Consider the following 70,671-nt stretch of genomic DNA (forward strand, 5'->3'; position numbering starts at 1 on the left):
TTTTGGTTAATAGCCAAACACACTAACCGATTGCGCCACAGAGACACTTTGCAAAAAGTACATACTGACAAAGGCTAATAAGCATACATCTAGAACGTTTCCTAGAAAAACATAAAAAAATCAATAATCTGGAGAGTTTTTGTAAGATGTTTCTTCCATCAACCAACGAATAAACACATTGGTACTTTCCCATGATGAGTGAGTGCTTCAGGATCTCTTGCACTTACATGGGCAGCAGAGTACTGCAATGGAAGCATGCTGGACCCATAACCCAGAGGTAGGCAGATTGAAACTATCCTTTGCTATATGCATTTTTTTTGTTAATTTAAGTAATCAAAACTGGGATTGATATTTTTGCTCTTTTATTTTTACTTAAAGTACAATAACTTTTACCATTTTAATTTGTTTTAATAGTATATTGACAGTATAGTTTTCTTTCAAAAATCCACTTAATTTTCTTTACCCTGTTATTAAAATGGTAATTGACAAAAAAACTACATTGTCACCAGAAGAGCAATACAAAATGTACAAGTGATATATTAAAATCATCTTTCCAGCTTGAATTTCAATGATGCATTGGGGCAACAATTTTGTGAGAAACATCTTCACCCTTAAATAAAGATTTTCGTAATTCCTTACCTGTGTGCTAATTAGATATCACCTTGTTTTCACATTAAACAGACTTCCACATGAGAAAGCAGCAAGGATGCAGTGGCGTTAATGTTTCCTGGTGTCAACCTGTATTATTTCAGTAGACATTGAAATGAGGATGCATCTTGCTGCCTTTCCAATGAAGCAAGTTTAATTTAGTAATAGGTGAAAAAACATCCTTACAAAGGTGTTAATCAGAGACTTGGCTTTGTGGACACTTTTCAGAGAACAAATTTGTTAGCATAAAAATAAAGCCAGAAAATGAAGAACTGTTTAATCACTCAATTGGATTTTTCTGCCAGCATATTTTTTTTCTCTGCAACCCACTGCTAAATTGTGCTTCCTAGCTGTTTTTTTTTAAATCACTGAATCAAATCTAACTCTGATTACATCAGAGAAGGCCAGGTACCCTACACAATAAGAGGGGGTTTGAAATTTTGACTTGTCTACTTAAAGATCACCAAAATCTGATCACAAGGTCAATTACGTCCCTGGGTGGGATTGAACCACCAAACTTTTGGTTAATAGCTGAACACACTAACCGATTGCGCCACCGAGACACTTTGCAAACAGTACATACTGACAAAGGCTAATAAGCATACATCTAGAACGTTTCCTAGAAAAACATTAAAAAATCAATAATCTGGAGAGTTTTTGTAAGATGTTTCTTCCATCAACCAATGAATAAACACATTGGTATTTTCCCATGATGAGTGAGTGCTTCAGGATCTCTTGCACTTACATGTGCAGCAGAGTACTGCAATGGAAGCATGCTGGACCCTTAACCCAGAGGTAGGCAGATTGAAACTATCCTTTGCTATATGCATTTTTTTTGTTAATTTAAGTAATCAAAACTGGAATTGATATTTTTGCTCTTTTATTTTTACTTCAAGTACAATAACTTTTACCATTTTAATTTGTTTTAATAGTATATTGACAGTATAGTTTTCTTTCAAAAATCCACTTAATTTTCTTTACCCTATTATTAAAATGGTAATTCACAAAAAAAACTACATTGTCACCAGAAGAGCAATACAAAATGTACAAGTGATATATTAAAATCATCTTTCCAGCTTGAATTTCAATGATGCATTGGGGCAACAATTTTGTGAGAAACATCTTCACCCTTAAATAAAGATTTTCTTAATTCCTTACCTGTGTGCTAATTAGATATCACCTTGTTTTCACATTAAACAGACTTCCACATGAGAAAGCAGCAAGGATGCAGTGGCGTTAATGTTTCCTGGTGTCAACCTGTATTATTTCAGTAGACATTGAAAAGAGGATGCATCTTGCTGCCTTTCCAATGAAGCAAGTTTAATTTAGTAATAGGTGAAAAACCATCCCTACAAAGGTGTTAATCAGAGACTTGGCTTTGTGGACACTTTTCAGAGAACAAATTTGTTAGCATAAAAATAAAGCCAGAAAATGAAGAGCTGTTTAATCACGCAATTTGATTTTTTTGCCAGCATATTTCTTTTTCTCTGCAACCCACTGCTAAATTGTGCTTCCTAGATGTTTTTATAAAATCACTGAATCAAATCTAATTACATCAGAGAAGGCCAGGTACCCTACACCATAACAGGGGGTATGAAATTTGACTTGTCTACTTAAAGATCACCAAAATCTGATAACAAGGTCAATTTGGTCCCTGGGTGGGATTGAACCACCAACCTTTTGGTTAATAGCCGTACATACTAACTGATTGCGCCACAGAGACACTTTGCAAAAGTTCATACTGACAAAGGCTAATAAGCATTCATCTAAAACGTTTCCTAGAAAAACTTAAAAAATCAATAATCTGGAGAGTTTTTGTAAGATGTTTCTTCTATCAACCAACGAAGAAACACATTGGTACTTTCCCATGATGAGTGAGTGCTTCAGGATCTCTTGCACTTACATGTGCAGCAGAGTACAGCAATGGAAGCATGCTGGGCCCATAACCCAGAGGTAGGCAGATTGAAACTATCCTCTGCTATATGCATTTTTTTGTTTGTTAATTAAAGTAATCCAAAACTGGGATTGATATTTTGGCTCTTTTATTTTTACTTAAAGTACAATAACTTTTACCATTTTAATTTGTTTTAATAGTATATTGACAGTATTGTTTTCTTTCAAAAATCCACTTAATTTTCTTTACCCTATTATTAAAATGGTAATTGACAAAAACAAACTACATTGTCACCAGAAGAGCAATACAAAATGTACAAGTGATATATTAAAATCATCTTTCCAGCTTGAATTTCAATGATGCATTGGGGCAACGATTTTGTGAGAAACATCTTCACCCTTAAATAAAGATTTTCTTAATTCCTTACCTGTGTGCTAAATAGATATCACCTTGTTTTCACATTAAACAGACTTCCACATGAGAAAGCAGCAAGGATGCAGTGGCGTTAATGTTTCCTGGTGTCAACCTGTATTATTTCAGTAGACATTGAAATGAGGATGCATCTTGCTGCCTTTCCAATGAAGCAAGTTTAATTTAGTAATAGGTGAAAAACCATCCTTACAAAGGTGTTAATCAGAGACTTGGCTTTGTGGACACTTTTCAGAGAACAAATTTGTTAGCATAAAAATAAAGCCAGAAAATAAAGAGCTGTTTGATCACTCAATTGGATTTTTCTGCCAGCATATTTTTTTTCTCTGCAACCCACTGCTAAATTGTGCTTCCTAGCTGTTTTTATAAAATCACTGAATCAAATCTAACTCTGATTACATCAGAGACGGCCAGGTACCCTACACCATAACAGGAGGTTTGAAATTTTGACTTGTCTACTTAAAGATCACCAAAATCTGATAACAAGGTCAATTAGGTCCCTGGGTGGGATTGAACCACCAACCTTTTGGTTAATAGCCATACATACTAACTGATTGCGCCACAGAGACACTTTGCAAAAGTCCATACTGACAAAGGCTAATAAGCATTCATCTAAAACGTTTCCTAGAAAAACTTTAAAAAGTCAATAATCTGGAGAGTTTTTGAAAGATGTTTCTTCCATCAACCAACGAAGAAACACATTGGTACTTTCCCATGATGAGTGAGTGCTTCAGGATCTCTTGCACTTACATGTGCAGCAGAGTACTGCAATGGAAGCATGCTGGGCCCATAACCCAGAGGTAGGCAGATTGAAACTATCCTCTGCTATATGCATTTTTTTTTTGTTAATTAAAGTAATCCAAAACTGGGATTGATATTTTGTCTCTTTTATTTTTACTTAAAGTACAATAACTTTTACCATTTTAATTTGTTTTAATAGTATATTGACAGTATTGTTTTCTTTCAAAAATCCACTTCATTTTCTTTACCCTATTATTAAAATGGTAATTGACAAAAACAAACTACATTGTCACCAGAAGAGCAATACAAAATGTACAAGTGATATATTAAAATCATCTTTCCAGCTTGAATTTCAATGATGCATTGGGTCAACGATTTTGTGAGAAACATCTTCACCCTTAAATAAAGATTTTCTTAATTCCTTACCTGTGTGCTAATTAGATATCACCTTGTTTTCACATTAAACAGACTTCCACATGAGAAAGCAGCAAGGATGCAGTGGCGTTAATGTTTCCTGGTGTCAACCTGTATTATTTCAGTAGACATTGAAATGAGGATGCATCTTGCTGCCTTTCCAATGAAGCAAGTTTAATTTAGTAATAGGTGAAAAACCATCCCTACAAAGGTGTTAATCAGAGACTTGGCTTTGTGGACACTTTTCAGAGAACAAATTTGTTAGCATAAAAACAATGCCAGAAAATGAAGAGCTGTTTAATCACGCAATTTGATTTTTTTGCCAGCATATTTCTTTTTCTCTGCAACCCACTGCTAAATTGTGCTTCCTAGATGTTTTTATAAAATCACTGAATCAAATCTAACTCTGATTACATCAGAGAAGGCCAGGTACCCTACACCATAACAGGGGGTATGAAATTTGACTTGTCTACTTAAAGATCACCAAAATCTGATAACAAGGTCAATTAGGTCCCTGGGTGGGATTAAACCACCAACCTTTTGGTTAATAGCCATACATACTAACTGATTGCACCACAGAGACACTTTGCAAAAGTTCATACTGACAAAGGCTAATAAGCATTCATCTAAAACGTTTCCTAGAAAAACTTTAAAAAGTCAATAATCTGGAGAGTTTTTGTAAGATGTTTCTTCCATCAACCAACGAAGAAACACATTGGTACTTTCCCATGATGAGTGAGTGCTTCAGGATCTCTTGCACTTACATGTGCAGCAGAGTACAGCAATGGAAGCATGCTGGGCCCATAACCCAGAGGTAGGCAGATTGAAACTATCCTCTGCTATATGCATTTTTTTGTTTGTTAATTAAAGTAATCCAAAACTGGGATTGATATTTTGGCTCTTTTATTTTTACTTAAAGTACAATAACTTTTACCATTTTAATTTGTTTTAATAGTATATTGACAGTATTGTTTTCTTTCAAAAATCCACTTAAATTTCTTTACCCTATTATTAAAATGGTAATTGACAAAAACAAACTACATTGTCACCAGAAGAGCAATACAAAATGTACAAGTGATATATTAAAATCATCTTTCCAGCTTGAATTTCAATGATGCATTGGGGCAACGATTTTGTGAGAAACATCTTCACCCTTAAATAAAGATTTTCTTAATTCCTTACCTGTGTGCTAATTAGATATCACCTTGTTTTCACATTAAACAGACTTCCACATGAGAAAGCAGCAAGGATGCAGTGGCGTTAATGTTTCCTGGTGTCAACCTGTATTATTTCAGTAGACATTGAAATGAGGATGCATCTTGCTGCCTTTCCAATGAAGCAAGTTTAATTTAGTAATAGGTGAAAAACCATCCTTACAAAGGTGTTAATCAGAGACTTGGCTTTGTGGACACTTTTCAGAGAACAAATTTGTTAGCATAAAAATAAAGCCAGAAAATAAAGAGCTGTTTAATCACTCAATTGGATTTTTCTGCCAGCATATTTTTTTTCTCTGCAACCCACTGCTAAATTGTGCTTCCTAGCTGTTTTTATAAAATCACTGAATCAAATCTAACTCTGATTACATCAGAGAAGGCCAGGTACCCTACACCATAACAGGGGGTTTGAAATTTTGACTTGTCTACTTAAAGATCACCAAAATCTGATAACAAGGTCAATTAGGTCCCTGGGTGGGATTGAACCACCAACCTTTTGGTTAATAGTCATACATACTAACTGATTGCGCCACAGAGACACTTTGCAAAAGTCCATACTGACAAAGGCTAATAAGCATTCATCTAAAACGTTTCCTAGAAAAACTTTAAAAAGTCAATAATCTGGAGAGTTTTTGTAAGATGTTTCTTCCATCAACCAACGAAGAAACACATTGGTACTTTCCCATGATGAGTGAGTGCTTCAGGATCTCTTGAACTTACATGTGCAGCAGAGTACTGCAATGGAAGCATGCTGGGCCCATAACCCAGAGGTAGGCAGATTGAAACTATCCTCTGCTATATGCATTTTTTTTTTGTTAATTAAAGTAATCCAAAACTGGGATTGATATTTTGTCTCTTTTATTTTTACTTAAAGTACAATAACTGTTACCATTTTAATTTGTTTTAATAGTATATTGACAGTATTGTTTTCTTTCAAAAATCCACTTCATTTTCTTTACCCTATTATTAAAATGGTAATTGACAAAAACAAACTACATTGTCACCAGAAGAGCAATACAAAATGTACAAGTGATATATTAAAATCATCTTTCCAGCTTGAATTTCAATGATGCATTGGGGCAACGATTTTGTGAGAAACATCTTCACCCTTAAATAAAGATTTTCTTAATTCCTTACCTGTGTGCTAATTAGATATCACCTTGTTTTCACATTAAACAGACTTCCACATGAGAAAGCAGCAAGGATGCAGTGGCGTTAATGTTTCCTGGTGTCAACCTGTATTATTTCAGTAGACATTGAAATGAGGATGCATCTTGCTGCCTTTCCAATGAAGCAAGTTTAATTTAGTAATAGGTGAAAAACCATCCTTACAAAGGTGTTAATCAGAGACTTGGCTTTGTGGACACTTTTCAGAGAACAAATTTGTTAGCATAAAAATAAAGCCAGAAAATAAAGAGCTGTTTAATCACTCAATTGGATTTTTCTGCCAGCATATTTTTTTTCTCTGCAACCCACTGCTAAATTGTGCTTCCTAGCTGTTTTTTATAAAATCACTGAATCAAATCTAACTCTGATTACATCAGAGAAGGCCATGTACCCTACACCATAAGAGGAGGTTTGACATTTTGACTTGTCTACTTAAATATCACCAAAATCTGATCACAAGGTTAATTACGTCCCTGGGTGGGATTGAACCACCAACCTTTTGGTTAATAGCCAAACACACTAACCGATTGCGCCACAGAGACACTTTGCAAAAAGTACATACTGACAAAGGCTAATAAGCATACATCTAGAACGTTTCCTAGAAAAACATTAAAAAATCAATAATCTGGAGAGTTTTTGTAAGATGTTTCTTCCATCAACCAACGAATAAACACATTGGTACTTTCCCATGATGAGTGAGTGCTTCAGGATCTCTTGCACTTACATGGGCAGCAGAGTACTGCAATGGAAGCATGCTGGACCCATAACCCAGAGGTAGGCAGATTGAAACTATCCTTTGCTATATGCATTTTTTTTGTTAATTTAAGTAATCAAAACTGGGATTGATATTTTTGCTCTTTTATTTTTACTTAAAGTACAATAACTTTTACCATTTTAATTTGTTTTAATAGTATATTGACAGTATAGTTTTCTTTCAAAAATCCACTTAATTTTCTTTACCCTGTTATTAAAATGGTAATTGACAAAAAAACTACATTGTCACCAGAAGAGCAATACAAAATGTACAAGTGATATATTAAAATCATCTTTCCAGCTTGAATTTCAATGATGCATTGGGGCAACAATTTTGTGAGAAACATCTTCACCCTTAAATAAAGATTTTCGTAATTCCTTACCTGTGTGCTAATTAGATATCACCTTGTTTTCACATTAAACAGACTTCCACATGAGAAAGCAGCAAGGATGCAGTGGCGTTAATGTTTCCTGGTGTCAACCTGTATTATTTCAGTAGACATTGAAATGAGGATGCATCTTGCTGCCTTTCCAATGAAGCAAGTTTAATTTAGTAATAGGTGAAAAAACATCCTTACAAAGGTGTTAATCAGAGACTTGGCTTTGTGGACACTTTTCAGAGAACAAATTTGTTAGCATAAAAATAAAGCCAGAAAATGAAGAACTGTTTAATCACTCAATTGGATTTTTCTGCCAGCATATTTTTTTTCTCTGCAACCCACTGCTAAATTGTGCTTCCTAGCTGTTTTTTTTTAAATCACTGAATCAAATCTAACTCTGATTACATCAGAGAAGGCCAGGTACCCTACACAATAAGAGGGGGTTTGAAATTTTGACTTGTCTACTTAAAGATCACCAAAATCTGATCACAAGGTCAATTACGTCCCTGGGTGGGATTGAACCACCAAACTTTTGGTTAATAGCTGAACACACTAACCGATTGCGCCACCGAGACACTTTGCAAACAGTACATACTGACAAAGGCTAATAAGCATACATCTAGAACGTTTCCTAGAAAAACATTAAAAAATCAATAATCTGGAGAGTTTTTGTAAGATGTTTCTTCCATCAACCAATGAATAAACACATTGGTATTTTCCCATGATGAGTGAGTGCTTCAGGATCTCTTGCACTTACATGTGCAGCAGAGTACTGCAATGGAAGCATGCTGGACCCTTAACCCAGAGGTAGGCAGATTGAAACTATCCTTTGCTATATGCATTTTTTTTGTTAATTTAAGTAATCAAAACTGGGATTGATATTTTTGCTCTTTTATTTTTACTTAAAGTACAATAACTTTTACCATTTTAATTTGTTTTAATAGTATATTGACAGTATAGTTTTCTTTCAAAAATCCACTTAATTTTCTTTACCCTATTATTAAAATGGTAATTCACAAAAAAAACTACATTGTCACCAGAAGAGCAATACAAAATGTACAAGTGATATATTAAAATCATCTTTCCAGCTTGAATTTCAATGATGCATTGGGGCAACAATTTTGTGAGAAACATCTTCACCCTTAAATAAAGATTTTCTTAATTCCTTACCTGTGTGCTAATTAGATATCACCTTGTTTTCACATTAAACAGACTTCCACATGAGAAAGCAGCAAGGATGCAGTGGCGTTAATGTTTCCTGGTGTCAACCTGTATTATTTCAGTAGACATTGAAAAGAGGATGCATCTTGCTGCCTTTCCAATGAAGCAAGTTTAATTTAGTAATAGGTGAAAAACCATCCCTACAAAGGTGTTAATCAGAGACTTGGCTTTGTGGACACTTTTCAGAGAACAAATTTGTTAGCATAAAAATAAAGCCAGAAAATGAAGAGCTGTTTAATCACGCAATTTGATTTTTTTGCCAGCATATTTCTTTTTCTCTGCAACCCACTGCTAAATTGTGCTTCCTAGATGTTTTTATAAAATCACTGAATCAAATCTAATTACATCAGAGAAGGCCAGGTACCCTACACCATAACAGGGGGTATGAAATTTGACTTGTCTACTTAAAGATCACCAAAATCTGATAACAAGGTCAATTTGGTCCCTGGGTGGGATTGAACCACCAACCTTTTGGTTAATAGCCGTACATACTAACTGATTGCGCCACAGAGACACTTTGCAAAAGTTCATACTGACAAAGGCTAATAAGCATTCATCTAAAACGTTTCCTAGAAAAACTTAAAAAATCAATAATCTGGAGAGTTTTTGTAAGATGTTTCTTCTATCAACCAACGAAGAAACACATTGGTACTTTCCCATGATGAGTGAGTGCTTCAGGATCTCTTGCACTTACATGTGCAGCAGAGTACAGCAATGGAAGCATGCTGGGCCCATAACCCAGAGGTAGGCAGATTGAAACTATCCTCTGCTATATGCATTTTTTTGTTTGTTAATTAAAGTAATCCAAAACTGGGATTGATATTTTGGCTCTTTTATTTTTACTTAAAGTACAATAACTTTTACCATTTTAATTTGTTTTAATAGTATATTGACAGTATTGTTTTCTTTCAAAAATCCACTTAATTTTCTTTACCCTATTATTAAAATGGTAATTGACAAAAACAAACTACATTGTCACCAGAAGAGCAATACAAAATGTACAAGTGATATATTAAAATCATCTTTCCAGCTTGAATTTCAATGATGCATTGGGGCAACGATTTTGTGAGAAACATCTTCACCCTTAAATAAAGATTTTCTTAATTCCTTACCTGTGTGCTAAATAGATATCACCTTGTTTTCACATTAAACAGACTTCCACATGAGAAAGCAGCAAGGATGCAGTGGCGTTAATGTTTCCTGGTGTCAACCTGTATTATTTCAGTAGACATTGAAATGAGGATGCATCTTGCTGCCTTTCCAATGAAGCAAGTTTAATTTAGTAATAGGTGAAAAACCATCCTTACAAAGGTGTTAATCAGAGACTTGGCTTTGTGGACACGTTTCAGAGAACAAATTTGTTAGCATAAAAATAAAGCCAGAAAATAAAGAGCTGTTTGATCACTCAATTGGATTTTTCTGCCAGCATATTTTTTTTCTCTGCAACCCACTGCTAAATTGTGCTTCCTAGCTGTTTTTATAAAATCACTGAATCAAATCTAACTCTGATTACATCAGAGACGGCCAGGTACCCTACACCATAACAGGAGGTTTGAAATTTTGACTTGTCTACTTAAAGATCACCAAAATCTGATAACAAGGTCAATTAGGTCCCTGGGTGGGATTGAACCACCAACCTTTTGGTTAATAGCCATACATACTAACTGATTGCGCCACAGAGACACTTTGCAAAAGTCCATACTGACAAAGGCTAATAAGCATTCATCTAAAACGTTTCCTAGAAAAACTTTAAAAAGTCAATAATCTGGAGAGTTTTTGAAAGATGTTTCTTCCATCAACCAACGAAGAAACACATTGGTACTTTCCCATGATGAGTGAGTGCTTCAGGATCTCTTGCACTTACATGTGCAGCAGAGTACTGCAATGGAAGCATGCTGGGCCCATAACCCAGAGGTAGGCAGATTGAAACTATCCTCTGCTATATGCATTTTTTTTTTGTTAATTAAAGTAATCCAAAACTGGGATTGATATTTTGTCTCTTTTATTTTTACTTAAAGTACAATAACTTTTACCATTTTAATTTGTTTTAATAGTATATTGACAGTATTGTTTTCTTTCAAAAATCCACTTCATTTTCTTTACCCTATTATTAAAATGGTAATTGACAAAAACAAACTACATTGTCACCAGAAGAGCAATACAAAATGTACAAGTGATATATTAAAATCATCTTTCCAGCTTGAATTTCAATGATGCATTGGGTCAACGATTTTGTGAGAAACATCTTCACCCTTAAATAAAGATTTTCTTAATTCCTTACCTGTGTGCTAATTAGATATCACCTTGTTTTCACATTAAACAGACTTCCACATGAGAAAGCAGCAAGGATGCAGTGGCGTTAATGTTTCCTGGTGTCAACCTGTATTATTTCAGTAGACATTGAAATGAGGATGCATCTTGCTGCCTTTCCAATGAAGCAAGTTTAATTTAGTAATAGGTGAAAAACCATCCCTACAAAGGTGTTAATCAGAGACTTGGCTTTGTGGACACTTTTCAGAGAACAAATTTGTTAGCATAAAAACAATGCCAGAAAATGAAGAGCTGTTTAATCACGCAATTTGATTTTTTTGCCAGCATATTTCTTTTTCTCTGCAACCCACTGCTAAATTGTGCTTCCTAGATGTTTTTATAAAATCACTGAATCAAATCTAACTCTGATTACATCAGAGAAGGCCAGGTACCCTACACCATAACAGGGGGTATGAAATTTGACTTGTCTACTTAAAGATCACCAAAATCTGATAACAAGGTCAATTAGGTCCCTGGGTGGGATTAAACCACCAACCTTTTGGTTAATAGCCATACATACTAACTGATTGCACCACAGAGACACTTTGCAAAAGTTCATACTGACAAAGGCTAATAAGCATTCATCTAAAACGTTTCCTAGAAAAACTTTAAAAAGTCAATAATCTGGAGAGTTTTTGTAAGATGTTTCTTCCATCAACCAACGAAGAAACACATTGGTACTTTCCCATGATGAGTGAGTGCTTCAGGATCTCTTGCACTTACATGTGCAGCAGAGTACAGCAATGGAAGCATGCTGGGCCCATAACCCAGAGGTAGGCAGATTGAAACTATCCTCTGCTATATGCATTTTTTTGTTTGTTAATTAAAGTAATCCAAAACTGGGATTGATATTTTGGCTCTTTTATTTTTACTTAAAGTACAATAACTTTTACCATTTTAATTTGTTTTAATAGTATATTGACAGTATTGTTTTCTTTCAAAAATCCACTTAAATTTCTTTACCCTATTATTAAAATGGTAATTGACAAAAACAAACTACATTGTCACCAGAAGAGCAATACAAAATGTACAAGTGATATATTAAAATCATCTTTCCAGCTTGAATTTCAATGATGCATTGGGGCAACGATTTTGTGAGAAACATCTTCACCCTTAAATAAAGATTTTCTTAATTCCTTACCTGTGTGCTAATTAGATATCACCTTGTTTTCACATTAAACAGACTTCCACATGAGAAAGCAGCAAGGATGCAGTGGCGTTAATGTTTCCTGGTGTCAACCTGTATTATTTCAGTAGACATTGAAATGAGGATGCATCTTGCTGCCTTTCCAATGAAGCAAGTTTAATTTAGTAATAGGTGAAAAACCATCCTTACAAAGGTGTTAATCAGAGACTTGGCTTTGTGGACACTTTTCAGAGAACAAATTTGTTAGCATAAAAATAAAGCCAGAAAATAAAGAGCTGTTTAATCACTCAATTGGATTTTTCTGCCAGCATATTTTTTTTCTCTGCAACCCACTGCTAAATTGTGCTTCCTAGCTGTTTTTATAAAATCACTGAATCAAATCTAACTCTGATTACATCAGAGAAGGCCAGGTACCCTACACCATAACAGGGGGTTTGAAATTTTGACTTGTCTACTTAAAGATCACCAAAATCTGATAACAAGGTCAATTAGGTCCCTGGGTGGGATTGAACCACCAACCTTTTGGTTAATAGTCATACATACTAACTGATTGCGCCACAGAGACACTTTGCAAAAGTCCATACTGACAAAGGCTAATAAGCATTCATCTAAAACGTTTCCTAGAAAAACTTTAAAAAGTCAATAATCTGGAGAGTTTTTGTAAGATGTTTCTTCCATCAACCAACGAAGAAACACATTGGTACTTTCCCATGATGAGTGAGTGCTTCAGGATCTCTTGAACTTACATGTGCAGCAGAGTACTGCAATGGAAGCATGCTGGGCCCATAACCCAGAGGTAGGCAGATTGAAACTATCCTCTGCTATATGCATTTTTTTTTTGTTAATTAAAGTAATCCAAAACTGGGATTGATATTTTGTCTCTTTTATTTTTACTTAAAGTACAATAACTGTTACCATTTTAATTTGTTTTAATAGTATATTGACAGTATTGTTTTCTTTCAAAAATCCACTTCATTTTCTTTACCCTATTATTAAAATGGTAATTGACAAAAACAAACTACATTGTCACCAGAAGAGCAATACAAAATGTACAAGTGATATATTAAAATCATCTTTCCAGCTTGAATTTCAATGATGCATTGGGTCAACAATTTTGTGAGAAACATCTTCACCCTTAAATAAAGATTTTCTTAATTCCTTACCTGTGTGCTAATTAGATATCACCTTGTTTTCACATTAAACAGACTTCCACATGAGAAAGCAGCAAGGATGCAGTGGCGTTTATGTTTCCTGGTGTCAACTTGTATTATTTCAGTAGACATTGAAATGAGGATGCATCTTGCTGCCTTTCCAATGAAGCAAGTTTAATTTAGTAATAGGTGAAAAACCATCCTTACAAAGGTGTTAATCAGAGACTTGGCTTTGTGGACACTTTTCAGAGAACAAATTTGTTAGCATAAAAATAAAGCCAGAAAATGAAGAGCTGTTTAATCACTCGATTGGATTTTTCTGCCAGCATATTTTTTTTCTCTGCAACCCACTGCTAAATTGTGCTTCCTAGCTGTTTTTTATAAAATCACTGAATCAAATCTAACTCTGATTACATCAGAGACGGCCATGTACCCTACACCATAAGAGGAGGTTTGAAATTTTGACTTGTCTACTTAAATATCACCAAAATCTGATCACAAGGTTAATTACGTCCCTGGGTGGGATTGAACCACCAACCTTTTGGTTAATAGCCAAACACACTAACCGATTGCGCCACAGAGACACTTTGCGAAAAAGTACATACTGACAAAGGCTAATAAGCATACATCTAGAACGTTTCCTAGAAAAACATTAAAAAATCAATAATCTGGAGAGTTTTTGTAAGATGTTTCTTCCATCAACCAACGAATAAACACATTGGTACTTTCCCATGATGAGTGAGTGCTTCAGGATCTCTTGCACTTACATGTGCAGCAGAGTACTGCAATGGAAGCATGCTGGACCCATAACCCAGAGGTAGGCAGATTGAAACTATCCTTTGCTATATGCATTTTTTTTGTTAATTTAAGTAATCAAAACTGGGATTGATATTTTTGCTCTTTTATTTTTACTTAAAGTACAATAACTTTTACCATTTTAATTTGTTTTAATAGTATATTGACAGTATAGTTTTCTTTCAAAAATCCACTTAATTTTCTTTACCCTATTATTAAAATGGTAATTGACAAAAAAAACTACATTGTCACCAGAAGAGCAATACAAAATGTACAAGTGATATATTAAAATCATCTTTCCAGCTTGAATTTCAATGATGCATTGGGGCAACAATTTTGTGAGAAACATCTTCACCCTTAAATAAAGATTTTCGTAATTTCTTACCTGTGTGCTAATTAGATATCACCTTGTTTTCACATTAAACAGACTTCCACATGAGAAAGCAGCAAGGATGCAGTGGCGTTAATGTTTCCTGGTGTCAACCTGTATTATTTCAGTAGACATTGAAATGAGGATGCATCTTGCTGCCTTTCCAATGAAGCAAGTTTAATTTAGTAATAGGTGAAAAACCATCTCTACAAAGGTGTTAATCAGAGACTTGGCTTTGTGGACACTTTTCAGAGAACAAATTTGTTAGCATAAAAATAAAGCCAGAAAATTAAGAGCTGTTTAATCACGCAATTTGATTTTTTTGCCAGCATATTTCTTTTTCTCTGCAAGCCACTGCTAAATTGTGCTTCCTATATGTTTTTATAAAATCACTGAATCAAATCTAACTCTGATTACATCAGAGAAGGCCAGGTACCCTACACCATAACAGGGGGTATGAAATTTGACTTGTCTACTTAAAGATCACCAAAATCTGATAACAAGGTCAATTAGGTCCCTGGGTGGGATTGAACCACCAACCTTTTGGTTAATAGCCGTACACGCTAACTGATTGCGCCACAGAGACACTTTGCAAAAGTACATACTGACAAATGCTAATAAGCATTCATCTAAAACGTTTCCTAGAAAAACTTTAAAAAGTCAATAATCTGGAGAGTTTTTGTAAGATGTTTCTTCCATCAACCAACGAAGAAACACATTGGTACTTTCCCATGATGAGTGAGTGCTTCAGGATCTCTTGCACTTACATGTGCAGCAGAGTACTGCAATGGAAGCATGCTGGGCCCATAACCCAGAGGTAGGCAGATTGAAACTATCCTCTGCTATATGCATTTTTTTTTTGTTAATTAAAGTAATCCAAAACTGGGATTGATATTTTGGCTCTTTTATTTTTTCTTAAAGTACAATAACTTTTACCATTTTAATTTGTTTTAATAGTATATTGACAGTATTGTTTTCTTTCAAAAATCCACTTCATTTTCTTTACCCTATTATTAAAATGGTAATTGACAAAAACAAACTACATTGTCACCAGAAGAGCAATACAAAATGTACAAGTGATATATTAAAATCATCTTTCCAGCTTGAATTTCAATGATGCATTGGGGCAACGATTTTGTGAGAAACATCTTCACCCTTAAATAAAGATTTTCTTAATTCCTTACCTGTGTGCTAATTAGATATCACCTTGTTTTCATATTAAACAGACTTCCACATGAGAAAGCAGCAAGGATGCAGTGGCGTTAATGTTTCCTGGTGTCAACCTGTATTATTTCAGTACACATTGAAATGAGGATGCATCTTGCTGCCTTTCCAATGAAGCAAGTTTAATTTAGTAATAGGTGAAAAACCATCCTTACAAAGGTGTTAATCAGAGACTTGGCTTTGTGGACACTTTTCAGAGAACAATTTTGTTAGCATAAAAATAAAGCCAGAAAATAAAGAGCTGTTTAATCACTCAATTGGATTTTTCTGCCAGCATATTTTTTTTCTCTGCAACCCACTGCTAAATTGTGCTTCCTAGCTGTTTTTATAAAATCACTGAATCAAATCTAACTCTAATTACATCAGAGAAGGCCAAGTACCCTACACCATAACAGGGGGTTTGAAATTTTGACTTGTCTACTTAAAGATCACCAAAATCTGATAACAAGGTCAATTAGGTCCCTGGGTGGGATTGAACCACCAAATTTTTGGTTAATAGCCGTACATACTAACTGATTGCGCCACAGAGACACTTTGCAAAAGTCCATACTGACAAAGGCTAATAAGCATTCATCTAAAACGTTTCCTAGCAAAACTTTAAAAAGTCAATAAACGGGAGAGTTTTTGTAAGATGTTTCTTCCATCAACCAACGAAGAAACACATTGGTACTTTCCCATGATGAGTGAGTGCTTCAGGATCTCTTGCACTTACATGTGCAGCAGAGTACTGCAATGGAAGCATGCTGGGCCCATAAACCAGAGGTAGGCAGATTGAAACTATCCTCTGCTATATGCATTTTTTTTTGTTAATTAAAGTAATCCAAAACTGGGATTGATATTTTGTCTCTTTTATTTTTACTTAAAGTACAATAACGTTTACCATTTTAATTTGTTTTAATAGTATATTGACAGTATTGTTTTCTTTCAAAAATCCACTTCATTTTCTTTACCCTATTATTAAAATGGTAATTGACAAAAACAAACTACATTGTCACCAGAAGAGCAATACAAAATGTACAAGTGATATATTAAATTCATCTTTCCAGCTTGAATTTCAATGATGCATTGGGTCAACAATTTTGTGAGAAACATCTTCACCCTTAAATAAAGATTTTCTTAATTCCTTACCTGTGTGCTAATTAGATATCACCTTGTTTTCACATTAAACAGACTTCCACATGAGAAAGCAGCAAGGATGCAGTGGCGTTAATGTTTCCTGGTGTCAACTTGTATTATTTCAGTACACATTGAAATGAGGATGCATCTTGCTGCCTTTCCAATGAAGCAAGTTTAATTTAGTAATAGGTGAAAAACCATCCTTACAAAGGTGTTAATCAGAGACTTGGCTTTGTGGACACTTTTCAGAGAACAAATTTGTTAGCATAAAAATAAAGCCAGAAAATGAAGAGCTGTTTAATCACTCAATTGGATTTTTCTGCCAGCATATTTTTTTTCTCTGCAACCCACTGCTAAATTGTGCTTCCTAGCTGTTTTTTATAAAATCACTGAATCAAATCTAACTCTGATTACATCAGAGAAGGCCAGGTACCCTACACAATAAGAGGGGGTTTGAAATTTTGACTTGTCTACTTAAATATCACCAAAATCTGATCACAAGGTCAATTACGTCCCTGGGTGGGATTGAACCACCAACCTTTTGGTTAATAGCCGAACACACTAACCGATTGCGCCACAGAGACACTTTGCAAACAGTACATACTGACAAAGGCTAATAAGCATACATCTAGAACGTTTCCTAGAAAAACATTAAAAAATCAATAATCTGGAGAGTTTTTGTAAGATGTTTCTTCCATCAACCAATGAATAAACACATTGGTACTTTCCTATGATGAGTGAGTGCTTCAGGATCTCTTGCACTTACATGTGCAGCAGAGTACTGCAATGGAAGCATGCTGGACCCATAACCCAGAGGTAGGCAGATTGAAACTATCCTTTGCTATATGCATTTTTTTTTTGTTAATTTAAGTAATCAAAACTGGGATTGATATTTTTGCTCTTTTATTTTTACTTAAAGTACAACAACTTTTACCATTTTAATTTGTTTTAATAGTATATTGACAGTATACTTTTCTTTCAAAAATCCACTTAATTTTCTTTACCCTATTATTAAAATGGTAATTGACAAAAAAAACTACATTGTCACCAGAAGAGCAATACAAAATGTACAAGTGATATATTAAAATCATCTTTCCAGCTTGAATTTCAATGATGCATTGGGGCAACAATTTTGTGAGAAACCTCTTCACCCTTAAATAAAGATTTTCGTAATTTCTTACCTGTGTGCTAATTAGATATCACCTTGTTTTCACATTAAACAGACTTCCACATGAGAAAGCAGCAAGGATGCAGTGGCGTTAATGTTTCCTGGTGTCAACCTGTATTATTTCAGTAGACATTGAAATGAGGATGCATCTTGCTGCCTTTCCAATGAAGCAAGTTTAATTTAGTAATAGGTGAAAAACCATCCCTACAAAGGTGTTAATCAGAGACTTGGCTTTGTGGACACTTTTCAGAGAACAAATTTGTTAGCATAAAAATAAAGCCAGAAAATGAAGAGCTGTTTAATCACGCAATTTGATTTTTTTGCCAGCATATTTCTTTTTCTCTGCAACCCACTGCTAAATTGTGCTTCCTACTTGTTTTTATAAAATCACTGAATCAAATCTAACTCTGATTACATCAGAGAAGGCCAGGTACCCTACACCATAACAGGGGGTATGAAATTTGACTTGTCTACTTAAAGATCACCAAAATCTGATAACAAGGTCAATTAGGTCCCTGGGTGGGATTGAACCACCAACCTTTTGGTTAATAGCCGTACATACTAACTGATTGCGCCACATAGACCCTTTTACTTGCCTTATAGAGCAGCTCTGGAGCTGTTACAGTGCCCGGCTGCTGCAAGAAATCAGCTTGAATGCTTAAGCGGCTGGGGCATAGCCAACATGAGCCCCACACCGAAGGAGGGTGGAGGTGTTTAATGCGAACTAGGGGTCATCCAAGCGCCGCAAAAGGCCGCCATGCCCTGCACGCCCCTTTTCTCTTTTCATATGCAGACGAGGGTTGATGTGATGACATCACCATATGCAAATCCATCTGCTGCAGGCCTTCCCCCAGGAATGCTTGCACTAGTTGTTGCATTTGGTTTGTTGTTTGGGGGTGCTTCAGTATTAGGCAGCCTTCTGCCCTCCCATGTTCATCTGAAAATATGTGTTCTCCCTGCAGTTGTTGTCCCCAGATGAGAGTTCCCTTGTGCTGCCTCAGTTGGATCTCCTTCACTTGACAGGGGGGTACCCGAGCAGCAACCCTCCCCAGCTCTAGCCCAACTCCTACTTACCTGCCAGGTGAGATACTATGATCATGAAGGTGCTTCTCCCAGGGCAAGGCTCACCCATTGCACTCTGGGTGTGCTGCTCCTGCGATTTCCCCAAATGTGGGAAACTTGACTGCATAATTTGTGTTTCCCCTGGTCGGCTCTCGTATAATTCAGATCTCTTTGTCTCAGGTCTCTCTCCAGCCTAGTTTGCTGTCTGTTTCCACTTCTCTTTTCTTGAGCCGCTCCCTTCTATGCCCTTGCGCACTATCCTGACTTCTCCCGTCTGCTTACTTTGTGCTTTCCAATGCACAATGCAAACTACAGGTAGTACTGCAGGGCCCACACCCTTTTACTTGCCTTACAGAGCAGCTCTGGGGCTGTTACAGTGCCCAGCTGCTGCAAGAAATCAGCTTGAATGCTTCAGGGGCTGGGGCATAGCCAACATGAGCCCCACACCGAAGGAGGGTGGAGGTGTTTAATGCGAACTAGGGGTCATCCAAGCGCCGCAAAAGGCCGCCATGCCCTGCACGCCCCTTTTCTCTTTTCATATGCAGACGAGGGTTGAAGCCAACTTTGACCCACTGCTTGGATGGCATTACCATATGCAAATCAATCTGCTGCAGGCCTTCCCCCAGGAATGCTTGTACTAGTTGTTGCATTTGGTTTGTTGTTTGGGGGTGCTTCAGTATTAGGCAGCCTTCTGCCCTCCCATGTTCATCTGAAAATATGTGTTCTCCCTGCAGTTGTTGTCCCCAGATGAGAGTTCCCTTGTGCTGCCTCAGTTGAATCTCCTTTACTTGACAGAGATGTGCCTGAGCAGCGGCCCTCCCCAGCCCTATCTCAAATCATACTTATTTTGCATAGGAGATACTATGGTCATGAAGATTGTTCTCCCAGGGTGAGGTTCATTCATTGCATTCTGGGTATGCTGACCCCTGTGATTTCCCCAAATGTGGGAAACTCGACTGCATTATTTGTGGTAGTGGGGGACTGTGTTTGTGCTTTCCTCTGGTCAGCTCTGGTAAAAGTCAGATTTCTTTGTCTCAGATCTTCCTCTAACCTTGTTCTTCTTTCGAGAGTTCCCTTGTGCTGCCTCAGTTGGATCTCCTTCACTTGACAGGGGGGTGCACGAGCAGCGACCCTCCCCAGCTCTAGCCCAACTCCTATTTACCTGCCAGGTGAGATACTATGATCAGGAAGGTGCTTCTCCCAGGGCAAGGTTCACCCATTGCACTCTGGGTGTGCTGCTCCTGCGATTTCCCCAAATGTGGGACACTTGACTGCATAATTTGTGTTTCCTCTGGTCGTCTCTCATATAATTCAGATCTCTTTGTCTCAGGTCTTTCTCCAGCCTAGTTTGCTGTCTGTTTCCACTTCTCTTTTCTTGAGCCGCTCCCTTCTATGAAGTTGCGCACTATCCTGACCTCTCCCGTCTGCTTACTTTGTGCCTTCCAACGCACAATGCATACTACAGGTAGTGCTGCAGGGCCCACACCCTTTTACATGCTTTACAGAGCAACTCTGGAGCTGTTACAGTTCCCAGCTGCTGCAAGAAATCATCTTGAATGCTTCAGGGGCTGGGGCATAGCCAACATGAGCCCCACACCGAAGGAGGGGTCATCCAAGCGCCACAAAAGGACACCATGCCCTGCACATCCCTTTTTTCTTTTCATATGCAGACGAGGGTTGAAGCCAACTTTGACCCACTGCTTGGATGACATCACCATATACAAATCCATCTGCTGCAGGCCTTCCCCCAGGAATACTTGCACTAGTTGTTGCATTTGGTTTGTTGTTTGGGGGTGCTTCAGTATTAGGCAGCCTTCTGCCCTCCCATGTTCATCTGAAAATATGTGTTCTCCCTGCAGTTGTTGTCCCCAGATGAGAGTTCCCTTGTGCTGCCTCAGTTGACTCTCCTTTACTTGACAGAGATGTGCCTGAGCAGCGGCCCTCCCCAGCACTATCCCAAATCATACTTATTTTGCATAGGAGATACCATGGTCATGAAGATTGTTCTCCCAGGGTGAGGTTCATTCATTGCATTCTGGGTATGCTGACCCCTGTGATTTCCCCAAATGTGGGAAACTCGACTGCATTATTTGTGGTAGTGGGGGACTGTGTTTGTGCTTTCTTCTGGTCAACTCTGGTAAAAATCAGATTTCTTTGTCTCAGATCTTCCTCTAGCCTTGTTCCTCTTTCGAGAGTTCCCTTGTGCTGCCTCAGTTGGATCTCCTTCACTTGACAGGGGGGTACCCGAGCAGCGACCCTCCCCAGCTCTAGCCCAACTCCTACTTACCTGCCAGGTGAGATACTATGATCATGTAGGTGCTTCTCCCAGGGCAAGGCTCACCCATTGCACTCTGGGTGTGCTGCCCCTGTGATTTCCCCAAATGTGGGAAACTTGACTGCATAATTTGTGTTTCCCCTGGTCGTCTCTCGTATAATTCAGATCTCTTTGTCTCAGGTCTCTCTCCAGCCTAGTTTGCTGTCTGTTTCCACTTCTCTTTTCTTGAGCCGCTCCCTTCTATGCCCTTGCGCACTATCCTGACTTCTCCCGTCTGCTTACTTTGTGCCTTCCAACACACAATGCAAACTACAGGTAGTGCTGCAGGGCCCACACCCTTTTACTTGCCTTACAGAGCAGCTCTGGAGCTGTTACAGTACCCAGCTGCTGCAAGAAATCAGCTTGAATGCTTCAGGGGCTGGGGCATTGCCAACATGAGCCCCACACCGAAGGAGGGTGGGGGTGTTTAATGCGAACTAAGGGTCACCCAAGCGCCGCAAAAGGCCGCCATGCCCTGCACGCCCCTTTTCTCTTTTCATATGCAGACGAGGGTTGAAGCCAACTTTGACCCACTGCTTGGATGGCATTACCATATGCAAATCAATCTGCTGCAGGCCTTCCCCCAGGAATGCTTGCACTAGTTGTTGCATTTGGTTTGTTGTTTGGGGGTGCTTCAGTATTAGGCAGCCTTCTGCCCTCCCATGTTCATCTGAAAATATGTGTTCTCCCTGCAGTTGTTGTCCCCAGATGAGAGTTCCCTTGTGCTGCCTGAGTTGAATCTCCTTTACTTGACAGAGATGTGCCTGAGCAGCGGCCCTCCCCAGCCCTATCCCAAATCATACTTATTTTGCATAGGAGATACCATGGTCATGAAGATTGTTCTCCCAGGGTGAGGTTCATTCATTGCATTCTGGGTATGCTGACCCCTGTGATTTCCCCAAATGTGGGAAACTCGACTGCATTATTTGTGGTAGTGGGGGACTGTGTTTGTGCTTTCCTCTGCTCAGCTCTGGTAAAAGTCAGATTTCTTTGTCTCAGATCTTCCTCTAGCCTTGTTCTTCTTTCGAGAGTTCCCTTGTGCTGCCTCAGTTGGATCTCCTTCACTTGACAGGGGGGTGCCCGAGCAGCGACCCTCCCCAGCTCTAGCCCAACTCCTACTTACCTGCCAGGTGAGATACTATGATCATGTAGGTGCTTCTCCCAGGGCAAGGCTCACCCATTGCACTCTGGGTGTGCTGCTCCTGCGATTTCCCCAAATGTGGGAAACTTGACTGCATAATTTGTGTTTCCTCTGGTCGGCTCTCGTATAATTCAGATCTCTTTGTCTCAGGTCTTTCTCCAGCCTAGTTTGCTGTCTGTTTCCACTTCTCTTTTCTTGAGCCGCTCCCTTCTATGCCCTTGCGCACTATCCTGACCTCTCCCGTCTGCTTACTTTGTGCCTTCCAACGCACAATGCATACTACAGGTAGTGCTGCAGGGCCTACACCCTTTTACATGCTTTACAGAACAGCTCTGGAGCTGTTACAGTGCCCAGCTGCTGCAAGAAATCATCTTGAATGCTTCAGAGGCTGGGGCATAGCCAACATGAGCCCCACACCGATGGAGGGTGGAGATGTTTAATGCGAATTAAGGGTCATCCAAGCGCCACAAAAGGACGCCATGCCCTGCACATCCCTTTTTTCTTTTCATATGCAGACGAGGGTTGAAGCCAACTTTGACCCACTGCTTGGATGACATCACCATATGCAAATCCATCTGCTGCAGGCCTTCCCCCAGGAATGCTTGTACTAGTTGTTGCATTTGGTTTGTTGTTTGGGGGTGCTTCAGTATTAGGCAGCCTTCTGCCCTCCCATGTTCATCTGAAAATATGTGTTCTCCCTGCAGTTGTTGTCCCCAGATGAGAGTTCCCTTGTGCTGCCTCAGTTGAATCGCCTTTACTTGACAGAGATGTGCCTGAGCAGCGGCCCTCCCCAGCCCTATCCCAAATCATACTTATTTTGCATAGGAGATATCATGGTCATGAAGATTGTTCTCCCAGGGTGAGGTTCATTCATTGCATTCTGGGTATGATGACCCCTGTGATTTCCCCAAATGTGGGAAACTCGACTGCATTATTTGTGGTAGAGGGGGACTGTGTTTGTGCTTTCCTCTGGTCAGCTCTGGTAAAAGTCAGATTTCTTTGTCTCAGATCTTCCTCTAGCCTTGTTCTTCTTTCGAGAGTTCCCTTGTGCTGCCTCAGTTGGATCTCCTTCACTTGACAGGGGGGTGCCCGAGCAGCGACCCTCCCCAGCTCTAGCTCAACTCCTACTTACCTGCCAGGTGAGATACTATGATCAGGAAGGTGCTTCTCCCAGGGCAAGGCTCACCCATTGCACTCTGGGTGTGCTGCTCCTGCGATTTCCCCAAATGTGGGACACTTGACTGCATAATTTGTGTTTCCTCTGGTCGGCTCTCGTATAATTCAGATCTCTTTGTCTCAGGTCTCTCTCCAGCCTAGTTTGCTGTCTGTTTCCACTTCTCTTTTCTTGAACCGCTCCCTTCTATGCCCTTGCGCACTATCCTGACTTCTCCCGTCTGCTTACTTTGTGCCTTCCAACGCACAATGCGAACTACAGGTAGTGCTGCAGGGCCCACACCCTTTTAGATGCCTTACAGAGCAGCTCTGGAGCTGTTACAGTGCCCAGCTGCTGCAAGAAATCAGCTTGAATGCTTCAGGTACTGGGGCATAGCCAACATGAGCCCCACACCGAAGGAGGGTGGAGGTGTTTAATGCGAATTAGGGGTCATGCAAGCGCCGCAAAAGGCCGCCATGCCCTGCACATCCCTTTTTTCTTTTCATATGCAGACGAGGGTTGAAGCCAACTTTGACCCACTGCTTGGATGACATCACCATATGCAAATCCATCTGCTGCAGGCCTTCCCCCAGGAATGCTTGTACTAGTTGTTGCATTTGGTTTGTTGTTTGGGGGTGCTTCAGTATTAGGCAGCCTTCTGCCCTCCCATGTTCATCTGAAAATATGTGTTCTCCCTGCAGTTGTTGTCCCCAGATGAGAGTTCCCTTGTGCTGCCTCAGTTGAATCGCCTTTACTTGACAGAGATGTGCCTGAGCAGCGGCCCTCCCCAGCCCTATCCCAAATCATACTTATTTTGCATAGGAGATATCATGGTCATGAAGATTGTTCTCCCAGGGTGAGGTTCATTCATTGCATTCTGGGTATGATGACCCCTGTGATTTCCCCAAATGTGGGAAACTCGACTGCATTATTTGTGGTAGAGGGGGACTGTGTTTGTGCTTTCCTCTGGTCAGCTCTGGCAAAAGTCAGATTTCTTTGTCTCAGATCTTCCTCTAGCCTTGTTCTTCTTTCGAGAGTTCCCTTGTGCTGCCTCAGTTGGATCTCCTTCACTTGACAGGGGGGTGCCCGAGCAGCGACCCTCCCCAGCTCTAGCTCAACTCCTACTTACCTGCCAGGTGAGATACTATGATCATGTAGGTGCTTCTCCCAGGGCAAGGCTCACCTATTGCACTCTGGGTGTGCTGCCCCTTTGATTTCCCCAAATGTGGGAAACTTGACTGCATAATTTGTGTTTCCCTTGGTCGGCTCTCATATAATTCAGATCTCTTTGTCTCAGGTCTCTCTCCAGCCTAGTTTGCTGTCTGTTTCCACTTCTCTTTTCTTGAGCCGCTCCCTTCTATGCCCTTGCGCACTATCCTGACTTCTCCCGTCTGCTTACTTTGTGCCTTCCAACGCACAATGCGAACTACAGGTAGTGCTGCAGGGCCCACACCCTTTTACTTGCCTTACAGAGCAGCTCTGGAGCTGTTACAGTGCCCAGCTGCTGCAAGAAATCAGCTTGAATGCTTCAGGGGCTGGGGCATAGCCAACATGAGCCCCACACCGAATGAGGGTGGAGGTGTTTAATGCGAACTAGGGGTCATCCAAGCGCCGCAAAAGACCGCCATGCCCTGCACGCCCCTTTTCTCTTTTCATATGCAGATGAGGGTTGAAGCCAACTTTGACCCACTGCTTGGATGACATCACCCTATACAAATCCATCTGCTGCAGGCCTTCCCCCAGGAATGCTTGTACTAGTTGTTGCATTTGGTTTGTTGTTTGGGGGTGCTTCAGTATTAGGCAGCCTTCTGCCCTCCCATGTTCATCTGAAAATATGTGTTCTCCCTGCAGTTGTTGTCCCCAGATGAGAGTTCCCTTGTGCTGCCTCAGTTGAATCTCCTTTACTTGACAGAGATGTGCCTGAGCAGCGGCCCTCCCCAGCCCTATCCCAAATCATACTTATTTTGCATAGGAGATACCATGGTCATGAAGATTGTTCTCCCAGGGTGAGGTTCATTCATTGCATTCTGGGTATGCTGACCCCTGTGATTTCCCCAAATGTGGGAAACTCGACTGCATTATTTGTGGTAGAGGGGGACTGTGTTTGTGCTTTCCTCTGGTCAGCTCTGATAAAAGTCAGATTTCTTTGTCTCAGATCTTCCTCTAGCCTTGTTCCTCTTTCAAGAGTTCCCTTGTGCTGCCTCAGTTGGATCTCCTTCACTTGACAGGGGGGTGCCCGAGCAGCGACCCTCCCCAGCTCTAGCCCAACTCCTACTTACCTGCCAGGTGAGATACTATGATCATGAAGGTGCTACTCCCAGGGCAAGGCTCACCCATTGCACTCTGGGTGTGCTGCTCCTGCAATTTCCCCAAATGTGGGACACTTGACTGCATAATTTGTGTTTCCCCTGGTCGGCTCTCGTATAATTCAGATCTCTTTGTCTCAGGTCTCTCTCCAGCCTAGTTTGCTGTCTGTTTCCACTTCTCTTTTCTTGAGCCGCTCCCTTCTATGCCCTTGCGCACTATCCTGACTTCTCCCGTCTGCTTACTTTGTGCCTTCCAATGCACAATGCAAACTACAGGTAGTGCTGCAGGGCCCACACCCTTTTACTTGCCTTACAGAGCAGCTCTTGAGCTGTTACAGTGCCCAGCTGCTGCAAGAAATCAGCTTGAATGCTTCAGGGGCTGGGGCATAGCCAACATGAGCCCCACACCGAAGGAGGGTGGAGGTGTTTAATGCAAACTAGGGGTCATCCAAGCGCCGCAAAAGGCCGCCATGCCCTGCACGCCCCTTTTCTCTTTTTTGATATGCAGACGAGGGTTGAAGCCAACTTTGACCCACTGCTTGGATGGCATTACCATATGCAAATCAATCTGCTGCAGGCCTTCCCCCAGGATTGCTTGCACTAGTTGTTGCATTTGGTTTGTTGTTTGGGGGTGCTTCAGTATTAGGCAGCCTTCTGCCCTCCCATGTTCATCTGAAAATATGTGTTCTCCCTGCAGTTGTTGTCCCCAGATGAGAGTTCCCTTGTGCTGCCTCAGTTGAATCTCCTTTACTTGACAGAGATGTGCCTGAGCAGCGGCCCTCCCCAGCCCTATCCCACATCATACTTATTTTGCATAGGAGATACCATGGTCATGAAGATTGTTCTCCCAGGGTGAGGTTCATTCATTGCATTCTGGGTATGCTGACCCCTGTGATTTCCCCAAATGTGGGAAACTCAACTGCATTATTTGTGGTAGTGGGGGACTGTGTTTGTGCTTTCCTCTGGTCAGCTCTGGTAAAAGTCAGATTTCTTTGTCTCAGATCTTCCTCTAGCCTTGTTCTTCTTTCGAGAGTTCCCTTGTGCTGCCTCAGTTGGATCTCCTTCACTTGACAGTGGGGTGCACGAGCAGCGACCCTCCCCAGCTCTAGCCCAACTCCTATTTACCTGCCAGGTGAGATACTATGATCAGGAAGGTGCTTCTCCCAGGGCAAGGCTCACCCATTGCACTCTGGGTGTGCTGCTCCTGCGATTTCCCCAAATGTGGGACACTTGACTGCATAATTTGTGTTTCCTCTGGTCGGCTCTCATATAATTCAGATCTCTTTGTCTCAGGTCTTTCTCCAGCCTAGTTTGCTGTCTGTTTCCACTTCTCTTTTCTTGAGCCGCTCCCTTCTATGCCCTTGCGCACTATCCTGACCTCTCCCGTCTGCTTACTTTGTGCCTTCCAACGCACAATGCATACTACAGGTAGTGCTGCAGGGCCCACACCCTTTTACATGCTTTACAGAGAAGCTCTGGAGCTGCTACAGTGCCCAGCTGCTGCAAGAAATCATCTTGAATGCTTCAGGGGCTGGGGCATAGCCAACATGAGCCCCACACCGAAGGAGGGTGGAGATGTTTAATGCGAATTAGGGGTCATCCAAGCGCCACAAAAGGACGCCATGCCCTGCACATCCCTTTTTTCTTTTCATATGCAGACGAGGGTTGAAGCCAACTTTGACCCACTGCTTGGATGACATCACCATATGCAAATCCATCTGCTGCAGGCCTTCCCCCAGGAATGCTTGCACTAGTTGTTGCATTTGGTTTGTTGTTTGGGGGTGCTTCAGTATTAGGCAGCCTTCTGCCCTCCCATGTTCATCTGAAAATATGTGTTCTCCCTGCAGTTGTTGTCCCCAGATGAGAGTTCCCTTGTGCTGCCTCAGTTGAATCTCCTTTACTTGACAGAGATGTGCCTGAGCAGCGGCCCTCCCCAGCCCTATCCCAAATCATACTTATTTTGCATAGGAGATACCATGGTCATGAAGATTGTTCTCCCAGGGTGAGGTTCATTCATTGCATTCTGGGTATGCTGACCCCTGTGATTTCCCCAAATGTGGGAAACTCAACTGCATTATTTGTGGTAGTGGGGGACTGTGTTTGTGCTTTCTTCTGGTCAACTCTGGTAAAAATCAGATTTCTTTGTCTCAGATCTTCCTCTAGCCTTGTTCCTCTTTCGAGAGTTCCCTTGTGCTGCCTCAGTTGGATCTCCTTCACTTGACAGGGGGGTACCCGAGCAGCGACCCTTCGCAGCTCTAGCCCAACTCCTACTTACCTGCCAGGTGAGATACTATGATCATGTAGGTGCTTCTCCCAGGGCAAGGCTCACCCATTGCACTCTGGGTGTGCTGCCCCTGTGATTTCCCCAAATGTGGGAAACTTGACTGCATAATTTGTGTTTCCTCTGGTCGGCTCTCGTATAATTCAGATCTCTTTGTCTCAGGTCTCTCTCCAGCCTAGTTTGCTGTCTGTTTCCACTTCTCTTTTCTTGAGCCGCTCCCTTCTATGCCCTTGCGCACTATCCTGACTTCTCCCGTCTGCTTACTTTGTGCCTTCCAACACACAATGCAAACTACAGGTAGTGCTGCAGGGCCCACACCCTTTTACTTGCCTCACAGAGCAGCTCTGGAGCTGTTACAGTGCCCAGCTGCTGCAAGAAATCAGCTTGAATGCTTCAGGGGCTGGGGCATTGCCAACATGAGCCCCACACCGAAGGAGGGTGGGGGTGTTTAATGCGAACTAAGGGTCACCCAAGCGCCGCAAAAGGCCGCCATGCCCTGCACGCCCCTTTTCTCTTTTCATATGCAGACGAGGGTTGAAGCCAACTTTGACCCACTGCTTGGATGGCATTACCATATGCAAATCAATCTGCTGCAGGCCTTCCCCCAGGAATGCTTGCACTAGTTGTTGCATTTGGTTTGTTGTTTGGGGGTGCTTCAGTATTAGGCAGCCTTCTGCCCTCCCATGTTCATCTGAAAATATGTGTTCTCCCTGCAGTTGTTGTCCCCAGATGAGAGTTCCCTTGTGCTGCCTCAGTTGAATCTCCTTTACTTGACAGAGATGTGCCTGAGCAGCGGCCCTCCCCAGCCCTATCCCAAATCATACTTATTTTGCATAGGAGATACCATGGTCATGAAGATTGTTCTCCCAGGGTGAGGTTCATTCATTGCATTCTGGGTATGCTGACCCCTGTGATTTCCCCAAATGTGGGAAACTCGACTGCATTATTTGTGGTAGTGGGGGACTGTGTTTGTGCTTTCCTCTGCTCAGCTCTGGTAAAAGTCAGATTTCTTTGTCTCAGATCTTCCTCTAGCCTTGTTCTTCTTTCGAGAGTTCCCTTGAGCTGCCTCAGTTGGATCTCCTTCACTTGACAGGGGGGTGCCCGAGCAGCGACCCTCCCTAGCTCTAGCCCAACTCCTACTTACCTGCCAGGTGAGATACTATGATCAGGAAGGTGCTTCTCCCAGGGAAAGGCTCACCCATTGCACTCTGGGTGTGCTGCTCCTGCGATTTCCCCAAATGTGGGAAACTTGACTGCATAATTTGTGTTTCCTCTGGTCGGCTCTCGTATAATTCAGATCTCTTTGTCTCAGGTCTTTCTCCAGCCTAGTTTGCTGTCTGTTTCCACTTCTCTTTTCTTGAGCCGCTCCCTTCTATGCCCTTGCGCACTATCCTGACCTCTCCCGTCTGCTTACTTTGTGCCTTCCAACGCACAATGCATACTACAGGTAGTGCTGCAGGGCCCACACCCTTTTACATGCTTTACAGAACAGCTCTGGAGCTGTTACAGTGCCCAGCTGCTGCAAGAAATCATCTTGAATGCTTCAGGGGCTGGGGCATAGCCAACATGAGCCCCACACCGAAGGAGGGTGGAGATGTTTAATGCGAATTAAGGGTCATCCAAGCGCCACAAAAGGATGCCATGCCCTGCACATCCCTTTTTTCTTTTCATATGCAGATGAGGGTTGAAGCCAACTTTGACCCACTGCTTGGATGACATCACCATATGCAAATCCATCTGCTGCAGGCCTTCCCCCAGGAATGCTTGTACTAGTTGTTGCATTTGGTTTGTTGTTTGGGGGTGCTTCAGTATTAGGCAGCCTTCTGCCCTCCCATGTTCATCTGAAAATATGTGTTCTACCTGCAGTTGTTGTCCCCAGATGAGAGTTCCCTTGTGCTGCCTCAGTTGAATCTCCTTTACTTGACAGAGATGTGCCTGAGCAGCGGCCCTCCCCAGCCCTATCCCAAATCATACTTATTTTGCATAGGAGATACCATGGTCATGAAGATTGTTCTCCCAGGGTGAGGTTCATTCATTGCATTCTGGGTATGCTGACCCCTGTGATTTCCCCAAATGTGGGAAACTCGACTGCATTATTTGTGGTAGTGGGGGACTGTGTTTGTGCTTTCCTCTGGTCAGCTCTGGCAAAAGCCAGATTTCTGTGTCTCAGATCTTCCTCTAGCCTTGTTCTTCTTTCGAGAGTTCTCTTGTGCTGCCTCAGTTGGATCTCCTTCACTTGACAGGGGTTTGCCCGAGCAGCGACCCTCCTCAGCTCTTGCCCAACTCCTACTTACCTGCCAGGTGAGATACTATGATCATGAAGGTGCTTCTCCCAGGGCAAGGCTCACCCATTGCACTCTGTGTGTGCTGCTCCAGCGATTTCCCCAAATGTGGGAAACTCGACTGCATAATTTGTGTTTCCCCTGGTCGGCTCTCGTATAATTCAGATCTCTTTGTCTCAGGTCTTTCTCCAGCCTAGTTTGCTGTCTGTTTCCACTTCTCTTTTCTTGAGCCGCTCCCTTCTATGCCCTTGCGCACTATCCTGACTTCTCCCGTCTGCTTACTTTGTGCCTTCCAACGCACAATGCGAACTACAGGTAGTGCTGCAGGGCCCACACCCTTTTAGTTGCCTTACAGAGCAGCTCTGGAGCTGTTACAGTGCCCAGCTGCTGCAAGAAATCAGCTTGAATGTTCTTCGTTGATTGATGGAAGAAACATCTTACAAAAACTCTCCAGATTATTGACTTTTTAAAGTTTTTCTAGGAAACGTTCTAGATGAATGCTTATTAGCGTTTGTCAGAATGTACGTTTGCAAAGTGTCACTGTGGCGCAATCAGTTAGTGTGTTCGGTTATTATCCAAAAGATTGGTGGTTCAATCCCACCCAGGGACGTAATTTACCTTGTTATCAGATTTTGGTGATCTTTAAGTAGACAAGTCAAAATTTCAAACCCCCTCTTGTGGTGTAGGGTACCTGGCCTTCTCTGATGTAATCAGAGTTAGATTTGATTAAGTGATTTTATAAAAAAAACAGCTAGGAAGCACAATTTAGCAGTGGGTTGCAGAGAAAAAGAAATATGCTGGCAAAAAAATCCAATTGAGTGATTAAACAGCTCTTCATTTTCTGGCTTTATTTTTATGCTAACAAATTTGTTCTCTGAAAAGTGTCCACAAAGCCAAGTATCTGATTAACACCTTTGTAGGGATGGTTTTTCACCTATTACTAAATTAAACTTGCTTCATTGGAAAGGCAGCAAGATGCATCGTCATTTCAATATCTACTGAAATAATACAGGTTGACACCAGGAAACATTAACGCCACTGCATCCTTGCTGCTTTCTCATGTGGAAGTCTGTTTAATGTGAAAACAAGGTGATATCTAATTAGCACACAGGTAAGGAATTAAGAAAATCATTATTTAAGGGTGAAGATGTTTCTCACAAAATCGTTGCCCCAATGCATCATTGAAATTCAAGCTGGAAAGATGATTTTAATATATCACTTGTACATTTTGTATTGCTCTTCTGGTGACAATGTAGTTTGTTTTTGTCAATTACCATTTTAATAATAGGGTAAAGAAAATTAAGTGGATTTTTGAAAGAAAACAATACTGTCAATATACTATTAAACAAATTAAAATGGTAAAAGTTATTGTACTTTAAGTAAAAATAAAAGAGCTAAAATATCAATCCCAATTTTGGATTACTTTAATTAAAAAAAAATGCATATAGCAGAGGATAGTTTCAATCTGCCTACCTCTGGGTTATCGGCCCAGCATGCTTCCATTGCAGTACTCTGCTGCACATGTAAGTGCAAGAGATCCTGAAGCACTCACTCATCATGGGAAAGTACCAATGTGTTTCTTCGTTGGTTGATGGAAGAAACATCTTACAAAAACTCTCCAGATTATTGACTTTTTAAAGTTTTTCTAGGAAACGTTCTAGATGAATGCTTATTAGCCTTTGTCAGTATGAACTTTTTGCAAAGTGTCTCTGTGGCGCAATCGGTTAGTGTGTTCGGCTATTAACCAAAAGGTAGGTGGTTCAATCCCACCCAGGGATGTAATTGACCTTGTGATCAGATTTTGGTGATATTTAAGTAGACAAGTCAAAATTTCAAACCCCCTGTTATGGTGTGGGTACCTGGCCTTCTCTGATGTAATCAGAGTTAGATTTGATTCAGTGATTTTATAAAAATAGATAGGAAGCACAATTTAGCAGTGGGTTGCAGAGAAAAAGAAATATGCTGGCAAAAAAATCCAATTGAGTGATTAAACAGCTCTTCATTTTCTGGCTTTATTTTTATGCTAACAAATTTGTTCTCTGAAAAGTGTCCACAAAGCCAAGTCTCTGTTTAACACCTTTGTAGGGATGGTTTTTCACCTATTACTAAATTAAACTTGCTTCATTGGAAAGGCAGCAAGATGCATCGTCATTTCAATATCTACTGAAATAATACAGGTTGACACCAGGAAACATTAACGCCACTGCATCCTTGCTGCTTTCTCATGTGGAAGTCTGTTTAATGTGAAAACAAGGTGATATCTAATTAGCACACAGGTAAGGAATTAAGAAAATCATTATTTAAGGGTGAAGATGTTTCTCACAAAATCGTTGCCCCAATGCATCATTGAAATTCAAGCTGGAAAGATGATTTTAATATATCACTTGTACATTTTGTATTGCTCTTCTGGTGACAATGTAGTTTGTTTTTGTCAATTACCATTTTAATAATAGGGTAAAGAAAATTAAGTGGATTTTTGAAAGAAAACAATACTGTCAATATACTATTAAACAAATTAAAATGGTAAAAGTTATTGTACTTTAAGTAAAAATAAAAGAGCTAAAATATCAATCCCAATTTTGGATTACTTTAATTAAAAAAAAATGCATATAGCAGAGGATAGTTTCAATCTGCCTACCTCTGGGTTATCGGCCCAGCATGCTTCCATTGCAGTACTCTGCTGCACATGTAAGTGCAAGAGATCCTGAAGCACTCACTCATCATGGGAAAGTACCAATGTGTTTCTTCGTTGGTTGATGGAAGAAACATCTTACAAAAACTCTCCAGATTATTGACTTTTTAAAGTTTTTCTAGGAAACGTTCTAGATGAATGCTTATTAGCCTTTGTCAGTATGAACTTTTTGCAAAGTGTCTCTGTGGCGCAATCGGTTAGTGTGTTCGGCTATTAACCAAAAGGTAGGTGGTTCAATCCCACCCAGGGATGTAATTGACCTTGTGATCAGATTTTGGTGATATTTAAGTAGACAAGTCAAAATTTCAAACCCCCTGTTATGGTGTGGGTACCTGGCCTTCTCTGATGTAATCAGAGTTAGATTTGATTCAGTGATTTTATAAAAACAGATAGGAAGCACAATTTAGCAGTGGGTTGCAGAGAAAAAGAAATATGCTGGCAAAAAAATCCAATTGAGTGATTAAACAGCTCTTCATTTCTGGCTTTATTTTTATGCTAACAAATTTGTTCTCTGAAAAGTGTCCACAAAGCCAAGTCTCTGTTTAACACCTTTGTAGGGATGGTTTTTCACATATTACTAAATTAAACTTGCTTCATTGGAAAGGCAGCAAGATGCATCCTCATTTCAATGTCTACTGAAATAATACAAGTTGACACCAGGAAACATTAACGCCACTGCATCCTTGCTGCTTTCTCATGTGGAAGTCTGTTTAATGTGAAAACAAGGTGATATCTAATTAGCACACAAGCAAGGAATTAAGAAAATCTTTATTTAAGGGTGAAGATGTTTCTCACAAAATCGTTGCCCCAATGCATCATTGAAATTCAAGCTGGAAAGATGATTTTAATGTATCACTTGTACATTTTGTATTGCTCTTCTGGTGACAATGTAGTTTGTTTTTGTCAATTACCATTTTAATAATAGGGTAAAGAAAATTAAGTGGATTTTTGAAAGAAAACAATACTGTCAATATACTATTAAAACAAATTAATTGGTAAAAGTTATTGTACTTTAAGTAAAAATAAAAGAGGCAAAATATCAATCCCAGTTTTGGATTACTTTAATTAACAAAAAAAAATGCATATAGCAGAGGATAGTTTCAATCTGCCTACCTCTGGGTTATGGGCCCAGCATGCTTCCATTGCTGTACTCTGCTGCACATGTAAGTGCAAGAGATCCTGAAGCACTCACTCATCATGGGAAAGTACCAATGTGTTTCTTCGTTGGTTGATGGAAGAAACATCTTACAAAAACTCTCCAGATTATTGACTTTTTAAAGTTTTTCTAGGAAACGTTTTAGATGAATGCTTATTAGCCTTTGTCAGTATTTACTTCTGCAAAGTGTCTCTGTGGCGCAATCAGTTAGTGTGTACGGCTACTAACCAAAAGGTTGGTAATTCAATCACACCCAGGGACGTAATTGACCTTGTGATCAGATTTTGGTGATCTTTAAGGAGACAAGTCAAAATTTCAAACCCCCTGTTATGGTGTAGGGTACCTGGCCTTCTCTGATGTAATCAGAGTTAGATTTGATTCAGTGATTTTATAAAAACAGCTAGGAAGCACAATTTAGCAGTGGGTTGCAGAGAAAAAGAAATATGCTGGCAAAAAAATCCAATTGAGTGATTAAACAGCTCTTCATTTTCTGGCTTTATTTTTATGCTAACAAATTTGTTCTCTGAAAAGTGTCCACAAAGCCAAGTCTCTGATTAACACCTTTGTAGGGATGGTTTTTCACCTATTACTAAATTAAACTTGCTTCATTGGAAAGGCAGCAAGATGCATCCTCATTTCAATGTCTACTGAAATAATACAGGTTGACACCAGGAAACATTAACGCCACTGCATCCTTGCTGCTTTCTCATGTGGAAGTCTGTTTAATGTGAAAACAAGGTGATATCTAATTAGCACACAGGTAAGGAATTAAGAAAATCTTTATTTAAGGGTGAAGATGTTTCTCACAAAATCGTTGCCCCAATGCATCATTGAAATTCAAGCTGGAAAGATGATTTTAATATATCACTTGTACATTTTGTATTGCTCTTCTGGTGACAATGTAGTTTGTTTTTGTCAATTACCATTTTAATAATAGGGTAAAGAAAATTAAGTGGATTTTTGAAAGAAAACAATACTGTCAATATACTATCAAAACAAATTAAAATGGTAAAAGTTATTGTACTTTAAGTAAAAATAAAAGAGCAAAAATATCAATCCCAGTTTTGGATTACTTTAATTAACAAAAAAAATGCATATAGCAAAGGATAGTTTCAATCTGCCTACCTCAGGGTTATGGGCCCAGCATGCTTCCATTGCAGTACTCTGCTGCACATGTAAGTGCAAGAGATCCTGAAGCACTCACTCATCATGGGAAAGTACCAATGTGTTTCTTCATTGGTTGATGGAAGAAACATCTTACAAAAACTCTCCAGATTATTGACTTTTTAAAGTTTTTCTAGGAAACGTTCTAGATGAATGCTTATTAGCCTTTGTCAGTATGTACTTTTGCAAAGTGTCTCTGTGGTGCAATTGGTTAGTGTGTAAGGCTATTAACCAGAAGGTTGGTGGTTCAATCCCACCCAGGGACGTAATTGACCTTGTGATCAGATTTTGGTGATATTTAAGTAGACAAGTCAAAATTTCAAACCCCCTCTTATTGTGTAGGGTACCTGGCCTTCTCTGATGTTATCAGAGTTAGATTTGATTCAGTGATTTTATAAAAAAACAGCTAGGAAGCACAATTTAGCAGTGGGTTGCAGAGAAAAAAAATATGCTGGCAAAAAAATCCAATTGAGTGATTAAACAGCTCTTCATTTTCTGGTTTATTTTTATGCTAACAAATTTGTTCTCTGAAAAGTGTCCACAAAGCCAAGTCTCTGATTAACACCTTTGTAGGGATGGTTTTTCACCTATTACTAAATTAAACTTGCTTCATTGGAAAGGCAGCAAGATGCATCCTCATTTCAATGTCTACTGAAATAATACAGGTTGACACCAGGAAACATTAACGCCACTGCATCCTTGCTGCTTTCTCATGTGGAAGTCTGTTTAATGTGAAAACAAGGTGATATCTAATTAGCACACAGGTAAGGAATTACGAAAATCTTTATTTAAGGGTGAAGATGTTTCTCACAAAATCGTTGCCCCAATGCATCATTGAAATTCAAGCTGGAAAGATGATTTTAATATATCACTTGTACATTTTGTATTGCTCTTCTGGTGACAATGTAGTTTGTATTTGTCAATTACCATTTTAATAATAGGGTAAAGAAAATTAAGTGGATTTTTGAAAGAAAACAATACTGTCAATATACTATTAAAACAAATTAAAATGGTAAAAGTTATTGTACTTTAAGTAAAAATAAAAGAGCAAAAATATCAATCCCAGTTTTGGATTACTTTAATTAACAAAAAAAATGCATATAGCAAAGGATAGTTTCAATATGCCTATCTCTGGGTTATGGGCCCAGCATGCTTCCATTGCAGTACTCTGCTGCACATGTAAGTGCAAGAGATCCTGAAGCACTCACTCATCATGGGAAAGTACCAATGTGTTTCTTCATTGGTTGATGGAAGAAACATCTTACAAAAACTCTCCAGATTATTGACTTTTTAAAGTTTTTCTAGGAAACGTTCTTGATGAATGCTTATTAGCCTTTGTCAGTATGTACTTTTTGCAAAGTGTCTCTGTGGTGCAATTGGTTAGTGTGTAAGGCTATTAACCAAAAGGTTGGTGGTTTAATCCCACCCAGGAACGTAATTGACCTTGTGATCAGATTTTGGTGATATTTAAGTAGACAAGTCAAAATTTCAAACCCCCTCTTATTGTGTAGGGTACCTGGCCTTCTCTGATGTAATCAGAGTTAGATTTGATTCAGTGATTTTATAAAAAAACAGCTAGGAAGCACAATTTAGCAGTGGGTTGCAGAGAAAAAAAATATGCTGGCAAAAAAAATCCAATTGAGTGATTAAACAGCTCTTCATTTTCTGGATTTATTTTTATGCTAACAAATTTGTTCTCTGAAAAGTGTCCACAAAGCCAAGTCTCTGATTAACACCTTTGTAGGGATGGTTTTTCACCTATTACTAAATTAAACTTGCTTCATTGGAAAGGCAGCAAGATGCATCCTCATTTCAATGTCTACTGAAATAATACAAGTTGACACCAGGAAACATTAACGCCACTGCATCCTTGCTGCTTTCTCATGTGGAAGTCTGTTTAATGCGAAAACAAGGTGATATCTAATTAGCACACAGGTAAGGAATTAAGAAAATCTTTATATTAGGGTGAAGATGTTTCTCACAAAATCGTTGCCCCAATGCATCATTGAAATTCAAGCTGGAAAGATGATTTTAATATATCACTTGTACATTTTGTATTGCTCTTCTGGTGACAATGTAGTTTGTTTTTGTCAATTACCATTTTAATAATAGGGTAAAGAAAATGAAGTGGATTTTTGAAAGAAAACAATACTGTCAATATACTATTAAAACAAATTAAAATGGTAAAAGTTATTGTACTTTAAGTAAAAATAAAAGAGCCAAAATATCAATCCCAGTTTTGGATTACTTTAATTAACAAAAAAAAAATGCATATAGCAGAGGATAGTTTCAATCTGCCTACCTCTGGGTTATGGGCCCAGCATGCTTCCATTGCAGTACTCTGCTGCACATGTAAGTGCAAGAGATCCTGAAGCACTCACTCATCATGGGAAAGTACCAATGTGTTTCTTCGTTGGTTGATGGAAGAAACATCTTACAAAAACTCTCCAGATTATTGACTTTTTAAAGTTTTTCTAGGAAACGTTTTAGATGAATGCTTATTAGCCCTTGTCGGTATATACTTTTGCAATGTGTCTCTGTGGCGCAATTAGTTAGTGTGTACGGCTATTAACCAAAAGGTTGGTGGTTCAATCCCACCCAGGTACGTAATTGACCTTGTTATCAGATTTTGGTGATCTTTAAGTAGACAAGTCAAAATTTCAAACCCCCTGTTATGGTGTAGGGTACCTGGCCTTCTCTGATGTAATCAGAGTTAGATTTGATTCAGTGATTTTATAAAAACAGCTAGGAAGCACAATTTAGCAGTGGGTTGCAGAGAAAAAGAAATATGCTGGCAGAAAAATCCAATTGAGTGATTAAACAGCTCTTCATTTTCTGGCTTTATTTTTATGCTAACAAATTTGTTCTCTGAAAAGTGTCCACAAAGCAAAGTCTCTGATTAACACCTTTGTAGGGATGGTTTTTCACCTATTACTAAATTAAACTTGCTTCATTGGAAAGGCAGCAAGATGCATCCTCATTTCAATGTCTACTGAAATAATACAGGTTGACACCAGGAAACATTAACGCCACTGCATCCTTGCTGCTTTCTCATGTGGAAGTCTGTTTAATGTGAAAACAAGGTGATATCTAATTAGCACACAGGTAAGGAATTAAGAAAATCTTTATTTAAGGGTGAAGATGTTTCTCACAAAATCGTTGCCCCAATGCATCATTGAAATTCAAGCTGGAAAGATGATTTTAATATATCACTTGTACATTTTGTATTGCTCTTCTGGTGACAATGTAGTTTGTTTTTGTCAATTACCATTTTAATAATAGGGTAAAGAAAATGAAGTGGATTTTTGAAAGAAAACAATACTGTCAATATACTATTAAAACAAATTAAAATGGTAAAAGTTATTGTACTTTAAGTAAAAATGAAAGAGCCAAAATATCAATCCCAGTTTTGGATTACTTTAATTAACAAAAAAAAATGCATATAGCAGAGGATAGTTTCAATCTGCCTACCTTTGGGTTATGGGTCCAGCATGCTTCCATTGCAGTACTCTGCTGCACATGTAAGTGCAAGAGATCCTGAAGCACTCACTCATCATGGGAAAGTACCAATGTGTTTATTCGTTGGTTGATGGAAGAAACATCTTACAAAAACTCTCCAGATTATTGATTTTTTAATGTTTTTCTAGGAAATGTTCTAGATGTATGCTTATTAGCCTTTGTCAGTATGTACTTTTTGCAAAGTGTCTCTGTGGCGCAATCGGTTAGTGTGTTCGGCTATTAACCAAAAGGTTGGTGGTTCAATCCCACCCAGGGACGTAATTGACCTTGTGATCAGATTTTGGTGATATTTAAGTAGACAAGTCAAAATTTCAAACCCCCTCTTATTGTGTAGGGTACCTGGCCTTCTCTGATGTAATCAGAGTTAGATTTGATTCAGTGATTTTATAAAAAACAGCTAGGAAGCACAATTTAGTAGTGGGTTGCAGAGAAAAAAAATATGCTGGCAGAAAAATCCAATTGAGTGATTAAACAGCTCTTCATTTTCTGGATTTATTTTTATGCTAACAAATTTGTTCTCTGAAAAGTGTCCACAAAGCCAAGTCTCTGATTAACACCTTTGTAAGGATGGTTTTTCACCTATTACTAAATTAAACTTGCATCATTGGAAAGGCAGCAAGATGCATCCTCATTTCAATGTCTACTGAAATAATACAAGTTGACACCAGGAAACATTAACGCCACTGCATCCTTGCTGCTTTCTCATGTGGAAGTCTGTTTAATGTGAAAACAAGGTGATATCTAATTAGCACACAGGTAAGGAATTAAGAAAATCTTTAATTAAGGGTGAAGATGTTTCTCACAAAATTGTTGACCCAATGCATCATTGAAATTCAAGCTGGAAAGATGAATTTAATATATCATTTGTACATTTTGTATTGCTCTTCTGGTGACAATGTAGTTTGTTTTTGTCAATTACCATTTTAATAATAGGGTAAAGAAAATGAAGTGGATTTTTGAAAGAAAACAATACTGTCAATATACTATTAAAACAAATTAAAATGGTAAAAGTTATTGTACTTTAAGTAAAAATAAAAGAGACAAAATATCAATCCCAGTTTTGGATTACTTTAATTAACAAACAAAAAAATGCATATAGCAGAGGATAGTTTCAATCTGCCTACCTCTGGGTTATGGGCCCAGCATGCTTCCATTGCTGTACTCTGCTGCACATGTAAGTGCAAGAGATCCTGAAGCACTCACTCATCATGGGAAAGTACCAATGTGTTTCTTCGTTGGTTGATAGAAGGAACATCTTACAAAAACTCTCCAGATTATTGACTTTATTAATTTTTTCTAGGAAACGTTTTAGATGAATGCTTATTAGCCTTTGTCAGTATGTACTTTTGCAAAGTGTCTCTGTGGCGCAATCAGTTAGTATGTACGGCTATTAACCAAAAGGTTGGTGGTTCAATCCCACCCAGGGACCTAATTGACCTTGTTATCAGATTTTGGTGATCTTTAAGTAGACAAGTCAAAATTTCAAACCCCCTGTTATGGTGTAGGGTACCTGGCCTTCTCTGATGTAATCAGAGTTAGATTTGATTCAGTGATTTTATAAAAACAGCTAGGAAGCACAATTTAGCAGTGGGTTGCAGAGAAAAAAAATATGCTGGCAGAAAAATCCAATTGAGTGATTAAACAGCTCTTTATTTTCTGGCTTTATTTTTATGCTAACAAATTTGTTCTCTGAAAGGTGTCCACAAAGCCAAGTCTCTGATTAACACCTTTGTAAGGATGGTTTTTCACCTATTACTAAATTAAACTTGCTTCATTGGAAAGGCAGCAAGATGCATCCTCATTTCAATGTCTACTGAAATAATACAGGTTGACACCAGGAAACATTAACGCCACTGCATCCTTGCTGCTTTCTCATGTGGAAGTCTGTTTAATGTGAAAACAAGGTGATATCTAATTAGCACACAGGTAAGGAATTAAGAAAATCTTTATTTAAGGGTGAAGATGTTTCTCACAAAATCGTTGCCCCAATGCATCATTGAAATTCAAGCTGGAAAGATGATTTTAATATATCACTTGTACATTTTGTATTGCTCTTCTGGTGACAATGTAGTTTGTTTTTGTCAATTACCATTTTAATAATAGGGTAAAGAAAATTAAGTGGATTTTTGAAAGAAAACAATACTGTCAATATACTATTAAAACAAATTAAAATGGTAAAAGTTATTGTACTTTAAGTAAAAATAAAAGAGCCAAAATATCAATCCCAGTTTTGGATTACTTTAATTAACAAACAAAAAAATGCATATAGCAGAGGATAGTTTCAATCTGCCTACCTCTGGGTTATGGGCCCAGCATGCTTCCATTGCTGTACTCTGCTGCACATGTAAGTGCAAGAGATCCTGAAGCACTCACTCATCATGGGAAAGTACCAATGTGTTTATTCATTGGTTGATGGAAGAAACATCTTACAAAAACTCTCCAGATTATTGATTTTTTAATGTTTTTCTAGGAAATGTTCTAGATGTATGCTTATTAGCCTTTGTCAGTATGTACTTTTCGCAAAGTGTCTCTGTGGCGCAATCGGTTAGTGTGTTCGGCTATTAACCAAAAGGTTGGTGGTTCAATCCCACCCAGGGACGTAATTGACCTTGTGATCAGATTTTGGTGATATTTAAGTAGACAAGTCAAAATTTCAAACCCCCTCTTATTGTGTAGGGTACCTGGCCTTCTCTGATGTAATCAGAGTTAGATTTGATTCAGTGATTTTATAAAAAACAGCTAGGAAGCACAATTTAGCAGTGGGTTGCAGAGAAAAAAAATATGCTGGCAGAAAAATCCAATTGAGTGATTAAACAGCTCTTCATTTTCTGGCTTTATTTTTATGCTAACAAATTTGTTCTCTGAAAAGTGTCCACAAAGCCAAGTCTCTGATTAACACCTTTGTAAGGATGGTTTTTCACCTATTACTAAATTAAACTTGCTTCATTGGAAAGGCAGCAAGATGCATCCTCATTTCAATGTCTACTGAAATAATACAAGTTGACACCAGGAAACATTAACGCCACTGCATCCTTGCTGCTTTCTCATGTGGAAGTCTGTTTAATGTAAAAAAAACAAGGTGATATCTAATTAGCACACAGGCAAGGAATTAAGAAAATCTTTATTTAAGGGTGAAGATGTTTCTCACAAAATTGTTGACCCAATGCATCATTGAAATTCAAGCTGGAAAGATGAATTTAATATATCACTTGTACATTTTGTATTGCTCTTCTGGTGACAATGTAGTTTGTTTTTGTCAATTACCATTTTAATAATAGGGTAAAGAAAATGAAGTGGATTTTTGAAAGAAAACAATACTGTCAATATACAATTAAAACAAATTAAAATGGTAAAAGTTATTGTACTTTAAGTAAAAATAAAAGAGCCAAAATATCAATCCCAGTTTTGGATTACTTTAATTAACAAACAAAAAAATGCATATAGCAGAGGATAGTTTCAATCTGCCTACCTCTGGGTTATGGGCCCAGCATGCTTCCATTGCTGTACTCTGCTGCACATGTAAGTGCAAGAGATCCTGAAGCACTCACTCATCATGGGAAAGTACCAATGTGTTTCTTCGTTGGTTGATAGAAGAAACATCTTACAAAAACTCTCCAGATTATTGACTTTATTAATTTTTTCTAGGAAACGTTTTAGATGAATGCTTATTAGCCTTTGTCAGTATGTACTTTTGCAAAGTGTCTCTGTGGCGCAATCAGTTAGTATGTACGGCTATTAACCAAAAGGTTGGTGGTTCAATCCCACCCAGGGACCTAATTGACCTTGTTATCAGATTTTGGTGATCTTTAAGTAGACAAGTCAAAATTTCAAACCCCCTGTTATGGTGTAGGGTACCTGGCCTTCTCTGATGTAATCAGAGTTAGATTTGATTCAGTGATTTTATAAAAACAGCTAGGAAGCACAATTTAGCAGTGGGTTGCAGAGAAAAAAAATATGCTGGCAGAAAAATCCAATTGAGTGATTAAACAGCTCTTTATTTTCTGGCTTTATTTTTATGCTAACAAATTTGTTCTCTGAAAGGTGTCCACAAAGCCAAGTCTCTGATTAACACCTTTGTAAGGATGGTTTTTCACCTATTACTAAATTAAACTTGCTTCATTGGAAAGGCAGCAAGATGCATCCTCATTTCAATGTCTACTGAAATAATACAGGTTGACAGCAGGAAACATTAACGCCACTGCATCCTTGCTGCTTTCTCATGTGGAAGTCTGTTTAATGTGAAAACAAGGTGATATCTAATTAGCACACAGGTAAGGAATTAAGAAAATCTTTATTTAAGGGTGAAGATGTTTCTCACAAAATCGTTGCCCCAATGCATCATTGAAATTCAAGCTGGAAAGATGATTTTAATATATCACTTGTACATTTTGTATTGCTCTTCTGGTGACAATGTAGTTTGTTTTTGTCAATTACCATTTTAATAATAGGGTAAAGAAAATGAAGTGGATTTTTGAAAGAAAACAATACTGTCAATATACTATTAAAACAAATTAAAATGGTAAAAGTTATTGTACTTTAAGTAAAAATAAAAGAGCCAAAATATCAATCCCAGTTTTGGATTACTTTAATTAACAAACAAAAAAATGCATATAGCAGAGGATAGTTTCAATCTGCCTACCTCTGGGTTATGGGCCCAGCATGCTTCCATTGCTGTACTCTGCTGCACATGTAAGTGCAAGAGATCCTGAAGCACTCACTCATCATGGGAAAGTACCAATGTGTTTCTTCGTTGGTTGATAGAAGGAACATCTTACAAAAACTCTCCAGATTATTGACTTTATTAATTTTTTCTAGGAAACGTTTTAGATGAATGCTTATTAGCCTTTGTCAGTATGTACTTTTGCAAAGTGTCTCTGTGGCGCAATCAGTTAGTATGTACGGCTATTAACCAAAAGGTTGGTGGTTCAATCCCACCCAGGGACCTAATTGACCTTGTTATCAGATTTTGGTGATCTTTAAGTAGACAAGTCAAAATTTCAAACCCCCTGTTATGGTGTAGGGTACCTGGCCTTCTCTGATGTAATCAGAGTTAGATTTGATTCAGTGATTTTATAAAAACAGCTAGGAAGCACAATTTAGCAGTGGGTTGCAGAGAAAAAAAATATGCTGGCAGAAAAATCCAATTGAGTGATTAAACAGCTCTTTATTTTCTGGCTTTATTTTTATGCTAACAAATTTGTTCTCTGAAAGGTGTCCACAAAGCCAAGTCTCTGATTAACACCTTTGTAAGGATGGTTTTTCACCTATTACTAAATTAAACTTGCTTCATTGGAAAGGCAGCAAGATGCATCCTCATTTCAATGTCTACTGAAATAATACAGGTTGACACCAGGAAACATTAACGCCACTGCATCCTTGCTGCTTTCTCATGTGGAAGTCTGTTTAATGTGAAAACAAGGTGATATCTAATTAGCACACAGGTAAGGAATTAAGAAAATCTTTATTTAAGGGTGAAGATGTTTCTCACAAAATCGTTGCCCCAATGCATCATTGAAATTCAAGCTGGAAAGATGATTTTAATATATCACTTGTACATTTTGTATTGCTCTTCTGGTGACAATGTAGTTTGTTTTTGTCAATTACCATTTTAATAATAGGGTAAAGAAAATTAAGTGGATTTTTGAAAGAAAACAATACTGTCAATATACTATTAAAACAAATTAAAATGGTAAAAGTTATTGTACTTTAAGTAAAAATAAAAGAGCCAAAATATCAATCCCAGTTTTGGATTACTTTAATTAACAAACAAAAAAATGCATATAGCAGAGGATAGTTTCAATCTGCCTACCTCTGGGTTATGGGCCCAGCATGCTTCCATTGCTGTACTCTGCTGCACATGTAAGTGCAAGAGATCCTGAAGCACTCACTCATCATGGGAAAGTACCAATGTGTTTATTCATTGGTTGATGGAAGAAACATCTTACAAAAACTCTCCAGATTATTGATTTTTTAATGTTTTTCTAGGAAATGTTCTAGATGTATGCTTATTAGCCTTTGTCAGTATGTACTTTTCGCAAAGTGTCTCTGTGGCGCAATCGGTTAGTGTGTTCGGCTATTAACCAAAAGGTTGGTGGTTCAATCCCACCCAGGGACGTAATTGACCTTGTGATCAGATTTTGGTGATATTTAAGTAGACAAGTCAAAATTTCAAACCCCCTCTTATTGTGTAGGGTACCTGGCCTTCTCTGATGTAATCAGAGTTAGATTTGATTCAGTGATTTTATAAAAAACAGCTAGGAAGCACAATTTAGCAGTGGGTTGCAGAGAAAAAAAATATGCTGGCAGAAAAATCCAATTGAGTGATTAAACAGCTCTTCATTTTCTGGCTTTATTTTTATGCTAACAAATTTGTTCTCTGAAAAGTGTCCACAAAGCCAAGTCTCTGATTAACACCTTTGTAAGGATGGTTTTTCACCTATTACTAAATTAAACTTGCTTCATTGGAAAGGCAGCAAGATGCATCCTCATTTCAATGTCTACTGAAATAATACAAGTTGACACCAGGAAACATTAACGCCACTGCATCCTTGCTGCTTTCTCATGTGGAAGTCTGTTTAATGTAAAAAAAACAAGGTGATATCTAATTAGCACACAGGCAAGGAATTAAGAAAATCTTTATTTAAGGGTGAAGATGTTTCTCACAAAATTGTTGACCCAATGCATCATTGAAATTCAAGCTGGAAAGATGAATTTAATATATCACTTGTACATTTTGTATTGCTCTTCTGGTGACAATGTAGTTTGTTTTTGTCAATTACCATTTTAATAATAGGGTAAAGAAAATGAAGTGGATTTTTGAAAGAAAACAATACTGTCAATATACAATTAAAACAAATTAAAATGGTAAAAGTTATTGTACTTTAAGTAAAAATAAAAGAGCCAAAATATCAATCCCAGTTTTGGATTACTTTAATTAACAAACAAAAAAATGCATATAGCAGAGGATAGTTTCAATCTGCCTACCTCTGGGTTATGGGCCCAGCATGCTTCCATTGCTGTACTCTGCTGCACATGTAAGTGCAAGAGATCCTGAAGCACTCACTCATCATGGGAAAGTACCAATGTGTTTCTTCGTTGGTTGATAGAAGAAACATCTTACAAAAACTCTCCAGATTATTGACTTTATTAATTTTTTCTAGGAAACGTTTTAGATGAATGCTTATTAGCCTTTGTCAGTATGTACTTTTGCAAAGTGTCTCTGTGGCGCAATCAGTTAGTATGTACGGCTATTAACCAAAAGGTTGGTGGTTCAATCCCACCCAGGGACCTAATTGACCTTGTTATCAGATTTTGGTGATCTTTAAGTAGACAAGTCAAAATTTCAAACCCCCTGTTATGGTGTAGGGTACCTGGCCTTCTCTGATGTAATCAGAGTTAGATTTGATTCAGTGATTTTATAAAAACAGCTAGGAAGCACAATTTAGCAGTGGGTTGCAGAGAAAAAAAATATGCTGGCAGAAAAATCCAATTGAGTGATTAAACAGCTCTTTATTTTCTGGCTTTATTTTTATGCTAACAAATTTGTTCTCTGAAAGGTGTCCACAAAGCCAAGTCTCTGATTAACACCTTTGTAAGGATGGTTTTTCACCTATTACTAAATTAAACTTGCTTCATTGGAAAGGCAGCAAGATGCATCCTCATTTCAATGTCTACTGAAATAATACAGGTTGACAGCAGGAAACATTAACGCCACTGCATCCTTGCTGCTTTCTCATGTGGAAGTCTGTTTAATGTGAAAACAAGGTGATATCTAATTAGCACACAGGTAAGGAATTAAGAAAATCTTTATTTAAGGGTGAAGATGTTTCTCACAAAATCGTTGCCCCAATGCATCATTGAAATTCAAGCTGGAAAGATGATTTTAATATATCACTTGTACATTTTGTATTGCTCTTCTGGTGACAATGTAGTTTGTTTTTGTCAATTACCATTTTAATAATAGGGTAAAGAAAATGAAGTGGATTTTTGAAAGAAAACAATACTGTCAATATACTATTAAAACAAATTAAAATGGTAAAAGTTATTGTACTTTAAGTAAAAATAAAAGAGCCAAAATATCAATCCCAGTTTTGGATTACTTTAATTAACAAACAAAAAAATGCATATAGCAGAGGATAGTTTCAATCTGCCTACCTCTGGGTTATGGGCCCAGCATGCTTCCATTGCTGTACTCTGCTGCACATGTAAGTGCAAGAGATCCTGAAGCACTCACTCATCATGGGAAAGTACCAATGTGTTTCTTCGTTGGTTGATAGAAGAAACATCTTACAAAAACTCTCCAGATTATTGACTTTATTAAGTTTTTCTAGGAAACGTTTTAGATGAATGCTTATTAGCCTTTGTCAGTATGTACTTTTGCAAAGTGTCTCTGTGGCGCAATCAGTTAGTGTGTACGGCTATTAACCAAAAGGTTGGTGGTTCAATCCCACCCAGGGACGTAATTGACCTTGTTATCAGATTTTGGTGATCTTTAAGTAGACAAGTCAAATTTTATACCCCCTGTTATGGTGTAGGGTACCTGGCCTTCTCTGATGTAATCAGAGTTAGATTTGATACAGTGATTTTATAAAAACATCTAGGAAGCACTATTTAGCAGTGGGTTGCAGAGAAAAAGAAATATGCTGGCAGAAAAATCCAATTGAGTGATTAAACAGCTCTTCATTTTCTGGCTTTATTTTTATGCTAACAAATTTGTTCTCTGAAAAGTGTCCACAAAGCAAAGTCTCTGATTAACACCTTTGTAGGGATGGTTTTTCACCTATTACTAAATTAAACTTGCTTCATTGGAAAGGCAGCAAGATGCATCCTCATTTCAATGTCTACTGAAATAATACAGGTTGACACCAGGAAACATTAACGCCACTGCATCCTTGCTGCTTTCTCATGTGGAAGTCTGTTTAATGTGAAAACAAGGTGATATCTAATTAGCACACAGGTAAGGAATTAAGAAAATCTTTATTTAAGGGTGAAGATGTTTCTCACAAAATCGTTGCCCCAATGCATCATTGAAATTCAAGCTGGAAAGATGATTTTAATATATCACTTGTACATTTTGTATTGCTCTTCTGGTGACAATGTAGTTTGTTTTTGTCAATTACCATTTTAATAATAGGGTAAAGAAAATGAAGTGGATTTTTGAAAGAAAACAATACTGTCAATATACTATTAAAACAAATTAAAATGGTAAAAGTTATTGTACTTTAAGTAAAAATAAAAGAGCAAAAATATCAATCCCAGTTTTGGATTACTTTAATTAACAAAAAAAATGCATATAGCAAAGGATAGTTTCAATCTGCCTATCTCTGGGTTATGGGCCCAGCATGCTTCCATTGCAGTACTCTGCTGCACATGTAAGTGCAAGAGATCCTGAAGCACTCACTCATCATGGGAAAGTACCAATGTGTTTCTTCATTGGTTGATGGAAAAAACATCTTACAAAAACTCTCCAGATTATTGACTTTTTAAAGTTTTTCTAGGAAACGTTCTTGATGAATGCTTATTAGCCTTTGTCAGTATGTACTTTTTGCAAAGTGTCTCTGTGGTGCAATTGGTTAGTGTGTAAGGCTATTAACCAAAAGGTTGGTGGTTCAATCCCACCCAGGAACGTATTTGACCTTGTGATCAGATTTTGGTGATATTTAAGTAGACAAGTCAAAATTTCAAACCCCCTCTTATTGTGTAGGGTACCTGGCCTTCTCTGATGTAATCAGAGTTAGATTTGATTCAGTGATTTTATAAAAAAACAGCTAGGAAGCACAATTTAGCAGTGGGTTGCAGAGAAAAAAAATATGCTGGCAAAAAAAATCCAATTGAGTGATTAAACAGCTCTTCATTTTCTGGCTTTATTTTTATGCTAACAAATTTGTTCTCTGAAAAGTGTCCACAAAGCCAAGTCTCTGATTAACACCTTTGTAGGGATGGTTTTTCACCTATTACTAAATTAAACTTGCTTCATTGGAAAGGCAGCAAGATGCATCCTCATTTCAATGTCTACTGAAATAATACAAGTTGACACCAGGAAACATTAACGCCACTGCATCCTTGCTGCTTTCTCATGTGGAAGTCTGTTTAATGCGAAAACAAGGTGATATCTAATTAGCACACAGGTAAGGAATTAAGAAAATCTTTATTTAAGGGTGAAGATGTTTCTCACAAAATCGTTGCCCCAATGCATCATTGAAATTCAAGCTGGAAAGATGATTTTAATATATCACTTGTACATTTTGTATTGCTCTTCTGGTGACAATGTAGTTTGTTTTTGTCAATTACCATTTTAATAATAGGGTAAAGAAAATTAAGTGGATTTTTGAAAGAAAACAATACTGTCAATATACTATTAAAACAAATTAAAATGGTAAAAGTTATTGTACTTTAAGTAAAAATAAAAGAGACAAAATATCAATCCCAGTTTTGGATTACTTTAATTAACAAAAAAAAAATGCATATAGCAGAGGATAGTTTCAATCTGCCTACCTCTGGGTTATGGGCCCAGCATGCTTCCATTGCAGTACTCTGCTGCACATGTAAGTGCAAGAGATCCTGAAGCACTCACTCATCATGGGAAAGTACCAATGTGTTTCTTCGTTGGTTGATGGAAGAAACATCTTACAAAAACTCTCCAGATTATTGACTTTTTAAAGTTTTTCTAGGAAACGTTTTAGATGAATGCTTATTAGCCCTTGTCAGTATATACTTTCGCAATGTGTCTCTGTGGCGCAATCAGTTAGTGTGTACGGCTATTAACCAAAAGGTTGGTGGTTCAATCCCACCCAGGTACGTAATTGACATTGTTATCAGATTTTGGTGATCTTTAAGTAGACAAGTCAAAATTTCAAACCCCCTGTTATGGTGTAGGGTACCTGGCCTTCTCTGATGTAATCAGAGTTAGATTTGATTCAGTGATTTTATAAAAACAGCTAGGAAGCACAATTTAGCAGTGGGTTGCAGAGAAAAAGAAATATGCTGGCAGAAAAATCCAATTGAGTGATTAAACAGCTCTTCATTTTCTGGCTTTATTTTTATGCTAACAAATTTGTTCTCTGAAAAGTGTCCACAAAGCAAAGTCTCTGATTAACACCTTTGTAGGGATGGTTTTTCACCTATTACTAAATTAAACTTGCTTCATTGGAAAGGCAGCAAGATGCATCCTCATTTCAATGTCTACTGAAATAATACAGGTTGACACCAGGAAACATTAACGCCACTGCATCCTTGCTGCTTTCTCATGTGGAAGTCTGTTTAATGTGAAAACAAGGTGATATCTAATTAGCACACAGGTAAGGAATTAAGAAAATCTTTATTTAAGGGTGAAGATGTTTCTCACAAAATCGTTGCCCCAATGCATCATTGAAATTCAAGCTGGAAAGATGATTTTAATATATCACTTGTACATTTTGTATTGCTCTTCTGGTGACAATGTAGTTTGTTTTTGTCAATTACCATTTTAATAATAGGGTAAAGAAAATGAAGTGGATTTTTGAAAGAAAACAATACTGTCAATATACTATTAAAACAAATTAAAATGGTAAAAGTTATTGTACTTTAAGTAAAAATAAAAGAGCCAAAATATCAATCCCAGTTTTGGATTACTTTAATTAACAAAAAAAAATGCATATAGCAGAGGATAGTTTCAATCTGCCTACCTCTGGGTTATGGGCCCAGCATGCTTCCATTGCTGTACTCTGCTGCACATGTAAGTGCAAGAGATCCTGAAGCACTCACTCATCATGGGAAAGTATCAATGTGTTTCTTCGTTGGTTGATAGAAGAAACATCTTACAAAAACTCTCCAGATTATTGACTTTTTTAAGTTTTTCTAGGAAACGTTTTAGATGAATGCTTATTAGCATTTGTCAGTATGTACTTTTGCAAAGTGTCTCTGTGGCGCAATCAGTTAGTGTGTACGGCTATTAACCAAAAGGTTGGTGGTTCAATCCCACCCAGGGACGTAATTGACCTTGTTATCAGATTTTGGTGATCTTTAAGTAGACAAGTCAAATGTCATACCCCCTCTTATTGTGTAGGGTACCTGGCCTTCTCTGATGTAATCAGAGTTAGATTTGATTCAATGATTTTATAAAAACATCTAGGAAGCACAATTTAGCAGTGGGTTGCAGAGAAAAAGAAATATGCTGGCAAAAAAATCAAATTGCGTGATTAAACAGCTCTTCATTTTCTGGCTTTATTTTTATGCTAACAAATTTGTTCTCTGAAAAGTGTCCACAAAGCCAAGTCTCTGATTAACACCTTTGTAGGGATGATTTTTCACCTATTACTAAATTAAACTTGCTTCATTGGAAAGGCAGCAAGATGCATCCTCATTTCAATGTCTACTGAAATAATACAGGTTGAAACCAGGAAACATTAACGCCACTGCATCCTTGCTGCTTTCTCATGTGGAAGTCTGTTTAATGTGAAAACAAGGTGATATCTAATTAGCACACAGGTAAGGAATTACGAAAATCTTTATTTAAGGGTGAAGATGTTTCTCACAAAATTGTTGCCCCAATGCATCATTGAAATTCAAGCTGGAAAGATGATTTTAATATATCACTTGTACATTTTGTATTGCTCTTCTGGTGACAATGTAGTTTTTTTTGTCAATTACCATTTTAATAATAGGGTAAAGAAAATTAAGTGGATTTTTGAAAGAAAACTATACTGTCAATATACTATTAAAACAAATTAAAATGGTAAAAGTTATTGTACTTTAAGTAAAAATAAAAGAGCAAAAATATCAATCCCAGTTTTGATTACTTAAATTAACAAAAAAAAAATGCATATAGCAAAGGATAGTTTCAATCTGCCTACCTCTGGGTTATGGGTCCAGCATGCTTCCATTGCAGTACTCTGCTGCACATGTAAGTGCAAGAGATCCTGAAGCACTCACTCATCATGGGAAAGTACCAATGTGTTTATTCGTTGGTTGATGGAAGAAACATCTTACAAAAACTCTCCAGATTATTGATTTTTTAATGTTTTTCTTGGAAATGTTCTAGATGTATGCTTATTAGCCTTTGTCAGTATGTACTTTTTGCAAAGTGTCTCTGTGGCGCAATCGGTTAGTGTGTTCGGCTATTAACCAAAAGGTTGGTGGTTCAATCCCACCCAGGGACGTAATTGACCTTGTGATCAGATTTTGGTGATATTTAAGTAGACAAGTCAAAATTTCAAGCCCCCTCTTATTGTGTAGGGTAACTGGCCTTCTCTGATGTAATCAGAGTTAGATTTGATTCAGTGATTTTATTAAAAACAGCTAGGAAGCACAATTTAGCAGTGGGTTGCAGAGAAAAAAAATATGCTGGCAGAAAAATCCAATTGAGTGATTAAACAGCTCTTCATTTTCTGGCTTTATTTTTATGCTAACAAATTTGTTCTCTGAAAAGTGTCCACAAAGCCAAGTCTCTGATTAACACCTTTGTAAGGATGGTTTTTCACCTATTACTAAATTAAACTTGCTTCATTGGAAAGGCAGCAAGATGCATCCTCATTTCAATGTCTACTGAAATAATACAAGTTGACACCAGGAAACATTAACGCCACTGCATCCTTGCTGCTTTCTCATGTGGAAGTCTGTTTAATGTGAAAACAAGGTGATATCTAATTAGCACACAGGTAAGGAATTAAGAAAATCTTTATTTAAGGGTGAAGATGTTTCTCACAAAATTGTTGACCCAATGCATCATTGAAATTCAAGCTGGAAAGATGAATTTAATATATCACTTGTACATTTTGTATTGCTCTTCTGGTGACAATGTAGTTTGTTTTTGTCAATTACCATTTTAATAATAGGGTAAAGAAAATGAAGTGGATTTTTGAAAGAAAACAATACTGTCAATATACTATTAAAACAAATTAAAATGGTAAAAGTTATTGTACTTTAAGTAAAAATAAAAGAGACAAAATATCAATCCCAGTTTTGGATTACTTTAATTAACAAACAAAAAAATGCATATAGCAGAGGATAGTTTCAATCTGCCTACCTCTGGGTTATGGGCCCAGCATGCTTCCATTGCTGTACTCTGCTGCACATGTAAGTGCAAGAGATCCTGAAGCACTCACTCATCATGGGAAAGTACCAATGTGTTTCTTCGTTGGTTGATAGAAGAAACATCTTACAAAAACTCTCCAGATTATTGACTTTATTAATTTTTTCTAGGAAACGTTTTAGATGAATGCTTATTAGCCTTTGTCAGTATGTACTTTTGCAAAGTGTCTCTGTGGCGCAATCAGTTAGTATGTACGGCTATTAACCAAAAGGTTGGTGGTTCAATCCCACCCAGGGACCTAATTGACCTTGTTATCAGATTTTGGTGATCTTTAAGTAGACAAGTCAAAATTTCAAACCCCCTGTTATGGTGTAGGGTACCTGGCCTTCTCTGATGTAATCAGAGTTAGATTTGATTCAGTGATTTTATAAAAACAGCTAGGAAGCACAATTTAGCAGTGGGTTGCAGAGAAAAAAAATATGCTGGCAGAAAAATCCAATTGAGTGATTAAACAGCTCTTTATTTTCTGGCTTTATTTTTATGCTAACAAATTTGTTCTCTGAAAGGTGTCCACAAAGCCAAGTCTCTGATTAACACCTTTGTAAGGATGGTTTTTCACCTATTACTAAATTAAACTTGCTTCATTGGAAAGGCAGCAAGATGCATCCTCATTTCAATGTCTACTGAAATTATACAGGTTGACACCAGGAAACATTAACGCCACTGCATCCTTGCTGCTTTCTCATGTGGAAGTCTGTTTAATGTGAAAACAAGGTGATATCTAATTAGCACACAGGTAAGGAATTAAGAAAATCTTTATTTAAGGGTGAAGATGTTTCTCACAAAATCGTTGCCCCAATGCATCATTGAAATTCAAGCTGGAAAGATGATTTTAATATATCACTTGTACATTTTGTATTGCTCTTCTGGTGACAATGTAGTTTGTTTTTGTCAATTACCATTTTAATAATAGGGTAAAGAAAATGAAGTGGATTTTTGAAAGAAAACAATACTGTCAATATACTATTAAAACAAATTAAAATGGTAAAAGTTATTGTACTTTAAGTAAAAATAAAAGAGCCAAAATATCAATCCCAGTTTTGGATTACTTTAATTAACAAACAAAAAAATGCATATAGCAGAGGATAGTTTCAATCTGCCTACCTCTGGGTTATGGGCCCAGCATGCTTCCATTGCTGTACTCTGCTGCACATGTAAGTGCAAGAGATCCTGAAGCACTCACTCATCATGGGAAAGTACCAATGTGTTTCTTCGTTGGTTGATAGAAGAAACATCTTACAAAAACGCTCCAGATTATTGACTTTTTTAAGTTTTTCTAGGAAACGTTTTAGATGAATGCTTATTAGCATTTGTCAGTATGTACTTTTGCAAAGTGTCTCTGTGGCGCAATCAGTTAGTGTGTACGGCTGTTAACCAAAAGGTTGGTGGTTCAATCCCACCCAGGGACGTAATTGACCTTGTTATCAGATTTTGGTGATCTTTAAGTAGACAAGTCAAATTTCATACCCCCTGTTATGTTGTAGGGTACCTGGCCTTCTCTGATGTAATCAGAGTTAGATTTGATTCAGTGATTTTATAAAAACATCTAGGAAGCACAATTTAGCAGTGGGTTGCAGAGAAAAAGAAATATGCTGGCAAAAAAATCAAATTGCGTGATTAAACAGCTCTTCATTTTCTGGCTTTATTTTTATGCTAACAAATTTGTTCTCTGAAAAGTGTCCACAAAGCCAAGTCTCTGATTAACACCTTTGTAGGGATGGTTTTTCACCTATTACTAAATTAAACTTGCTTCATTGGAAAGGCAGCAAGATGTATCCTCATTTCAATGTCTACTGAAATAATACAGGTTGACACCAGGAAACATTAACGCCACTGCATCCTTGCTGCTTTCTCATGTGGAAGTCTGTTTAATGCGAAAACAAGGTGATATCTAATTAGCACACAGGTAAGGAATTAAGAAAATCTTTATTTAAGGGTGAAGATGTTTCTCACAAAATCGTTGCCCCAATGCATCATTGAAATTCAAGCTGGAAAGATGATTTTAATATATCACTTGTACATTTTGTATTGCTCTTCTGGTGACAATGTAGTTTGTTTTTGTCAATTACCATTTTAATAATAGGGTAAAGAAAATTAAGTGGATTTTTGAAAGAAAACAATACTGTCAATATACTATTAAAACAAATTAAAATGGTAAAAGTTATTGTACTTTAAGTAAAAATAAAAGAGACAAAATATCAATCCCAGTTTTGGATTACTTTAATTAACAAAAAAAAAATGCATATAGCAGAGGATAGTTTCAATCTGCCTACCTCTGGGTTATGGGCCCAGCATGCTTCCATTGCAGTACTCTGCTGCACATGTAAGTGTAAGAGATCCTGAAGCACTCACTCATCATGGGAAAGTACCAATGTGTTTCTTCGTTGGTTGATAGAAGAAACATCTTACAAAAACTCTCCAGATTATTGACTTTATTAATTTTTTCTAGGAAACGTTTTAGATGAATGCTTATTAGCCTTTGTCAGTATGTACTTTTGCAAAGTGTGTCTGTGGCGCAATCAGTTAGTATGTACGGCTATTAACCAAAAGGTTGGTGGTTCAATCCCACCCAGGGACCTAATTGACCTTGTTATCAGATTTTGGTGATCTTTAAGTAGACAAGTCAAAATTTCAAACCCCCTGTTATGGTGTAGGGTACCTGGCCTTCTCTGATGTAATCAGAGTTAGATTTGATTCAGTGATTTTATAAAAACAGCTAGGAAGCACAATTTAGCAGTGGGTTGCAGAGAAAAAAAATATGCTGGCAGAAAAATCCAATTGAGTGATTAAACAGCTCTTTATTTTCTGGCTTTATTTTTATGCTAACAAATTTGTTCTCTGAAAGGTGTCCACAAAGCCAAGTCTCTGATTAACACCTTTGTAAGGATGGTTTTTCACCTATTACTAAATTAAACTTGCTTCATTGGAAAGGCAGCAAGATGCATCCTCATTTCAATGTCTACTGAAATTATACAGGTTGACACCAGGAAACATTAACGCCACTGCATCCTTGCTGCTTTCTCATGTGGAAGTCTGTTTAATGTGAAAACAAGGTGATATCTAATTAGCACACAGGTAAGGAATTAAGAAAATCTTTATTTAAGGGTGAAGATGTTTCTCACAAAATCGTTGCCCCAATGCATCATTGAAATTCAAGCTGGAAAGATGATTTTAATATATCACTTGTACATTTTGTATTGCTCTTCTGGTGACAATGTAGTTTGTTTTTGTCAATTACCATTTTAATAATAGGGTAAAGAAAATGAAGTGGATTTTTGAAAGAAAACAATACTGTCAATATACTATTAAAACAAATTAAAATGGTAAAAGTTATTGTACTTTAAGTAAAAATAAAAGAGCCAAAATATCAATCCCAGTTTTGGATTACTTTAATTAACAAACAAAAAAATGCATATAGCAGAGGATAGTTTCAATCTGCCTACCTCTGGGTTATGGGCCCAGCATGCTTCCATTGCTGTACTCTGCTGCACATGTAAGTGCAAGAGATCCTGAAGCACTCACTCATCATGGGAAAGTACCAATGTGTTTCTTCGTTGGTTGATAGAAGAAACATCTTACAAAAACGCTCCAGATTATTGACTTTTTTAAGTTTTTCTAGGAAACGTTTTAGATGAATGCTTATTAGCATTTGTCAGTATGTACTTTTGCAAAGTGTCTCTGTGGCGCAATCAGTTAGTGTGTACGGCTATTAACCAAAAGGTTGGTGGTTCAATCCCACCCAGGGACGTAATTGACCTTGTTATCAGATTTTGGTGATCTTTAAGTAGACAAGTCAAATTTCATACCCCCTGTTATGTTGTAGGGTACCTGGCCTTCTCTGATGTAATCAGAGTTAGATTTGATTCAGTGATTTTATAAAAACATCTAGGAAGCACAATTTAGCAGTGGGTTGCAGAGAAAAAGAAATATGCTGGCAAAAAAATCAAATTGCGTGATTAAACAGCTCTTCATTTTCTGGCTTTATTTTTATGCTAACAAATTTGTTCTCTGAAAAGTGTCCACAAAGCCAAGTCTCTGATTAACACCTTTGTAGGGATGGTTTTTCACCTATTACTAAATTAAACTTGCTTCATTGGAAAGGCAGCAAGATGTATCCTCATTTCAATGTCTACTGAAATAATACAGGTTGACACCAGGAAACATTAACGCCACTGCATCCTTGCTGCTTTCTCATGTGGAAGTCTGTTTAATGCGAAAACAAGGTGATATCTAATTAGCACACAGGTAAGGAATTAAGAAAATCTTTATTTAAGGGTGAAGATGTTTCTCACAAAATCGTTGCCCCAATGCATCATTGAAATTCAAGCTGGAAAGATGATTTTAATATATCACTTGTACATTTTGTATTGCTCTTCTGGTGACAATGTAGTTTGTTTTTGTCAATTACCATTTTAATAATAGGGTAAAGAAAATTAAGTGGATTTTTGAAAGAAAACAATACTGTCAATATACTATTAAAACAAATTAAAATGGTAAAAGTTATTGTACTTTAAGTAAAAATAAAAGAGACAAAATATCAATCCCAGTTTTGGATTACTTTAATTAACAAAAAAAAAATGCATATAGCAGAGGATAGTTTCAATCTGCCTACCTCTGGGTTATGGGCCCAGCATGCTTCCATTGCAGTACTCTGCTGCACATGTAAGTGTAAGAGATCCTGAAGCACTCACTCATCATGGGAAAGTACCAATGTGTTTCTTCGTTGGTTGATGGAAGAAACATCTTACAAAAACTCTCCAGATTATTGACTTTTTAAAGTTTTTCTAGGAAACGTTTTAGATGAATGCTTATTAGCCCTTGTCAGTATATACTTTTGCAATGTGTCTCTGTGGCGCAATCAGTTAGTGTGTACGGCTATTAACCAAAAGGTTGGTGGTTCAATCCCACCCAGGTACGTAATTGACATTGTTATCAGATTTTGGTGATCTTTAAGTAGACAAGTCAAAATTTCAAACCCCCTGTTATGGTGTAGGGTACCTGGCCTTCTCTGATGTAATCAGAGTTAGATTTGATTCAGTGATTTTATAAAAACAGCTAGGAAGCACAATTTAGCAGTGGGTTGCAGAGAAAAAGAAATATGCTGGCAGAAAAATCCAATTGAGTGATTAAACAGCTCTTCATTTTCTGGCTTTATTTTTATGCTAACAAATTTGTTCTCTGAAAAGTGTCCACAAAGCAAAGTCTCTGATTAACACCTTTGTAGGGATGGTTTTTCACCTATTACTAAATTAAACTTGCTTCATTGGAAAGGCAGCAAGATGCATCCTCATTTCAATGTCTACTGAAATAATACAGGTTGACACCAGGAAACATTAACGCCACTGCATCCTTGCTGCTTTCTCATGTGGAAGTCTGTTTAATGTGAAAACAAGGTGATATCTAATTAGCACACAGGTAAGGAATTAAGAAAATCTTTATTTAAGGGTGAAGATGTTTCTCACAAAATCGTTGCCCCAATGCATCATTGAAATTCAAGCTGGAAAGATGATTTTAATATATCACTTGTACATTTTGTATTGCTCTTCTGGTGACAATGTAGTTTGTTTTTGTCAATTACCATTTTAATAATAGGGTAAAGAAAATGAAGTGGATTTTTGAAAGAAAACAATACTGTCAATATACTATTAAAACAAATTAAAATGGTAAAAGTTATTGTACTTTAAGTAAAAATAAAAGAGCCAAAATATCAATCCCAGTTTTGGATTACTTTAATTAACAAAAAAAAATGCATATAGCAGAGGATAGTTTCAATCTGCCTACCTCTGGGTTATGGGCCCAGCATGCTTCCATTGCTGTACTCTGCTGCACATGTAAGTGCAAGAGATCCTGAAGCACTCACTCATCATGGGAAAGTATCAATGTGTTTCTTCGTTGGTTGATAGAAGAAACATCTTACAAAAACTCTCCAGATTATTGACTTTTTTAAGTTTTTCTAGGAAACGTTTTAGATGAATGCTTATTAGCATTTGTCAGTATGTACTTTTGCAAAGTGTCTCTGTGGCGCAATCAGTTAGTGTGTACGGCTATTAACCAAAAGGTTGGTGGTTCAATCCCACCCAGGGACGTAATTGACCTTGTTATCAGATTTTGGTGATCTTTAAGTAGACAAGTCAAATGTCATACCCCCTCTTATTGTGTAGGGTACCTGGCCTTCTCTGATGTAATCAGAGTTAGATTTGATTCAATGATTTTCTAAAAACATCTAGGAAGCACAATTTAGCAGTGGGTTGCAGAGAAAAAGAAATATGCTGGCAAAAAAATCAAATTGCGTGATTAAACAGCTCTTCATTTTCTGGCTTTATTTTTATGCTAACAAATTTGTTCTCTGAAAAGTGTCCACAAAGCCAAGTCTCTGATTAACACCTTTGTAGGGATGATTTTTCACCTATTACTAAATTAAACTTGCTTCATTGGAAAGGCAGCAAGATGCATCCTCATTTCAATGTCTACTGAAATAATACAGGTTGAAACCAGGAAACATTAACGCCACTGCATCCTTGCTGCTTTCTCATGTGGAAGTCTGTTTAATGTGAAAACAAGGTGATATCTAATTAGCACACAGGTAAGGAATTACGAAAATCTTTATTTAAGGGTGAAGATGTTTCTCACAAAATTGTTGCCCCAATGCATCATTGAAATTCAAGCTGGAAAGATGATTTTAATATATCACTTGTACATTTTGTATTGCTCTTCTGGTGACAATGTAGTTTTTTTTGTCAATTACCATTTTAATAATAGGGTAAAGAAAATTAAGTGGATTTTTGAAAGAAAACTATACTGTCAATATACTATTAAAACAAATTAAAATGGTAAAAGTTATTGTACTTTAAGTAAAAATAAAAGAGCAAAAATATCAATCCCAGTTTTGATTACTTAAATTAACAAAAAAAAATGCATATAGCAAAGGATAGTTTCAATCTGCCTACCTCTGGGTTATGGGTCCAGCATGCTTCCATTGCAGTACTCTGCTGCACATGTAAGTGCAAGAGATCCTGAAGCACTCACTCATCATGGGAAAGTACCAATGTGTTTATTCGTTGGTTGATGGAAGAAACATCTTACAAAAACTCTCCAGATTATTGATTTTTTAATGTTTTTCTTGGAAATGTTCTAGATGTATGCTTATTAGCCTTTGTCAGTATGTACTTTTTGCAAAGTGTCTCTGTGGCGCAATCGGTTAGTGTGTTCGGCTATTAACCAAAAGGTTGGTGGTTCAATCCCACCCAGGGACGTAATTGACCTTGTGATCAGATTTTGGTGATATTTAAGTAGACAAGTCAAAATTTCAAGCCCCCTCTTATTGTGTAGGGTACCTGGCCTTCTCTGATGTAATCAGAGTTAGATTTGATTCAGTGATTTTATTAAAAACAGCTAGGAAGCACAATTTAGCAGTGGGTTGCAGAGAAAAAAAATATGCTGGCAGAAAAATCCAATTGAGTGATTAAACAGCTCTTCATTTTCTGGCTTTATTTTTATGCTAACAAATTTGTTCTCTGAAAAGTGTCCACAAAGCCAAGTCTCTGATTAACACCTTTGTAAGGATGGTTTTTCACCTATTACTAAATTAAACTTGCTTCATTGGAAAGGCAGCAAGATGCATCCTCATTTCAATGTCTACTGAAATAATACAAGTTGACACCAGGAAACATTAACGCCACTGCATCCTTGCTGCTTTCTCATGTGGAAGTCTGTTTAATGTGAAAACAAGGTGATATCTAATTAGCACACAGGTAAGGAATTAAGAAAATCTTTATTTAAGGGTGAAGATGTTTCTCACAAAATTGTTGACCCAATGCATCATTGAAATTCAAGCTGGAAAGATGAATTTAATATATCACTTGTACATTTTGTATTGCTCTTCTGGTGACAATGTAGTTTGTTTTTGTCAATTACCATTTTAATAATAGGGTAAAGAAAATGAAGTGGATTTTTGAAAGAAAACAATACTGTCAATATACTATTAAAACAAATTAAAATGGTAAAAGTTATTGTACTTTAAGTAAAAATAAAAGAGACAAAATATCAATCCCAGTTTTGGATTACTTTAATTAACAAACAAAAAAATGCATATAGCAGAGGATAGTTTCAATCTGCCTACCTCTGGGTTATGGGCCCAGCATGCTTCCATTGCTGTACTCTGCTGCACATGTAAGTGCAAGAGATCCTGAAGCACTCACTCATCATGGGAAAGTACCAATGTGTTTCTTAGTTGGTTGATAGAAGAAACATCTTACAAAAACTCTCCAGATTATTGACTTTATTAATTTTTTCTAGGAAACGTTTTAGATGAATGCTTATTAGCCTTTGTCAGTATGTACTTTTGCAAAGTGTCTCTGTGGCGCAATCAGTTAGTATGTACGGCTATTAACCAAAAGGTTGGTGGTTCAATCCCACCCAGGGACCTAATTGACCTTGTTATCAGATTTTGGTGATCTTTAAGTAGACAAGTCAAAATTTCAAACCCCCTGTTATGGTGTAGGGTACCTGGCCTTCTCTGATGTAATCAGAGTTAGATTTGATTCAGTGATTTTATAAAAACAGCTAGGAAGCACAATTTAGCAGTGGGTTGCAGAGAAAAAAAATATGCTGGCAGAAAAATCCAATTGAGTGATTAAACAGCTCTTTATTTTCTGGCTTTATTTTTATGCTAACAAATTTGTTCTCTGAAAGGTGTCCACAAAGCCAAGTCTCTGATTAACACCTTTGTAAGGATGGTTTTTCACCTATTACTAAATTAAACTTGCTTCATTGGAAAGGCAGCAAGATGCATCCTCATTTCAATGTCTACTGAAATTATACAGGTTGACACCAGGAAACATTAACGCCACTGCATCCTTGCTGCTTTCTCATGTGGAAGTCTGTTTAATGTGAAAACAAGGTGATATCTAATTAGCACACAGGTAAGGAATTAAGAAAATCTTTATTTAAGGGTGAAGATGTTTCTCACAAAATCGTTGCCCCAATGCATCATTGAAATTCAAGCTGGAAAGATGATTTTAATATATCACTTGTACATTTTGTATTGCTCTTCTGGTGACAATGTAGTTTGTTTTTGTCAATTACCATTTTAATAATAGGGTAAAGAAAATGAAGTGGATTTTTGAAAGAAAACAATACTGTCAATATACTATTAAAACAAATTAAAATGGTAAAAGTTATTGTACTTTAAGTAAAAATAAAAGAGACAAAATATCAATCCCAGTTTTGGATTACTTTAATTAACAAACAAAAAAATGCATATAGCAGAGGATAGTTTCAATCTGCCTACCTCTGGGTTATGGGCCCAGCATGCTTCCATTGCTGTACTCTGCTGCACATGTAAGTGCAAGAGATCCTGAAGCACTCACTCATCATGGGAAAGTACCAATGTGTTTCTTCGTTGGTTGATAGAAGAAACATCTTACAAAAACTCTCCAGATTATTGACTTTATTAAGTTTTTCTTGGAAACGTTTTAGATGAATGCTTATTAGCCTTTGTCAGTATGTACTTTTGCAAAGTGTCTCTGTGGCGCAATCAGTTAGTGTGTGCGGCTATTAACCAAAAGGTTGGTGGTTCAATCCCACCCAGGGACGTAATTGACCTTGTTATCAGATTTTGGTGATCTTTAAGTAGACAAGTCAAATTTCATACCCCCTGTTATGGTGTAGGGTACCTGGCCTTCTCTGATGTAATCAGAGTTAGATTTGATTCAGTGATTTTATAAAAACGTCTAGGAAGCACAATTTAGCAGTGGGTTGCAGAGAAAAAGAAATATGCTGGCAAAAAAATCAAATTGTGTGATTTAACAGCTCTTAATTTTCTTGCTTTATTTTTATGCTAACAAATTTGTTCTCTGAAAAGTGTCCACAAAGCCAAGTCTCTGATTAACACCTTTGTAAGGATGGTTTTTCACCTATTACTAAATTAAACTTGCTTCATTGGAAAGGCAGCAAGATGCATCCTCATTTCAATGTCTACTGAAATAATACAGGTTGACACCAGGAAACATTAACGCCACTGCATCCTTGCTGCTTTCTCATGTGGAAGTCTGTTTAATGTGAAAACAAGGTGATATCTAATTAGCACACAGGTAAGGAATTAAGAAAATCTTTATTTAAGGGTGAAGATGTTTCTCACAAATTTGTTGACCCAATGCATCATTGAAATTCAAGCTGGAAAGATGATTTTAATATATCACTTGTACATTTTGTATTGCTCTTCTGGTGACAATGTAGTTTGTTTTTGTCAATTACCATTTTAATAATAGGGTAAAGAAAATGAAGTGGATTTTTGAAAGAAAACAATACTGTCAATAACTATTAAAACAAATTAAAATGGTAAAAGTTATTGTACTTTAAGTAAAAATAAAAGAGACAAAATATCAATCCCAGTTTTGGATTACTTTAATTAACAAAAAAAAATGCATATAGCAGAGGATAGTTTCAATCTGCCTACCTCTGGGTTATGGGCCCAGCATGCTTCCATTGCAGTACTCTGCTGCACATGTAAGTGCAAGAGATCCTGAAGCACTCACTCATCATGGGAAAGTACCAATGTGTTTCTTCGTTGGTTGATGGAAGAAACATCTTACAAAAACTCTCCAGATTATTGACTTTTTAAAGTTTTTCTAGGAAACGTTCTTGATGAATGCTTATTAGCCTTTGTCAGTATGTACTTTTTGCAAAGTGTCTCTGTGGTGCAATTGGTTAGTGTGTAAGGCTATTAACCAAAAGGTTGGTGGTTCAATCCCACCCAGGAACGTATTTGACCTTGTGATCAGATTTTGGTGATATTTAAGTAGACAAGTCAAAATTTCAAACCCCCTCTTATTGTGTAGGGTACCTGGCCTTCTCTGATGTAATCAGAGTTAGATTTGATTCAGTGATTTTATAAAAAAACAGCTAGGAAGCACAATTTAGCAGTGGGTTGCAGAGAAAAAAAATATGCTGGCAAAAAAAATCCAATTGAGTGATTAAACAGCTCTTCATTTTCTGGCTTTATTTTTATGCTAACAAATTTGTTCTCTGAAAAGTGTCCACAAAGCCAAGTCTCTGATTAACACCTTTGTAAGGATGGTTTTTCACCTATTACTAAATTAAACTTGCTTCATTGGAAAGGCAGCAAGATGCATCCTCATTTCAATGTCTACTGAAATAATACAGGTTGACACCAGGAAACATTAACGCCACTGCATCCTTGCTGCTTTCTCATGTGGAAGTCTGTTTAATGTGAAAACAAGGTGATATCTAATTAGCACACAGGTAAGGAATTAAGAAAATCTTTATTTAAGGGTGAAGATGTTTCTCACAAAATTGTTGACCCAATGCATCATTGAAATTCAAGCTGGAAAGATGAATTTAATATATCACTTGTACATTTTGTATTGCTCTTCTGGTGACAATGTAGTTTGTTTTTGTCAATTACCATTTTAATAATAGGGTAAAGAAAATGAAGTGGATTTTTGAAAGAAAACAATACTGTCAATATACTATTAAAACAAATTAAAATGGTAAAAGTTATTGTACTTTAAGTAAAAATAAAAGAGACAAAATATCAATCCCAGTTTTGGATTACTTTAATTAACAAACAAAAAAATGCATATAGCAGAGGATAGTTTCAATCTGCCTACCTCTGGGTTATGGGCCCAGCATGCTTCCATTGCTGTACTCTGCTGCACATGTAAGTGCAAGAGATCCTGAAGCACTCACTCATCATGGGAAAGTACCAATGTGTTTCTTAGTTGGTTGATAGAAGAAACATCTTACAAAAACTCTCCAGATTATTGACTTTATTAATTTTTTCTAGGAAACGTTTTAGATGAATGCTTATTAGCCTTTGTCAGTATGTACTTTTGCAAAGTGTCTCTGTGGCGCAATCAGTTAGTATGTACGGCTATTAACCAAAAGGTTGGTGGTTCAATCCCACCCAGGGACCTAATTGACCTTGTTATCAGATTTTGGTGATCTTTAAGTAGACAAGTCAAAATTTCAAACCCCCTGTTATGGTGTAGGGTACCTGGCCTTCTCTGATGTAATCAGAGTTAGATTTGATTCAGTGATTTTATAAAAACAGCTAGGAAGCACAATTTAGCAGTGGGTTGCAGAGAAAAAAAATATGCTGGCAGAAAAATCCAATTGAGTGATTAAACAGCTCTTTATTTTCTGGCTTTATTTTTATGCTAACAAATTTGTTCTCTGAAAGGTGTCCACAAAGCCAAGTCTCTGATTAACACCTTTGTAAGGATGGTTTTTCACCTATTACTAAATTAAACTTGCTTCATTGGAAAGGCAGCAAGATGCATCCTCATTTCAATGTCTACTGAAATTATACAGGTTGACACCAGGAAACATTAACGCCACTGCATCCTTGCTGCTTTCTCATGTGGAAGTCTGTTTAATGTGAAAACAAGGTGATATCTAATTAGCACACAGGTAAGGAATTAAGAAAATCTTTATTTAAGGGTGAAGATGTTTCTCACAAAATCGTTGCCCCAATGCATCATTGAAATTCAAGCTGGAAAGATGATTTTAATATATCACTTGTACATTTTGTATTGCTCTTCTGGTGACAATGTAGTTTGTTTTTGTCAATTACCATTTTAATAATAGGGTAAAGAAAATGAAGTGGATTTTTGAAAGAAAACAATACTGTCAATATACTATTAAAACAAATTAAAATGGTAAAAGTTATTGTACTTTAAGTAAAAATAAAAGAGACAAAATATCAATCCCAGTTTTGGATTACTTTAATTAACAAACAAAAAAATGCATATAGCAGAGGATAGTTTCAATCTGCCTACCTCTGGGTTATGGGCCCAGCATGCTTCCATTGCTGTACTCTGCTGCACATGTAAGTGCAAGAGATCCTGAAGCACTCACTCATCATGGGAAAGTACCAATGTGTTTCTTCGTTGGTTGATAGAAGAAACATCTTACAAAAACTCTCCAGATTATTGACTTTATTAAGTTTTTCTTGGAAACGTTTTAGATGAATGCTTATTAGCCTTTGTCAGTATGTACTTTTGCAAAGTGTCTCTGTGGCGCAATCAGTTAGTGTGTGCGGCTATTAACCAAAAGGTTGGTGGTTCAATCCCACCCAGGGACGTAATTGACCTTGTTATCAGATTTTGGTGATCTTTAAGTAGACAAGTCAAATTTCATACCCCCTGTTATGGTGTAGGGTACCTGGCCTTCTCTGATGTAATCAGAGTTAGATTTGATTCAGTGATTTTATAAAAACGTCTAGGAAGCACAATTTAGCAGTGGGTTGCAGAGAAAAAGAAATATGCTGGCAAAAAAATCAAATTGTGTGATTTAACAGCTCTTAATTTTCTTGCTTTATTTTTATGCTAACAAATTTGTTCTCTGAAAAGTGTCCACAAAGCCAAGTCTCTGATTAACACCTTTGTAAGGATGGTTTTTCACCTATTACTAAATTAAACTTGCTTCATTGGAAAGGCAGCAAGATGCATCCTCATTTCAATGTCTACTGAAATAATACAGGTTGACACCAGGAAACATTAACGCCACTGCATCCTTGCTGCTTTCTCATGTGGAAGTCTGTTTAATGTGAAAACAAGGTGATATCTAATTAGCACACAGGTAAGGAATTAAGAAAATCTTTATTTAAGGGTGAAGATGTTTCTCACAAATTTGTTGACCCAATGCATCATTGAAATTCAAGCTGGAAAGATGATTTTAATATATCACTTGTACATTTTGTATTGCTCTTCTGGTGACAATGTAGTTTGTTTTTGTCAATTACCATTTTAATAATAGGGTAAAGAAAATGAAGTGGATTTTTGAAAGAAAACAATACTGTCAATATACTATTAAAACAAATTAAAATGGTAAAAGTTATTGTACTTTAAGTAAAAATAAAAGAGACAAAATATCAATCCCAGTTTTGGATTACTTTAATTAACAAAAAAAAATGCATATAGCAGAGGATAGTTTCAATCTGCCTACCTCTGGGTTATGGGCCCAGCATGCTTCCATTGCAGTACTCTGCTGCACATGTAAGTGCAAGAGATCCTGAAGCACTCACTCATCATGGGAAAGTACCAATGTGTTTCTTCGTTGGTTGATGGAAGAAACATCTTACAAAAACTCTCCAGATTATTGACTTTTTAAAGTTTTTCTAGGAAACGTTCTTGATGAATGCTTATTAGCCTTTGTCAGTATGTACTTTTTGCAAAGTGTCTCTGTGGTGCAATTGGTTAGTGTGTAAGGCTATTAACCAAAAGGTTGGTGGTTCAATCCCACCCAGGAACGTATTTGACCTTGTGATCAGATTTTGGTGATATTTAAGTAGACAAGTCAAAATTTCAAACCCCCTCTTATTGTGTAGGGTACCTGGCCTTCTCTGATGTAATCAGAGTTAGATTTGATTCAGTGATTTTATAAAAAAACAGCTAGGAAGCACAATTTAGCAGTGGGTTGCAGAGAAAAAAAATATGCTGGCAAAAAAAATCCAATTGAGTGATTAAACAGCTCTTCATTTTCTGGCTTTATTTTTATGCTAACAAATTTGTTCTCTGAAAAGTGTCCACAAAGCCAAGTCTCTGATTAACACCTTTGTAAGGATGGTTTTTCACCTATTACTAAATTAAACTTGCTTCATTGGAAAGGCAGCAAGATGCATCCTCATTTCAATGTCTACTGAAATAATACAGGTTGACACCAGGAAACATTAACGCCACTGCATCCTTGCTGCTTTCTCATGTGGAAGTCTGTTTAATGTGAAAACAAGGTGATATCTAATTAGCACACAGGTAAGGAATTAAGAAAATCTTTATTTAAGGGTGAAGATGTTTCTCACAAAATCGTTGCCCCAATGCATCATTGAAATTCAAGCTGGAAAGATGATTTTAATATATCACTTGTACATTTTGTATTGCTCTTCTGGTGACAATGTAGTTTGTTTTTGTCAATTACCATTTTAATAATAGGGTAAAGAAAATGAAGTGGATTTTTGAAAGAAAACAATACTGTCAATATACTATTAAAACAAATTAAAATGGTAAAAGTTATTGTACTTTAAGTAAAAATAAAAGAGCCAAAATATCAATCCCAGTTTTGGATTACTTTAATTAACAAACAAAAAAATGCATATAGCAGAGGATAGTTTCAATCTGCCTACCTCTGGGTTATGGGCCCAGCATGCTTCCATTGCTGTACTCTGCTGCACATGTAAGTGCAAGAGATCCTGAAGCACTCACTCATCATGGGAAAGTACCAATGTGTTTCTTCGTTGGTTGATAGAAGAAACATCTTACAAAAACGCTCCAGATTATTGACTTTTTTAAGTTTTTCTAGGAAACGTTTTAGATGAATGCTTATTAGCATTTGTCAGTATGTACTTTTGCAAAGTGTCTCTGTGGCGCAATCAGTTAGTGTGTACGGCTATTAACCAAAAGGTTGGTGGTTCAATCCCACCCAGGGACGTAATTGACCTTGTTATCAGATTTTGGTGATCTTTAAGTAGACAAGTCAAATTTCATACCCCCTGTTATGTTGTAGGGTACCTGGCCTTCTCTGATGTAATCAGAGTTAGATTTGATTCAGTGATTTTATAAAAACATCTAGGAAGCACAATTTAGCAGTGGGTTGCAGAGAAAAAGAAATATGCTGGCAAAAAAATCAAATTGCGTGATTAAACAGCTCTTCATTTTCTGGATTTATTTTTATGCTAACAAATTTGTTCTCTGAAAAGTGTCCACAAAGCCAAGTCTCTGATTAACACCTTTGTAGGGATGGTTTTTCACCTATTACTAAATTAAACTTGCTTCATTGGAAAGGCAGCAAGATGTATCCTCATTTCAATGTCTACTGAAATAATACAGGTTGACACCAGGAAACATTAACGCCACTGCATCCTTGCTGCTTTCTCATGTGGAAGTCTGTTTAATGCGAAAACAAGGTGATATCTAATTAGCACACAGGTAAGGAATTAAGAAAATCTTTATTTAAGGGTGAAGATGTTTCTCACAAAATCGTTGCCCCAATGCATCATTGAAATTCAAGCTGGAAAGATGATTTTAATATATCACTTGTACATTTTGTATTGCTCTTCTGGTGACAATGTAGTTTGTTTTTGTCAATTACCATTTTAATAATAGGGTAAAGAAAATTAAGTGGATTTTTGAAAGAAAACAATACTGTCAATATACTATTAAAACAAATTAAAATGGTAAAAGTTATTGTACTTTAAGTAAAAATAAAAGAGCCAAAATATCAATCCCAGTTTTGGATTACTTTAATTAACAAACAAAAAAATGCATATAGCAGAGGATAGTTTCAATCTGCCTACCTCTGGGTTATGGGCCCAGCATGCTTCCATTGCTGTACTCTGCTGCACATGTAAGTGCAAGAGATCCTGAAGCACTCACTCATCATGGGAAAGTACCAATGTGTTTCTTCGTTGGTTGATAGAAGAAACATCTTACAAAAACTCTCCAGATTATTGACTTTATTAAGTTTTTCTAGGAAACGTTTTAGATGAATGCTTATTAGCCTTTGTCAGTATGTACTTTTGCAAAGTGTCTCTGTGGCGCAATCAGTTAGTGTGTACGGCTATTAACCAAAAGGTTGGTGGTTCAATCCCACCCAGGGACGTAATTGACCTTGTTATCAGATTTTGGTGATCTTTAAGTAGACAAGTCAAATTTCATACCCCCTGTTATGGTGTAGGGTACCTGGCCTTCTCTGATGTAATCAGAGTTAGATTTGATTCAGTGATTTTATAAAAACGTCTAGGAAGCACAATTTAGCAGTGGGTTGCAGAGAAAAAGAAATATGCTGGCAAAAAAATCAAATTGTGTGATTTAACAGCTCTTAATTTTCTTGCTTTATTTTTATGCTAACAAATTTGTTCTCTGAAAAGTGTCCACAAAGCCAAGTCTCTGATTAACACCTTTGTAGGGATGGTTTTTCACCTATTACTAAATTAAACTTGCTTCATTGGAAAGGCAGCAAGATGCATCCTCATTTCAATGTCTACTGAAATAATACAGGTTGACACCAGGAAACATTAACGCCACTGCATCCTTGCTGCTTTCTCATGTGGAAGTCTGTTTAATGTGAAAACAAGGTGATATCTAATTAGCACACAGGTAAGGAATTACAAAAATCTTTATTTAAGGGTGAAGATGTTTCTCACAAAATTGTTGCCCCAATGCATCATTGAAATTCAAGCTGGAAAGATGATTTTAATATATCACTTGTACATTTTGTATTGCTCTTCTGGTGACAATGTAGTTTTTTTTGTCAATTACCATTTTAATAACAGGGTAAAGAAAATTAAGTGGATTTTTGAAAGAAAACTATACTGTCAATATACTATTAAAACAAATTAAAATGGTAAAAGTTATTGTACTTTAAGTAAAAATA

At 37.4% G+C, this 70,671-nt stretch overlaps 22 non-coding genes and 1 pseudogene across 22 annotated transcripts; 21 read left to right on the top strand and 2 right to left on the bottom strand.

The window, feature by feature from the left end:
* Positions 1-6,975: 6,975 nt before the first annotated feature.
* On the bottom strand, positions 6,976-7,049 carry TRNAN-AUU (transfer RNA asparagine (anticodon AUU)). The gene has a single exon. It is a non-coding gene; the product is annotated as a tRNA-Asn (tRNA).
* Positions 7,050-13,979: 6,930 nt separating this feature from the next.
* Positions 13,980-14,053, bottom strand: TRNAN-AUU (transfer RNA asparagine (anticodon AUU)). Its single transcript has one exon. It is a non-coding gene; the product is annotated as a tRNA-Asn (tRNA).
* Positions 14,054-19,208: 5,155 nt separating this feature from the next.
* Positions 19,209-19,371, top strand: LOC135000368 (U1 spliceosomal RNA). The gene has a single exon (XR_010202286.1). It is a non-coding gene; the product is annotated as a U1 spliceosomal RNA (small nuclear RNA).
* Positions 19,372-20,042: 671 nt separating this feature from the next.
* On the top strand, positions 20,043-20,206 carry LOC135000357 (U1 spliceosomal RNA). Its single transcript, XR_010202276.1, has one exon. It is a non-coding gene; the product is annotated as a U1 spliceosomal RNA (small nuclear RNA).
* A 152-nt stretch (positions 20,207-20,358) lies between these two features.
* Positions 20,359-20,521, top strand: LOC135000376 (U1 spliceosomal RNA). The gene has a single exon (XR_010202294.1). It is a non-coding gene; the product is annotated as a U1 spliceosomal RNA (small nuclear RNA).
* Positions 20,522-21,167: 646 nt separating this feature from the next.
* Positions 21,168-21,331, top strand: LOC135000364 (U1 spliceosomal RNA). Its single transcript, XR_010202282.1, has one exon. It is a non-coding gene; the product is annotated as a U1 spliceosomal RNA (small nuclear RNA).
* Positions 21,332-21,483: 152 nt separating this feature from the next.
* On the top strand, positions 21,484-21,646 carry LOC135000375 (U1 spliceosomal RNA). Its single transcript, XR_010202293.1, has one exon. It is a non-coding gene; the product is annotated as a U1 spliceosomal RNA (small nuclear RNA).
* Positions 21,647-22,317: 671 nt separating this feature from the next.
* LOC135000358 (U1 spliceosomal RNA) lies at positions 22,318-22,481 on the top strand. The gene has a single exon (XR_010202277.1). It is a non-coding gene; the product is annotated as a U1 spliceosomal RNA (small nuclear RNA).
* A 152-nt stretch (positions 22,482-22,633) lies between these two features.
* LOC135000370 (U1 spliceosomal RNA) lies at positions 22,634-22,796 on the top strand. The gene has a single exon (XR_010202288.1). It is a non-coding gene; the product is annotated as a U1 spliceosomal RNA (small nuclear RNA).
* Positions 22,797-23,467: 671 nt separating this feature from the next.
* Positions 23,468-23,631, top strand: LOC135000365 (U1 spliceosomal RNA). Its single transcript, XR_010202283.1, has one exon. It is a non-coding gene; the product is annotated as a U1 spliceosomal RNA (small nuclear RNA).
* Positions 23,632-23,783: 152 nt separating this feature from the next.
* Positions 23,784-23,946, top strand: LOC135000369 (U1 spliceosomal RNA). Its single transcript, XR_010202287.1, has one exon. It is a non-coding gene; the product is annotated as a U1 spliceosomal RNA (small nuclear RNA).
* A 671-nt stretch (positions 23,947-24,617) lies between these two features.
* LOC135000366 (U1 spliceosomal RNA) lies at positions 24,618-24,781 on the top strand. The gene has a single exon (XR_010202284.1). It is a non-coding gene; the product is annotated as a U1 spliceosomal RNA (small nuclear RNA).
* A 152-nt stretch (positions 24,782-24,933) lies between these two features.
* LOC135000377 (U1 spliceosomal RNA) lies at positions 24,934-25,069 on the top strand (annotated as a pseudogene).
* Positions 25,070-25,767: 698 nt separating this feature from the next.
* LOC135000362 (U1 spliceosomal RNA) lies at positions 25,768-25,931 on the top strand. The gene has a single exon (XR_010202280.1). It is a non-coding gene; the product is annotated as a U1 spliceosomal RNA (small nuclear RNA).
* Positions 25,932-26,083: 152 nt separating this feature from the next.
* On the top strand, positions 26,084-26,246 carry LOC135000372 (U1 spliceosomal RNA). Its single transcript, XR_010202290.1, has one exon. It is a non-coding gene; the product is annotated as a U1 spliceosomal RNA (small nuclear RNA).
* Positions 26,247-26,919: 673 nt separating this feature from the next.
* Positions 26,920-27,083, top strand: LOC135000356 (U1 spliceosomal RNA). Its single transcript, XR_010202275.1, has one exon. It is a non-coding gene; the product is annotated as a U1 spliceosomal RNA (small nuclear RNA).
* Positions 27,084-27,235: 152 nt separating this feature from the next.
* On the top strand, positions 27,236-27,398 carry LOC135000374 (U1 spliceosomal RNA). Its single transcript, XR_010202292.1, has one exon. It is a non-coding gene; the product is annotated as a U1 spliceosomal RNA (small nuclear RNA).
* Positions 27,399-28,069: 671 nt separating this feature from the next.
* Positions 28,070-28,233, top strand: LOC135000363 (U1 spliceosomal RNA). The gene has a single exon (XR_010202281.1). It is a non-coding gene; the product is annotated as a U1 spliceosomal RNA (small nuclear RNA).
* A 152-nt stretch (positions 28,234-28,385) lies between these two features.
* Positions 28,386-28,548, top strand: LOC135000371 (U1 spliceosomal RNA). The gene has a single exon (XR_010202289.1). It is a non-coding gene; the product is annotated as a U1 spliceosomal RNA (small nuclear RNA).
* Positions 28,549-29,219: 671 nt separating this feature from the next.
* LOC135000359 (U1 spliceosomal RNA) lies at positions 29,220-29,383 on the top strand. The gene has a single exon (XR_010202278.1). It is a non-coding gene; the product is annotated as a U1 spliceosomal RNA (small nuclear RNA).
* Positions 29,384-29,535: 152 nt separating this feature from the next.
* LOC135000367 (U1 spliceosomal RNA) lies at positions 29,536-29,698 on the top strand. The gene has a single exon (XR_010202285.1). It is a non-coding gene; the product is annotated as a U1 spliceosomal RNA (small nuclear RNA).
* A 671-nt stretch (positions 29,699-30,369) lies between these two features.
* LOC135000360 (U1 spliceosomal RNA) lies at positions 30,370-30,533 on the top strand. Its single transcript, XR_010202279.1, has one exon. It is a non-coding gene; the product is annotated as a U1 spliceosomal RNA (small nuclear RNA).
* A 152-nt stretch (positions 30,534-30,685) lies between these two features.
* Positions 30,686-30,848, top strand: LOC135000373 (U1 spliceosomal RNA). The gene has a single exon (XR_010202291.1). It is a non-coding gene; the product is annotated as a U1 spliceosomal RNA (small nuclear RNA).
* The last annotated feature ends 39,823 nt before the right edge of the window (positions 30,849-70,671 follow it).

The sequence above is a fragment of the Pseudophryne corroboree genome, unplaced genomic scaffold (genome assembly GCF_028390025.1).
Source record: "Pseudophryne corroboree isolate aPseCor3 unplaced genomic scaffold, aPseCor3.hap2 scaffold_1537, whole genome shotgun sequence".
NCBI lineage: Eukaryota > Metazoa > Chordata > Amphibia > Anura > Myobatrachidae > Pseudophryne > Pseudophryne corroboree.